Here is a 72,089-nt window from a genome sequence, read left to right on the forward strand (position 1 = left end):
TCACCTCTGGGACCAATTAGACCAATTTTTGTGGATATAAAACTAAAAATGATCTCACGTGTCCTCTTTAACAGATGGATAGCGATTAATCCCAATTTAACAGTTTTATAATCATAAAAGTTAGCTCTAGCGTAACTACCTGTCGTTAAGAGACACTAGATCTTTCTAAAGACATATTTTTATGGTAAAAATCTTTCCTTTAGTGAAATGAAGTTTAGAACTAATTTCTAAAGCTTTCAAAATAAATGGTAACAATATTGGTGGGAAGTGAGGATGCATATTGCATACGCTTGAAAGTGCTTGTCGCGGGAGGTGCGATTTATTTGACGCCGAGTGTATATCTAGAAAGAAATAAATACGAGATCCGAGGAAGATATCCCAAATTTTACTTGCAATGATTGAAACCAAAGGCCTTCATCGACACAATTGTATTTGCACACTAAACTCATCTTTTAAACAAAAGGGAGAAGGTTTAAAACACAACGTCAGTATCCCGAATTTGGGAGACAGCTGAAAAACGTTGCTAACTCGCCGCAAACTCGACCTTTTCGTTCATAAAATAAAGTGCACTATCGAATACATAAACAACACTCGATTTCGGTAATGTAACTGGATGTGCAAAGTTTTCTGTGCAGTTTTCATGAGTCTTATTGTATGGAGAGAAGGGTTATTTTGGCGTGTAGTGGTTTGTTGTTTGGGAAGCGTAAAAGCGTTTTGTTTCTTCAAAATTGGGTCACGTTGTTCCCGACACGGCTGCACATTCAGCTAATGTAATACATTACTAGTCTCGCATTGATTCGCTGAAAGAAATCAGATTTCCAACTGTGGGACGCGATAATAGGGTAGGAAGCAAGTTTCTTTGGCAAATGTGATCACTGATAGTTTCGAAGTCGCGTCGCGGGAAATGTTGCTAGTTTCCATCCTGTATACCTATACTGTCTCCTTAGGTTGTCTGGAAGAAATCGCTTTCTAGCGATATAGACTATATTGTGTCGGCATTCCTTTATGTGTCTGTTTAGTGTACAATATTGTGAATAATATATTCTATCTACACTATTAAATATGTTTATATCCGTGGTCTAGTACCCATAGTACAAGCTTTGCTTAGTTCGGGACTAGAAGCGCAGTGAAAAATGTCCAAAGACTTATTATTTAAGGTATTTAAGGTTCATTATTTAAATATTCAATGGTAGACATTTTAGATTCCAGGTCATAAAATCAAAACACTGTAATTTTACGGTCACTTTACAGCCTCAAAACTAAATAACAATCAAGGAATTACTGCAACTCTGATATTCGTCAATGAGCCAAACTGATCAATTTATCCATTCAAATAAAATCTTATGCACGCACTATACTTCTAAGTTGAGGATAAAACCATCGATTTCACATCTCATTCCTACGGCAATAGTGATGGCACAACCCTATCTGTAAAGACAACCGCATTCTATCGATAAAACCTAACAGTCGGCGAAATCCGCGCTCAGTCGCCTAAATAACCAGATTAAGATAAATGCCGGTGAAGCCAGCCAAGAATATAGTGCAAGTGCATTCAGAGAGCTCGTTCGTACGTTTCAGCCAAATGACGTCCACTGCTGGGCAAAGGGCTCCCTCAAGGATTTCCATAAAGACCGGTCCTGCGCTGCCCGCATCCAGGTACTTCCCGCGACCTTCACCAGATCGTCGGTCCTCCTAGTGAGCCTGCCCACACTACGTCTGCCGGCCCGTGGTCGCCACTCGAGAATTTTTCAGCGGCCATTAGCTCTACGAGCTATGTGCTTCACCGACTGCCACTTGACTTTACCAATTCTGTGACCTCACTTAACTACTAATGGCTTCGTAATCCACTGAAAAGATTAGTTGGTTCGATTTCCAGTTAGGATATCTTTTTAAATTGGTAAGGATAATAGCAATTTGTTTTTTTTTTGTTCTCGGAAAAAACGTACTTAATTTCGTAGCATCACTTCGTAGAACATGTTAAGCCGTTGTTTAATAGAATCATAAGATGTTTATTTGGTTCAAAACATAAAATTACACAGTTTCTTTGTACAAGTATAGTTACATATTGTTTAGAGAACCAAAATGACAACCGCTCAGCATGTGCCATGGTCTGAAAATGGTTAGCGTTTAAGGCCTTTCTTCGATGAAGTGTGCCTACTGATTGCTCCCACATTACCACAACCGAATAACAGTAAAAAGATGATTACTTCCTTCATATAAAAAATAATAAAAAGAGAAGAGGCGATCACGTACCCGCCATATATTGGCCATCGGCTGAATTCGGGCGTAATCGCGCGCGCGTGACGCTGCTGCATGAGCCGAGGATTTTTTATATGTGCCACTGTCAATGGGTTGATGAAGGTCCTGATAAGAGTGTGGAAATTTGTGACAAATATATTTTACTAGCTTTCCGCCTGCGGCTTTGCCCGCGTGGAATTTTGTCTGTCACAGAAAAACTTTATCGCGCGAGTTCCTGTTTTAAAAACCGGGATAAAAACTATCTCTATGCCAAATTTCATAAAAATCGGTTGAGAGGTTTAGGCGTGAAAGCAAGACAGACAGACAGAGTTACTTAACTACCACCTAACTTTGACCGTAACTTTTACGATAACCGGTGTTTTTGTATGGAGTTTGACAGATTTTTGACGTTTGTCAAAGTTAAAGTAAGATGGTGCACCTTAAAAGTTATTGCTATTAGAGGTGGAGGGAGAAGAATCCAACAAATGAAAGATAATTAAAATTGTTCTAAGTGTTCTTGAGCTGTAGTATATGGTGTATCAAACTCGAATTTGTGTTAAATCAAATGAGATAAGACAACAGTTTGAAACTTTAAGTAACTTAATTATGTGTAATGTATTTAATTGTTAAATTAATTAAACATTATACACCTTCGGGAGTGAAGTGGAATATTTGGAATCGCATGTCCTTCGTTAGACTTCTCCCAAATTTTCCACGGCCCCGCTTGTTTTATTTGGTCTCTACAATGTAAAAGATCTTTAATGTTACTTTACATGATACACGCCATGGAAATGACAAAAGGACTCTAAAAATGTATAATAAAGGACTAACAGTAAAACGATACCAAAATTTGAAAGCGTATCTGAATTACCTGCACAAAAAAGACAATAATTCTAATTCAAAAACATTAACCTTTAGACCCCACAAACAATTATCAAAACCATATAAAACCCTTCGAACAATACCTATAAATCGATGCTTTCACAAAGAGAAATGGCCAAATTTTAATTTAATCAAAAAAATGAAAAAAAGTATCTCAAAACAAAGCTGACTTATTGCCAAGTGTTTAAAGTTTAAATTCGCATGAGTTCGGTATTGAGAATAAATGAGGGTAGGTAAATAAAAACAATCGTCCCATGGAATCACTTTTTCAATGTTGGCCCTCCTAACGGGTGCTGGAAAAATTAAACGGGAAAGTGTGGAGGGGGAATTTATGGGAATATTTTATGGTGATTGAGTTGCCTTATCTTCGGGAAGTGAATAATCTGACTTAGAATAAGGTTAAAGGGAATGAAGATTTATTTTAAGACTGACAACTTTGTGCGTTGCTTGTCCTACATGAAGGACACGTAAATTTCTTACTTTTAATTACTGTGTTGCTTTTGGTGACTAAGGTAAACAAATCTGAACTGGGGGCGTAGTGTGTAACTCACACTCCGCCCCCAGAAAAGTGAAAACGAGCCTAAGTTAAGTAAGCATTGCATGCCAGCCTGATAAATATTTAAGTTATAGCTTAACTCATTTTGGACTTAAGAATGATATTTTAATATTTTTTTTATCCACAACGAAGAAGCTCTTGTTTATCGGGAAGAACTCGGGAGAGCCCGGGATCTCTGGGTCTGAAGCAGGTGGTCCTAATACTAGACCATAGAGGCGGTCTTATACACATATAATAAACATGTTTAAAGAACTAATACTTATAGTAAATTATAATTAAAAATTTTAGTTGCCATTCAACATAATATAAATAAAACAATTATAATGCCTTAAAAAATTCTCACTCTCACACAATTTCACCGTCTTCTTCAAACCCTTATTAAAACGTGGCCATTTCTCTCTCCTCACAATGGGATATCTCAACACCGTCCATTATTTCAACAAAAAGCTGGGCATTTTAATAAAAACCTCACAAAAGCCTCCTCCATTCATCCGAGCTATCCGCGGGTAAATAATGAAAAACAACGCTAATAAATTAAATCTGGACGTTCGGATCCAAATGGGTTAGCTTGAAGATATCGGTCTATATGATGGTAAGGCCCGGGCGATTTAAACGATTTGTTAGATTAAAATGGTTTCTGACACATTATTGGACAATCTAAATGTCTATACATGCCTATTACTCGCGGCCGCCCGCGACTTCGTACGCATGGACCCCGTTTTACCGCCTTAGGGGTTGAATTTTGGAAAATCCCGTTAATAAAACGCATTGGTTGTTCAGCACAGACTATTATTTATTTGACAAACCCGTAGTTAGTACACATTACACATACATACACTAGGTGGCAGCACTGTCAGACATTTTGTTATCTGTATTACAACACCCGTCTTAGTGAGCACCTACGTTCTAAAAGGAACCCCCATGCAAATTTTGAGACTCCTAGAACTTGTAGTTTATGAGATTTCGTGATGAGTGAGAGTCAGTCAGTGACATTTCACTTTATAAGATGTACTCGTAGGTACCTATTTTATTATTAAAAATACAGACTCATAATAGTTACTAAGTTTCTTGTGCTGTTTCTTTTCGGTAGTGATTAATTGTTACTGTCAGATGTTTGATATTGAAATTGTCATTTGGTCATCAATTCTAATGATGCTAAACATGCCTATCTGGTAATGTTACATAGCTACAATCAATCAACTTAGCGTTAAGTCACGGATTACTAAATAGTTAAGTTGAGCGCCATTTACAACTTTGTTTATCATTAATTTGTTGCCTAGCCTACACAGTGTAAAGTGACCGACAAAATACATTACAAAACTTTGTTGTCAGAATGCAGAAACTTTCTGGCGACAAAATATCAGAAAAACATACAAAATAAACCAATAAACTTAATCAAAAGTGTGGTTTTGTTCCCCAGTCGACGAAGCACATGGTGTCGTGCCCTGCGTGCCCGAACAACGCCACTCTTGTCGCGGAGTTTTAGGCTGACACTGTGTAGGTTTGTTGTCGACACGACAAGAAGAATAAACTTGTGTCAGTATACGAGTATTATCTTTTCTGGCATCTAACATACAAATGTATCAAATCTGATTTTCCTTTATGTTAGCCAGCAAAGCTACAGCCTAAGAGCACTCGGCCTAGGAACGTCGTAAAGCCTTTTGGCTGACACAACACTCCTCCACCATTAGTCTACGATATTGTGTAATTCCGTTTTTTCTCGCCCACAGCTTAGTGACGTCCATTACATTACAATAACATCTTCAATATTAAGGTCATAAGGCATATTCGGTAGCGATTTGACACTAATTATTATGAAGCCGATATTACGGTCCCTGTGATGGTATGGCCTCTCAAAGGACTTATCTTCACCAATATTGTAAAGAAGAAAAATCTGATGGTTTGTATGTTTTTTTAAAGAGCTCCGAAACTACTGGACCGATTTGAAAAATTCTTCTATTATTGGAATTCTAAATGAACATAAGCGGTATGAAGTTCGCCGGGTCAGCTATACTCATATAAAGAAGATAACGGAAAAAAACTGAGTATTAATAATAATTAAGATCACAACCATAGTAGTATCTACCAGAATTGGGATTCTTGGGAACCTTCAATCCTAAGTCTGCAGCATGAAAATAAAAATGTAGTACTTTCACTTATAGATAAAATTCATGAATGAACTTGCTGCCTTTGGTGTAAAACTACTATAATTTTTCAACCTCATTATCCAGCTTGTCGTCCATCTAGCATCAAAATGACAGCAAGCACATATTATAAACTTTTAGAGTCATTTCTTTATTTAGGACTAGCGGCCGCCCGCGACTTCGTACGCGTGGATCCCGTTTTACCCCCTTTTCCCGAATTTTCTTTGCTATAAACCTCACGGAGCCCGAGACCTTTCCAACGAATGCAAAACCGTGGAAATCGGTTCGTGCGTTCTGGAGTTATAGCGTCAGGGAGGAAAACCCGACTTATTTTTATATAGTAGATTATCGCTACAGCCTTTGCTTCGCCCCAGAAATCCAAAGCCATCACGTACGTTTACACAAGGCGTATGTAAGTGACGTTCGCTCTAAACGCGCTGTGTAAACCGCTCTTGCCCTCTGCTGGTGAGAGCGGAAGCACTGTAGAGTATGACAGCAGGCACTCTCGCCATTGGTAGACTTAATATTTTCAGGGATTGGGGCCCAAATATCCAGAAAATAGTAGCAAGAAGCTGTATATTATTGCTTTTCATTTTGTTTTATTGCAAAAATGTAATACACAGAAAATAATTATGTGCACAGTGCAACACTTGAGTAGTGTTTTTCCGGCGTGGCGACCACGGGCCAGAACATCTGTATGCAGGCCCCCCACTAGGTGGACCGACGATCTGGTGAAGATCGCGGGAGGCGCCTGGATGCGAGCGGCCGAGGACCGAATGAACGAGGTAATCCGAAGCCTTAAACGGACCCACTGCACCTTTTTGTACTGCGCCGGAAACTTCTTGATATTGTACGGTTTTGCATAATAAAGAACTTAACTCGGTCTAGGTGTTTTGTTAAGTATTGTAAGTAGTTTTCATTAGTGCTTTTAAGACGCTCTTATGCAGCTTGAAGCTTTAACAGAACCTACACTTTGTGTTACAACGCTTATAGAATTATTGTGGTTTTACAGAATGAATGAATGAACATAGCTGCGACATAGCTCGCAGAATTGCTAAAATCAAGTGGCAGTGGGCGGGGCACATAGCTCGTAGAGACGATGGCCGTTGAGGCAGAAAAGTTCTCGAGTGGCGACCACGGGCTGGAAGACGTAGCGTGGGCAGGCCTCCTATTAGGTGGACCGACGATCTGGTAAAGGTCGCGGGAAGAGCCTGGATGCGGGCAGCGCAGGACCGTGCATTGTTGAAAACCTTGGAGGAGGCCTTTGTCCAGCAGTGGACGTCATTTGGCTGAAACGAACGAACGAACAGAATGAAACGGTTTCGAAGTTTACTCGTATCTGATATTATCAGCTTTTAAGCTACTGCTTGTTCACAATAATCATGTAAAAACATCATTAATATTTGGGAATTAACGAACAATAATTGAATTTTCGTGAACTGAAACTACAAATCGTTTGATGTTTTTATAATTAAGAGAAGAATTTAAATAAAACATGAACACCAAATTATTAATGTATCTAAAGAACATAACGAAAATATTTTATCTATTCCACGAATATCGTTCACATGTACTCAGACAGAAAGTACTCTTAAACGTGAGTTATAAAAGAGATATTAAAAAAGTTTTAATAGAAGATTCAAACAGACATTACAAACACTTTCTTGATAATTTACTTTTAAACTATTTCGGAGTTGGGAAAGTACTAGTATTTGTGCAAAATGGCTCTTCTTAATTCCAACTTTAGTACTATTTGGCCGTTGCTCTGCTCTTATAGAATTTAATGTAAAACTCCTAGTGGAAAGTACGACGCATTCACGTATTCTACTATAGAACCTGACCTATTCCACTTAGAGCACCTATCTATATTTTGGACAAGTTCTATTCGAGGAGTTAAATTGACCTGTAACAAAGCAGCCTAGAGCTGGCTGCTAATTTTGGTAGACAGGACATTATTAAATTCTTCAACATGGTCAAAACCGCAAGAAAATGATTCAGATCATCATCGTTTCTTCCACATGTTTTTCTTCCAAATTTCTCCATACAAATAAAGAAATTTTGACTTTGACTTTGACTTTGACACACGACGTTCACTGCTGAACATAGGCCAGAGGCCTCCCCTAATTAAAACTTAACTTTTTGGCCACGTGCTGGAATACTTAGTGTAAGCAGGCCCCCCACTAGGTGGACCGACGATCTGGTGAATGTCGCAGGAGGTGCCTGGATGCGGGCAACGCAGGACCGGTCGTTATAGAAATCCCTTGGGGGAGCCTTTGTCCAGCAGTGGACGTCATTTGGCTGAAACGAACGAACTATTTGGCCGTTGCTTTGCTCTTGTAGATTCTTCAGAATGGTTAGATACTACATACGTCATACATTATTAACATATAAGTTCACAAGAATCAGCGTACTTTTAAAAGCACATTATAATTTGGTCCCGGATATAATAGCTTGGCCAAATCTACCACTAAAGTCAGTCACAAATTAACGATTATTTGCCTTACAAAACATGGTGTCAAACACCACAATGGTGCACGTCAGACATTCCCACGCCATTTCGTTACACCCCGCTGATCCCCGCTGGAAAAAGTCTAGCCACAGTGCAAGTATAGGCAAAAGAATTTTAAACAGCTGTCAAGACGTTTCAAAGTCAAAGTCAAAATTTGTTTATTTGTATTAGACTATTAGATAGTACCTACTTACAAATCGTCAAATATTTTGCTCTACATGTCTCATAATCTTTTTACCCTACCAGCGCTTCGAGACCAACATTAATTTGGCAAGTGCTGAGAAGAAGCGCCGCAACAAACTCAGTCACCACTGTCTGCCGGTTGATATAAATAAATAGATAGAAATAGCAGTAGAAGGTAGATGATTCTGGAGCAGTTCTCTGAATTTACCACGCATTCTTGTATGGTGTGTCTTATAAGTTATCTTTAAAGTTAATCATAAATCGCGATGAGCATCAAGTGGCAGTGGGCATATAGCTCGAAGAGCTGATGGCCGCTGGGGCAGAAAAGCTGTTGAGAGGCGACCACAGGCCGAAAGACTTAGTGTGGGCAGGCCTCCCACTAAGTGGAATAACGATCTGGTGAAGGTCGTGGAAAGTACCTGGATGGGGGCAGGGCAGGATCAGTCGTTATGGAATTCCTTGGGGGAGAAGCGTGTGTCCAGCAGTGGACGTCATTCAGCTGAAACGAACGTTGTTACATACAGACATACTCGTACACATACTAGCTACTGTGTCTTCGTATAGTATGTGTATTATAGCTAGTTCGATGACCTGAACTGAACCCAAGGTGATAGAGTGTACTTAGAACAATAGTCGGAGTTTTCCCACGTTTCTTTCGAAGAAAATTATATGCAATCAAGTTTCACCTATATGATATACCATACGAGATTGGGTCTACAATTGTCTTCTGATTCATTACAGAGGTATGACAAAGGATTTACGATTTTAACACCGAATACCTAAGTTGCTTAATCGAATATTTCCCTTTGCATTGCTAATGTTTGTGAGCGATTTCCAGACTTCGATGTTTTGTAATAGAGCTTAGATTATGGAAGTGTGGTGTTTTAATTACGAGTAGGTCAGGATTTTCTCATACAAACTTAATCGATAATTTATCAGTTCTGTAGAGTATCATAAGACTACTATAACAAAGGTATGTATTAGTTCTGGTAGTGCGAGTGCGAGAGGCTACCCAAATTGCAAAGTAAAATCACGTCCAGTTGGTCTCTTAGCGAGTGTACTAAAGTAATCATCACTTAACGAAAATTATCTTCACCATCATCATCATCATCATTCCAGCCACAGGACGTCCACTGCTGAACATAGGCCTCCCTGACTTCCATCGCCCGGTTGGTAGCGGCCTGCATCCAGCGCCTTCCTGCTACCTTTATTTTAGACAGTTCTTACAGCTATGACATGCTAATTGAGAGAATCCTTTCTTTCTTTTACTAAGATACGTCAGCGTTCAAATTGAAATTGACACATGATATCTTTTATTGACATTGGATCTACAATCTACATCTTTGTACATTACTTGAGCAAGACAATCTTTACTAATATTATTTATTTATTAAAAAACTTTATTGCTCACACACAAAAATGATCAGTACAAAAAGACGAGCTTAATGCCATGTGGCATTCTCTCCCAGTTTACCTTGACCTTATAAAGCTGAAGAGTTTGTTTGTTTATTTGCTTGGACTCGCTAATCTCAGGAACAACTGGTCCAATTTGAAAAAATTCTGGGCTGTCAATAGAGGCGGACCAGTAGAGAGAGTTCGTTCGTTCGTTTCAGCCAAATGACGTCCACTGCTGAAAGAAAGTAGTGAATAATTATTCAAACTATTTTCAAGCGTATGAAGTCGCGGGCACAGCTAGTGGTTGAAAGGTACTTAGCTGCTCTTTTGTTACCTTCCTTACGTTTAACTATAAGTGATCTGAAGTACTACAAACAATGCCAAAATTTGTCTGTTTCTTCAACGTTAAGCTGAACCATTGACGGCGCCTCCGACATTGTTATTTCAAGAGTTATTACAGAGGCGTTAATTATCCTTCAAACAACACTCCAGCAAGGCTCCCATAGTTTCAAGTAAGCATACTTTGTGCTAGGGCCGTGTGGATGTCGATGGAATTTGTCGATATTTTTTCTTATCCAGGTTAGAGTTATTAGACTGAGTACTTTAACTTTACCTTAACTAAAACTTTACATAGTATTTTTGTAAGAGTTTCATAGACTTTTGACGTTTATTATAGTTAAAGTAAGATGGTGCAGCCCAAGGTTAGATTCTTTTGTATGTTGTATTCAATATCTCGGGCCATTCTTACGTTAGCGAATTGTGTCATTATCTCCCTGATCTGTCTGACCAGGAACGATAATGTAAGCCAGATAGGCTGTGACAGACAGTCTAATGACAATAATTGTTGTCCCGAAGGGTTAGTGGAATATGCTGCAATTCGAAATTGAACATCGCCCTACTGCACGCTACAGGACCTTGTTTACGCCAATGGCTACAGGTATATTCATACTACGAGGTAATATTATCGAGAACCGACCAAGTTATCGATATTGTCTCCATTCACATCACTTACAAATGCTTGAAGCGAATTATCATAGCATAGCTCATAGTATTTACCCGATATTAATTATGTTCCGCATCTTTAGATTCAAACTAAAAGGGATAGAGATGCAAAGATAATGGATAGACGTCTCCCTTCCTCACACGGGGAACTTCACAAAAGATACTTCAAAGTGGAATTAATTAAGATAATTAAGCTTTTAAGCGCACTTATGAAGTTAAATTCAGACAAATTCAACTAATGTTAGCTGATTTGTTTGTTGTTTCTGATGATGAAAGTTACAATGAAATAACTTTGATGTTAACAGTCTAATTTGTAAATAAAAGAAGTTATTCGGAAATGGGAGCACCGAAATTAGACCACGATAAAATAACTAAATATTTTTTGAAAACATTCTCCATAATTAGCAATGAAAATTAAATGTTTATTCTGTGCATGCAGTGATCGAACCTTATTTGGGCTTATTCCATCTCTTTATACTTTATATCTACATCTTGGCTTCCAATGAAACCTATCTAGTAAAAGTTGAAGGCGGAATTATCTGATATGTTGTGTCATAATGACACATCAGAACAGGTATAGTAAGGTTTAAAATAGTGTTGTGTCGTATCATGATGGCTTCTGACGTGTCGCATACTAAATGTAAGACACCGATTCCGTTCTGATGACACATTGCGTCAGACAAATAAAAATCTGCCTTCATTAGTGATCGAATCTTGTGACATTTAAGTTTTCAGCAACAAAATTACGATTCCCTTTTGTTCCTAAAAACAAAAACACATCGTTCTCCCGATAGAGTTACACTCAGCCCGGCAACAAGTCTACCTGTACTAACGAAGTACGAGTATATCCCATTACAAATATTCCCATTTGTTCGGCAAAAGAGCACCTGCCGTACGTAAGTCTTCGTCAATTATACGTAAGCCCGTTCGTATTAACAGAATTGATGTCTCGAAGGAGATAAAGCGATTTCCTTGACTCAAAGAGCTTTTTTGAATAACGTTCATTTGGTTCCCGGTCGAGTGGAGGTGTGGCCTAAGTTAGAAGTTATTTATAGATTGAGAAAGTGTCATTCTAAGCTATTTTAAAGAGAAAATAAAAGTATTTGGATTATAAGGTGAGCCACTGTAAAACTTGTGACTTTTACCTTATGTGACAGGAGGCAAACGAGCAGACGGATCACCTGATGGTAAGCAGTCCCTTTTTATAAAAAATAAAAATAGTCCAGTTAACCTCTCGTGGTAAGCTAGATATGATTATGTTAAGAGTGTGTTCCAGACTCATAATACATTTTTAATTTATATGCTGAGAATGGCCTTTTTGGCATTGCTTCCAATTAAATTTAAGTTTTGTTTTATCACGTATAGTTCTTCAATTCATAAATATGCCAAATAAATGGTTCTTTTTTCTTTCTTTTCCTAACCAGCACCGCTATGTTCTTATGACTTGTACCAAGCCATTAGCTACTGAGCAAATCGTAAAAAGTCATTGATTTTCTATTGTGTATGATTCAGGACAAATGCGAGGAGACGCGCTCGTACAGGACGCGGAATGGTTTCTGTACACGTTATAAGATTCGTAAACGTTGCACGTTTGTGGCCTGTGGGTGCTAATGTCATATTAAATTTATTTATGGTGATAAAAGAACTCCATTTTCAATGGCATGTGGCTTCGTTTCTTTGAGGATTTTCTTGACATAGTACTTGTTTGTTCGTTTCAGCCAAATGACGTCCACTGCTGGCCAACGGCATATTGCCTCATCAGCCAGCAGCTCTAAGAGCTATGTCTTAGGCCAGTGTTTTTCAACCTTTTTCATGATTACCGTCGCCTATAGACACCCGCAGTCCCTTTTTATAAAAAATTAAAATAGTCCAGTTAACCTCTCGTGGTAAGCTAGATATTATGATTATGTTAAGAGTGTGTTCCAGACTCATAATACATTTTTAATTTATATCCTTTTTGGCAAATTTAAGTTTAGCTTTGTCACGTATACTTAGTTCTTCAATTCATAAATACGCCAAATGAATGGTTCTTTTTCTTTCTTTTCCTAACCACCGCTATGTTCTTATGCCTTGTACCAAGCCATTAGCTACTGAGCAAACCGTAAAAAGTCATTGATTTTCTATTGTGCATGATTCAGGACAAATGCGAGGAGACGCGCTCGTACAGGACGCGGAATGGTTTCTGTACACGTTATAAGATTCGTAAACGTTGCACGTTTGTGGCCTGTGGGTGCTAATGTCATATTAAATTTATTTATGGTGATAAAAGAACTCCATTTTCAATGGCATGTGGCTTCGTTTCTTTGAGGATTTTCTTGACATAGTACTTGTTTGTTCGTTTCAGCCAAATGACGTCCACTGCTGGCCAACGGCATATTGCCTCTTCAGCCAGCAGCTCTAAGAGCTATGTCTTAGGCCAGTGTTTTTCAACCTTTTTCATGACACGACCCCCCGAGTATGAAAAAATATTTGACGACCCTCCGACCGTTCGGTTATTTTTTCATGAATTTTATAATGTTAAAAAGATGTTTATAGGGACCGAATACTTCAATCCATACAACATTTTAATGCATTTGCATAATTAGATTTCGGGTATTTCTGTCTTTGTAACTAATGTTTTTTTACTGAGGTAGATTTTACGACCTCTCGCGACCCCCTAAGGGGTCATCAACCATCAACAGGGAAGGATGGCAAGATATGGCGAGGCGAGCAACATTACGACTAGTCTGTCCAGAGTTTAAAGACTGAAAAGGTTCAAAACTAATCATCAATGTCTAATACTCCAGCATTTAATGGTGTTTAATGTAAGACTGGACAAAATGATGTTAAACCTTATTTTTATGAGTCATTCTAGAAGTGACTCACAAAGGCTATCGAAAACTTTCTCAAACGAAACACAATAGCAAAGCAATTTACTATGCTGTGACCCACATTTGGCGCAAAGCACTGTCAACGTAATAGACAATAACAAGAATTCTTTACTGAATGTAAAAGTTCCTGTTGAAAATCAACCAGTTTAGGGCAGAGGCAGATGGACTTTAAAGTGGATCAAACTTTTAAACATTTTGGTCTAAAAAAAATGTGACAAAATGTTCGCACAGCGAATACACTTAGTGAATGTGTATTCTCCATAACGAGTCCATAGTGAGGGCTCGTTCCAACGAGGGCATCCCGTTTGCAGTGTCCCGCAAAAACCGAGCCGTTCCAATTTGTTATTCGGTTTTGTCACTAAACTGGCCCAGCAAAAATCAGGTTCCAGTTTAATTGCAAGTATTGTTTAATAGAAGTGGTCCCACTAGCAGCTTCCTGCATTCATTTTATGCAAGCAACCACACCGCTAGTAGCCGTAGGTTATTATTATTATTATTATTATTTATGTGACAGGAGGCAAACGAGCAAACCTTTTTATTGCCACCTGTCATCCGCTTTGCAATGGAGGGAAGTCGAACCTTAATTTCGAACTCCTCCTATGTTCTTCTCATTAATTTCGTTGCGGGTCCAATGACAGTTTAACTTTCCCCGGGACAAACTTGACCTTCATTGGTTGGGTTTTTATGGCGATCAAGCTGTAGACCCTGGCTACACAGGAGATGCAGTGGTGGGAAAGAGGTGGGAATAGTCCCGTAAGCACCCGTACCGCAGAAAACCGTACCAGGATACTGCTGTGTGAACACACAAGTCCAGTTTTGCAGGATCAACCTAGTGCTTCATTGCATGACCTTCGCTTTAATTTGTATGAATTCTCTTCCACATAAAATCCTCCCTTCTTTCCATACAAATCGATACTCATTACCCTCCATTGTGGTCCATAGCATCTTCATAATGCCCACCCTCTCTTACAAAAAGAGTATAACTTCAATCTTATTACAATAAAAATAGAGTTCAAAACTGAAGAAGGTGAAAGGTAAACAAATCAAAGATGATGTTGACAAAATCAGTTAATGAATTTGATCTGCCCAAAACAACCTAATTATCTTCCTTTATAAAGTATACAACAGCTTAAAAGACGTATAATATTGGCAATGAGGTCACTCTTGCTATGCTAAGAATAAGAGCAAATATTGCTGTAGGTACACCTTCACATAAAGAAAGAAAGAAACATTTATTGCCATGGACATAACAAAAGTAGAGGTAAATAAAAAAAGCAAATAAGACAGAGGTAACATAAAACATGCAATGGAAGAGCAAGTCAACTGAGCAGTGCCACCCTGTCGCACAGCGATGCCCATCGCAATGGGACCCCACTCAGTATATGCCGTGGCCCCCGGTGAGGAAGGCCACTACACTGGTTTTCAGTGTGCCCCATGCATAATGTACCTACAGATAATGTAATAAGATATTACTGGGTTAGAAGCAAACGCGACTATTTTTTGTAGTTTTTCACTTAGGGTGGATTTGACCAAACAAGAGTAAATATTAATCTCAGAATATATCGTCAATTTTGACATACACTCGACATCAAATAAATCGCACCTCCCGCGACAAGCATTTTCAAACGTATGCATCCCCACTTCCCACCAATATTGGCACCATTTAAAAGCCTAGTTCTAACCTTCATTTCATTAAAGGAAAGGTTTTTACCCCAAAAATGTGTCTAGGGAAGGATCCAGAGTCACTTCTTCAAAAAATAGGTACGCTAAAGCCAACTTTTATGGCTATAAAACTATTAAGTTGGGATTAATCGCTATCCATCTGTTAAAGAGGACACGTGAGATCATTATTTGGTTTTATAACCATAAAAATTGGTCTAATTAATCCCATAGGTGGGCCCAAAGTGAGGTATTTTTTCAAGCCACATTTATGGTACATGTTAATCATTTATTAAGAAATTAAATGTGTTTTTCTTTAAGGATATTTATTGGGCTTTCAAATAACACCAATATTGTTGGGGCACCATGATTGTGTCAGAAGAAAATCGTTAAAGTTCGCGTCGCGGAAGTTGCGGTTTATTTGATGTTGAGTATATTCCCAAACTGAAACTGTCAATGTGCCAGTTATACCAGGAGTTATTCTCGGATAATGATTTGGTCGAATCGGGCCTTAATATCCATAAATTATGAAAATAAATTCTTTATTTTCTAATTAATTCACTTACTAACATTTTAAATTGACTTTTCGAACTAAATAATCGATTTCTAGTATTTCATGAACAAAACCTGGAGATCTTAACTACAATAAGCACTTATCTGTTTTACTTTTTTGATGCCACCATGTTGGAAGATGTCAGTTACGTACCTGTAAATAAAGAAAACACTATTAGAATAGAAGATTTACAGTTAATAAAAATAAATAAAAAAACATACGGGTCGAATTGAGAACCTCCTCCTTTTTTTTGAAGTCGGTTGAAAATAAAATGAAATGCTGTGTATACCTGTAATTGAGGTCATATACGTATCATGGTGTTAAACCATGTTAAAATGTATTAACTGTATTATGTATGTGACTTTGTTGGTGTACCTAATCTTCTATATACTTATAATAAATCTGTAGAGAGGTCAATTCTGTACATGAAATATATTTTCAAAATAACTATCAGGGGGTGATTAGTGATCGATACTGATGCCAAAAATGCAATCAGTAAAATTTTTGTCTGTCTGTCTGTCTGTCTGTCTGTCTGTATGTTCCTTATAGAAACAAAAACTACTCGACGGATTTTAACGAAACTTGGTACAATTATTCTTCATACTCCTGGGCAGGTTATAGGATACTTAGGAATTCCCACGGGAACGGGAATTAGCGGGAAAATCCTTTTGTATGAAAAATCTAAACCGCTTAAGTTAGACGCTTGAAATTTGGCATGCAGGTACCTTAGTAAACTTAAAGCTTAGTAACAACAGGATATTGCAAAAAGCCCACGGGAACGGGAGTTAGCGGAAAAAAATATTTGTATGAAAAAATCTGAACTGTTCTTAGATGGATATTACTAAGTACGGCATGAAACAATATCAATGTTATAACTATATTTTATATTATGTATCTCTATGAGATTTCCTATGAGATCATACTGGTGTATGTACATTACAAGTGTCAATATAAGGTACTACTCATAAGTATGTTTGGACATGTAACAATCGATATTCACATTCAAAAACAATTCTTTCAATTACAAATCTTGTATGATTCCAACCAATTTCAACCATCCCTCCCCTTTCACCAAAGTAAGGGGTGTAATAGTATAGCAATAGTGCGTGCACACATCCATTGAGCTAGGTTCCTTTGTGTGACGTAATTACGTTCGAGGCAGGCTCTACCACGGCGAGTTAGAGATTAACGCGCTGGTTAACCAGGTGTTGGGTAGTTAATTCTTGTTCAGAGTATACATTCGTCGTAGAATGTGGCCATCACTCTAGGAGTGTCTAGGTAGCTTTGCAATACAAAATGCATAGCAAGATTTTAGAATGGCATGCGTTTCATACGAGTTGTTTTAAATAAAAATGTTGAAACATTGTTAAACAAATAAAATAAATAAATAATATAAATAATAATATTATGTTATTTCGCCGGAGGACGTAGTGTGGGCAGGCCTCCCACTAGGTGGACCGACGATCTGGTGAAGGTCGCGGGAGATGCCTGGATGCGGGTGGCGCAGGACCAGTCAGGTGATTTGACAGATCGATTCGTCTTGCGAAATTGATTAAGATGGTGTAGATAACTCAGTTTCGAAAAAAATGTCAGATACGTCAGTAAGAGAGGCAAGCGACGACATGTGATATCCATATAAGTTCGTTCGTATAGAACTACAGTAGAAGATTCCTTTTTTTCCTTTATTAGACTCTACAGTAGAAGATTCCTTTTTTTTATGTGACAGGAGGCAAACAAGCAGACGGATCACCTGATGGTAACCTTCCTTATAAAATGCAATTTCCTTCATTATAAAATGCAATGATTTCTACCTAATTTTATTATAGCCATTGTAACAAGGCACGCTTATTTAGCCAAGTCCAAACTAACCCCTAAACAAAAGCACTGCTAAATTCTAATTTAAATAATCTTACGCAGCCTCCAGGCCGTAAATAAGCCATTTAAACAGCTACAAGCTGCAAGCGATACATCAGGCTTATCTGACCACTTGTAATTACACTACACAATGCTTTCGTTAACCGACTGCGGGAGTGCAGTGTTTTAAGAGTATGACATACTTGCTAAATAGGTCAATTGTGATAGTATTGTTTTGTTGTTGTAAGGTGTTAACTGGAAGAAGTTTCATTATTAAGTACTAGCTTTCCGCCCGCGGCTTCGCCCGCGTGGAATTTGTCTGTCACAGAAAAACTTTATCGCGCGCGTCCCTGTTTCAAATACCGGGATAAAAACTATCCTATGCCCTTTCCCGGGACTCAAATTATCTCTATGCCAAATTTCATCAAAATCGGTTCAGTGGTTTAGGCGTGAAAGAGAGACAGACAGACTGAGTTACTTTCGCATTTATAATATTAGTATAGACGTATAGATATGGAGTCTTCCAATGACTTGGCCCACTTTTAGCTTGGTCCACGGGCCAAGTCGCTGGTTTGAATTTATAAATAGTTTTTCTTCCAGTTGCAGTGTCTGGATCCGACTCTGAGATTCTAGTGTCGATTTTAGTTGATTTGGTGTTTAATTTATTATTAAAATATTGAAGGTGGGCTCAGTCACTTGGCCCGTGGACCAAGCTAAAAGTGGACCAAGTCACTGGAAGACTCGGTTAGGTAGGTACCTATTTGTTTTAACTACTTTCCATCAAATAATATAATAGAAGAATGAGGAAAATGAAGGAATAAAAAATATGCATTTTACTAGTAGATTTGCGGTTACTCCGAAAATAAAGGAGGACGATCAAATTCACTAGCCAATTCCAGTTAAAATTGAGCATGAAAGGGGTTCGAAACTTTATTGGAAACCGATTTATAAATCATAACTACACTAACTCGGAGCTAACCTCCCGTTAACCTTTCAATCGCGATTGGCGGCGCTCGGCCCGATCTATGAACCTTCTGAACGCGGATTAATTACTTCAGGTTAATTGGGGTCCATGTATTATAACGTTGATTATGACTCCGTTAATCTTTTCTCCGCTAAACGTTTGTTAGACGCCTGACGCCATCTTGGATTTAATTGTGCCGGGTTTTAATTGATTTGGATAGGGGAGGGAAAAAGTACGCCATTTTACTTATTAACTCATTAACGGTGTAGGCCTTTGGAATTGCAGCATGTTTTATAAAGAGGGTGAATAATATTGGCTATATGAAAAATAAACAAAATAAATAATATGCTTTACAGAAATGAAATTATACCAGGTAGGTTCATTGTGAGAAAATTAGGAAAAGAAAAAATTGGAAAAAAAACCCACTTAAATCAGAGAATTAGACTGTATAAAAACGGGAAAAAATCTGTCACAGTTGAGAAATTAAGGACCATTACCTAATTAAAATATTCACAATGTTTTTTCAAATGTAAAGATTAACAAAATGTTTACAAAATTTTCTATACAAAGCTGCAATTTCATATACAGCCCATACTGCAACAATATTGCAAATATCACGTAAGCATTTCCTTTATGAATTTAAAATGTACGCTCAAAGCCTTCTTAGAAGTAAACGCTAAAGGGAATGTAAAATTATTAACATTAAATTAGTTTTGCCTATTACCCAACAACTGTAAGTTACCCCTTTAGTCTTTTATGTTTATAATGGAACTCCTGAGTTTCCGCTAGAAGTTTTTCGCATAAAATTGCGGGTAGTTTTCTGAAAGGGTAAATCATGGTTTAAATTTAAGAGGTAATTCTTCACTCAAGGCTAATGCAGTTTATAAGAAAACTATAATGTAATAAAGTTGAAAGCTCACCAGAGTACAGTTTTACTACTTTATACTATGAAGAAATATGGAAAACCTTGGAGGAGGCCTTTGTCCAGCAGTGGACGTCATTTGGCTGAAACGAACGAACGAACTATGAGGAAGATGTTTTTTTTGTAAAGTGATACTATGCATTTTTTATACTTTAGCGTTTTTGAAATGTATGGTTGACTTTTTGACAATTGTTATGTTACCTAGAAAATCATTAGGTATTCTGAAATGATTATTAAAATAAATAGTAATAACAATAGTGACTGAGTTTCTTGCACTGCTTCTTCTCAGCACTGGCCTATTTATTGCCTGAAGCAGTGGTAGGGTTAATACTGGGACGTGTAAAAGTGCTTTTTTAAAGCTTATTTGCAGTAATAAATGAGTTTTATGAGTTTTTTTAGAGTTTTTTTTTAATTAATCGATTTGGCAAAATGGTAAGACCTATTATCCACCAAAGCGGAAAAGAGAGGAGATGTATTTTGAATAACCAATCCGATTTCATTATTTTCATATCTCGTCTCCACTCAGTTTTAGTTCGAAAATTTGATAAGCAAATCACATCTCTCGTCTTCTCTTCTCTCCACTTTGTTGGAAACCGGGCTTAACATATTATTTCGTATTTAAAAATGTTATGGATGACATAATTATTAGGACCCCTTTCCCACGGCAATGCAGTTTTGCGTGATCCAGAATGCAGGGTCCCGCAAAACTCGACTGTCATATGAACATAAAATACAAGTGTGGGTTTGAAGTCCGAATTCCAAATTCGAAAGGTTTTTTCGCGGCATTGCAAACGAACTCAGATCATAGAAAGAGAANTAGCTTACAAACTGATTTACAGTGATTTTAAATTGGCTTACCAGAGTAGGCCGCGCGTGTATTCGTGTAAAAAAAGGGGCGCGTGTACTGCAGTGTTATACAAATAAAATAAATAAATAATAATATATGTTATTCCGCCGGAGGACGTAGTGTGGGCAGGCCTCCCACTAGGTGGACCGACAATCTGGTGAAGGTCGCGGGAGATGCCTGGATGCGGGCGGCGCAGGACCAGTCAGGTGATTTGACAGATCGATTCGACTTGCGAAATTGATTAAGATGGTGTAGATAACTCAGTTTCGAAAAAAATGTCAGATACGTCAGTAAGAGAGGCAAGCGACGACATGTGATATCCATATAATTTCGTTCGTATAGAAAACTTAATATTTAGACTCTACAAACGGGACTATTCCCACCTCTCGTTCCCACCACTGCAACTCCTGTGAAGCCAGGATCTAGAGCTTGACCGCCACAAAAACCCAACCAATGAATTTAGACTCTACAGTAGAAGATTCCTTTTTTTATGTGACAGGAGGCAAACGAGCAGACGGATCACCTGATGGTAACCTTCCTTATAAAATGCAATTTCCTTCATTATAAAATGCAATGATTTCTACCTAATTTTATTGTAACCAAAGTAATTACGCTTATTTAGGCCAAGTCCAAACTAACCCCTAAACAAAGCACTTCTAAATTCTAATTTGAATAATCTTACGCAGCCTCAGGCCGTAAATAAGCCATTTAAACAGCTACAAGCTGCAAGCGATACATCAGACTTATCTGACCGCTTGTAATTACACTACACAATGCTTTCGTTAACCGACTGCGGGAGTGCAGTGTTTAAAGAGTATGACATACTTGCTAAATAGGTCAATTGTGATAGTATTGTTTTGTTATTGTAAAGTGTAAACTGGAAGAAGTTTCATTATTAAGTACTAGCTTTCCGCCCGCGGCTTCGCCCGCGTGGAATTTGTCTGTCACAGAAAAACTTTATCGCGCGCGTCCCTGTTTCAAATACCGGGATAAAAACTATCCTATGTCCTTTCTCGAGACTCAAACTATCTCTATGCCAAATTTCATCAAAATCGGTTCAGTGGTTTAGGCGTGAAAGAGAGACGGACAGACAGAGTTACTTTCGCATTTATAATATTAGTATAGACGTATAGATATGGAGTCTTCCAATGACTTGGCCCACTTTTAGCTTGGTCCACGGGCCAAGTCGCCGGTTTGAATTTTAACTAAGTAGTTTTTCTTCCAGGCAGTGACTGGGCCCACCTCTGAGATTCTAGAGTCGATTTTTGTTGATTTGGTATTTTGTTTTTTATTAAAACATTGACATTTTTTGTAGATTTATTATTAAAACATTGACGGTGGGCCAAGTCACTGGAAGACTCGTATAGGTAGGTACTTATTTGTTTTAAGTACTTTCCATCGATTAATATAATAGAAGTATAGGAAAATGATGGATTAAAATATGCACTGTTCGATTAGATTTGCGGTTACTCCGAAAATAAAGGAGGACGATCAAATTCACTAGTCAATTCCAGTTAAAATTGAGCATGAAAGGGGTTCGAAACTTTATTGGAAACCGATTTATAAATCACAACTACACTAACTCTGAGCTAACCTCCCGTTAACCTTTCAATCGCGATTGGCGGCGCTCGGCCCGATCTAAGAACCTTCTGAACGCGGATTAATTACTTCAGGTTAATTGGGGTCCATGTATTATAACGTTGATTATGACTCCGTTAATCTTTTCTCCGCTAAACGTTTGTTAGACGCCAGACGCACTCTTGGATTTAATTGTGCCGGGTTTTAATTGATTTTGATAGGGGAGTGAAAAAGTACGCTCCATTGTAAATTATAAACTCATTAACGGTGTAGGCTTTTTGAAATGCAGTATGTTTTATAGAGAGGGTTTAATTGGTTATTTGAAAATTTAAACAAAATAAGATTAAAGAAATAAAATTATACCAGGTAGGTTCGTTGTCAGAAAATCAGGAAAAGAAAAAATTTGAAAAAAAAAGAAGGCCCTCCTTAATCAGAGAATCACACTGTGTAAAAACGGAAAAAAAATGGAAAAAATCTGCCACAGTTGAGAAATTAAGGACCATTAAAATATTCACAATATTTTTTCATTCTATACAAAGCTGCAATTTTATATGTAGCATCTAATACAGCCCATACTGCAACAATATTGCAAATACCACGTAAGCATTTCCTTTATGAATTTAAAATGTACACTCAAAGCCTTCTCAGAAGTAAACGCTAAAGGGAATGTAAAATTATTAGCATTAAATTAGTTTTGCCTATTACCCAACAACTGTAAGTTACCCCCTTTAGTCTTTTATGTTTATAATGGAACTCCTGAGTTTCCGCTAGAAGTTTTTCGCATAAAATTGCGGGTAGTTTTCTGAAAGGGTAAATCATGGTTTAAATTTAAGAGGTAATTCTTCACTCAAGGCTAATGCAGTTTATAAGAAAACTATAATGTAATAAACTTGAAAGCTCACCAGAGTACAGTTTTACTACTTTATACTAAGAGGAAGATGTATTTTGTAAAGTGATACTATGCATTTTTTATACTTTAGCGTTTTTGAAATGTATGGTTGACTTTTTGACAATGTAATTGTTATGTTACCTAAAAATCATTAGGTACTTAGTTCTGAAATCTAAATACATATGTACTTATAAATTAAAGGTGACTGACTGACTGACATAGTGATCTATCAACGCACAGCCCAAACTACTGGACAGATCGGGCTGAAATTTGGCATACAGGTAGATATGACGTAGGCATCCGCTAAGAAAGGATTTTACGAAACTCCACCCATAAGGGGGTAAAACGGGATCCACGCGTACGAAGTCGCGGGCGGACGCTAGTGATTATTAAAATTGAACGATTTGGCTTAAGCGCCAACGGCAATACAGTTTTGCTTGATCCAGAATGCAGGGTCCCGCAAAACTCGACTGTCATATGAACATACAATACAAGTGTGGGTTTGAAGTAAGAATCCCAAATTAGAACGGATCGGTTTTTTCGGGACACTGCAAGCGCGTGTTCTTTTGAATGTTTGTTGAATGGTTTCCTACAAAATACAGTTTCTGCAAAAAATGGGATGTATCCGTGGGATATAGCACTTATTCTACTAACCCAAATAGAAAACTAAAGTAAGCATTATAAAAGAGATCCAGGTAACCACACCACCCCCCATGATACACGTTAAAAAACCCCATCTAAAACAACGTGCCCACAACTCCAAATTCCGCAGGTAACATTTCAGTTAACCGATTCCCTGCCTGCCTCATAATAGTCTTTTTAAAGTCCCGGGAACACTTAACCCGACAATGCTAAGTCCGTATTATGGCGGCAGGGTACAAAACGTCCCAGTTTCGGTAGTAACCGTTTATGTGCCTTGTAACATACGGCAGGTTAATTTTAGAGGTCGTTAAACTTTATATTTAGCTTTATGGAGGGAAGAATTTTCTAGTCAGCATTTGCAGGGTTATGGGTTTATAAGATTAAGGCTAAGTGCTATAGGATACGTCTGGGGACGGTAGTTTAGGCATTTGTTTTACGTAATGGGCTTTTGGACGTCTCCGTAAGTCCAGTAGTTAGAGTTAACTAATAAAGAATTTGAAAATTATAAATAACTTGAAAAAATCGAACTGCCTAAGGCGGGAATTGAACCCACGACCTTCAGATGCGACTCTAAACGCTAAAAATTTAATAACTAACTAATAAAGAAGTTCTGGATTCTATTCTCAGTTGGTGCACAAAATGTGAAAATATTTTTGGACATAGGTATTACACGTATTTGTTTGGTACTTATTTAAAAAAACCGACAAAAATACATATATTCTTGAATCATCTGATTAAGGCCACTAAGGCGGAACAGAGCGGAGCGGAGAAGAGTTTTAAATAAACAATCAGATTTCATTATTTCAACTCCTCTCCGCTCCGCACAGCGCAGCGCCGCCGCCTCTGTCAAATTCTATAGTAAAAAATATTCGCCCGAAACTTCTCTTAAAAAAACCGGGTCTTAATGATAATTACTATAATTTTTGCAAGTATTAGCCAATAACGCATTAAAAAAAGGAAATTACCCCAGGTGGTAATCGAACCCGCAACCTTCCGGGCCTAACCCCAAGGCAGCTCGCTCCGATCGCTTCTGCGCCCCTCTTGAGATCGTTATCAAGAATGAGCTCATTTTTCATAAACGGCAGAACCTGCTCGGGTGTACCGGATACTCGTATTCGTTTATGGATCAACGAATTTAGGTTACATTTGAGGACATTTTTCTCTAATGGTTGTCGGTTCTTTGACCGCAATTCATAATTATTGTGGCTTCAAAGTTTCAAACTTCAAACTGTGGTAAGTATAGATACGCAATGTTACGTAGAACGTAAGATCGTGCTTGGAGAAACCGAGAGCAGTGCAGAGACAATTAATTAATTTCATTGTAATTTTAAATAAGTACTAACTTTTTTTAACTATGGTATAGAATTATAGAGTCCATTACAAGTAAGTTTGTTGTCGATAAGTACGTCTCGAAGAAGAAGACAGAGTCCGCTAACTTGCTATATTGTGCGCCTGATTCTCTATATTGTATTGTCTAATTGATTCGATGTCCAAGTACTTTCAGGGACAAAGAAAAAACTAATTAATTTTATCTGCCTGGAAGAAGCATTAATACCTATATGCTTCGGAATTTATGTTAGGCTAAGCAACGAGCTTATACTTAAGTCCTATTAAGCCATATTAAATGTTAATGTTGTCTACAAAGTCTGACACTAGCGTGCCCTCTAAAGTTTTAAGTGCTTACTCAAAATACTAATGCCGCAACTGAACGCACTTATAAGTGATGTAGATTAAATTAATAGTGACTGATGCCCGTATTCACAAACATTACTATGACTATGGTCTCACAGTGTGCGTGGACACACGAACCAATCACAGAGCTCTATTCAACGCTGTGAGTTCGATTTGCTGCTTCACTTAAGCAAGCATCGTTTGTGAATACGGGCTTGAGTTTCTTGCGCTGCTTCTTCTCAGCACTGGCCCATTTATTGTCCCGAAGCAGTGGTAGGGTTAAAGTATTACTGGGACGAGTAAAAGCGCCTTTGTAGAAAATAGATGATTTTTACATAAAATAAACTAAGTTTATGTGTTACAGCTAACGACAAAATTCGTTTATAATCATTGAATTACGTCTTCCTTGCATTACGCCTTGTTTTTGGCACAAAAACAGGCATTATTTATGCAGAACTTGTCCGTTCTCGCATACATTGTCCAAATGAAGATTTAAAATGGCCGCCCATTGTAATCGCAGATTTTGTTGGCAACCGTTAAAAATTTATGAGAGCGCCGGAGAAAAAAAGTTGCGAAAAAATAACAAAATGTAAAAAGTTACAAATCACTTGTAAAATTTCAATTTACACGCGCTCTCGTCCCGTTGTCGTTTTTCAAATTACTGTTGATTAATTTTTAATTGGGAAATACTGGACGGTGCAATCGTTTAGTTACGTTTGTTTGGGGTTTTATCCATTTTTGAGATATATTCTCATTTGTTTTCTAGAAGTCATTGACAACTATGTGTATGTTTCACTAACAGGTTAAGTAGTACGTAGTTACTTAAAAAAAAAAACAGATTTTCATCAATAAAAAGGTTGCTAGAAATCCGCATCAAAGGAAAAAGGCATTTATGCCCGTTTTCACCATCAAGTGACCCCTATGATAACACATAACAGGAATTTTGTTTTCAAAGGGGTCACTTAAAAATTACTTAGTCTACCACGTTACTAGAAGGCCGTGTAAGTATGTACATGCGTTACCCAATAGAATATTCAAATGCTTATCACGTATAGAGTCAGTGTTCTATCAATACCAAGGCTGTATGTTTTACGTTAACATTCATTGAAAGAAATGAAGCTTTTTTTTAGCACAAATTGATATTTGTTTCCTTGTGATACAGTATTTGGAACATCAAAAATGCTTTGAAAAGGTCCTACAAGTAATAAAGATTGTAATTTTTGACAATTCCCTTTTTTTCTTTCTACTAAATATGATGCATTGCCCTACAACAGTCTGGAAAAGCCTCCAATGCCCGCCATTTTATTTTACCTTCGCCTAGTGGCATCCATGCAGGTTTAATAAAAACATTTCGCAAGACGTCACCTTAGAGCTAAAGGTTATATGCTTAGTCTGATTCAACGTCGGACCTTGAACAAAACACACAAAAACGTGTGATTCTTTTTATTTTTGGTAACAATAACCTCTCCCACGATATTGGCTTACAAACTAGGCATGTTATGTATGTGGTTGAGTATTGTGTTGGTGTTTATTAAGTAATTTACAACAATGTTAATGAACAATGACACAAAGAACTTGTTTGTGCCTTTGACTTTATTTAGGCACTTTACGTTTCTCATAGCACAGGGCACATAGTACGCAGAACTGACGGCCGATGGGGCAGCAAGGTTCTGGAATGGAGGCCGCGTACCGGAAAACGCAGCGCGGGACGTCCACCTACAAGGTGGACCGACGACATCGTAAAGGTAGCAGGGAAGCGCTGGACGCAGGCCGCTACCAATCGATCAACATGAAAAGCATTGAGGGACATGGACAAACATAGGCCATGTTCAGCAGTGGACGTCCTATGGCTGAAATGATGATGATGATGATGATGATGACTAATTTCTCTAGTCTTTTAATTTGATCGACATTAAGACATAAAATTCATATTCCTCCATAAAAATACATTATGTGTTATGTTAAATACGAAATAACTAGCTTCTTTTCGTGACTCAAAAGCTTGATTTTTTCCAAATGCATAAAACATAAATACGTAACTCTTATACCTTAAACGTTATGTTCACAAGACATACTTTTATTACCTATAGCTGACCTGGCGAACTCTGTTCCGCCTTAAAGGCAATAAATAAGCCATCGCAATTTTTCCTTATTTGCTCACCGTTTAGACCCTAGACTACGACAAACATTTCAAAACCAAAATCAGCTCAATCGGCCCAGCAGTTCTCGAGTTTTAATCAGACTAACGAACAGCAATTCATTTTTATTTATATAGATTTACCTCCTTAACACTTTCCGTTATAAAATATACTATAATTCCATTTCTGCTACATACTCTCTTAGATCTACAAAAATCATGAAATCAGTATTTTCCTACGCTTTAAGGTAAATGTTATTATCAGTGTAATTGAAAGTAAACACTCATCTCAAAAGACTTGTTTTTTACACTGTTACATAACTTTAACCTTATTTACAGATTTAGAGGCCAAATTTTAATAGCCGCTTTACGACCAGCGTTTATTGAACCATCTTGCCTTTAGATTTCCTAGGCTTCAGAGGTCTGACCTAAAATAAATAATGGCTTACATCTCCAGTGCCTTTTGAGCCTCCGCTACATTACATAAGACTTGATAAAAAGGTCCCGGTATTCTGGATAGTGAAAGACCGATGTTCTGGAAGGAATTTCATCAATATTTTCTATATTCGAAAATCCTTGTTATGTTAAGTGAAATGAGGGGATCGTGAAGATTATGAAGGATTACGAATAACGACCACTTTTTTATCGAGGTTTATAACATAACTAGCGGCCGCCCGCGACTTCGTACGCGTGGATACCGTTTTACCCCCTTAGGGGTGGAGTTTCCTAAAATCCTTTCTTAGCGGATGCCTACGTCATAACATCTACCTGGATGCCAAATTTCAGTCCGATTCGTCCAGTGGTTTGGGCTATGCGTTGATAGATCACTATGTCAGTCAGTCAGTAAGTCACCTTTGAGTTATAATAATTTAGATTTTCTTTTATAATGGAGTTATCTATCTATATAAATAAAAATGAATTGATGTTCGTTAGTCTGATTAAAACTCGAGAACGGCAGGGCAGATTGAGCTGATTTTGGTGTTAAAATGTTTGTCGTAGTCCAAGGTAGGTCTAAACGGTGAGCAAATAAGGAAAGATTTGCTTATTTATTGCCTTTAAGGCGGAGCAGAGTTCGCCGGGTCAACTAGTTAATACATAAAGATTTGGTGAGCTATCACGGCCTTGTTCAGTTACAGGAAAGTATGATTCATAGCAAGGGAACCCTAAATTCAAATTCCTCCTATATTCTTCTGATTAATTTCGTTGAGGGTCCAATGACAGTGTAACTTTCCCCCGGGACAAACTTCACCTTCACTGGTTAGGTTTTTATTGGCGGTCAAGCTGTAGATCCTGGCTAGGCGTTGCAGCGGTGGGAATGAGAGGTGGGAATAGTTCCGTAGCTAGATCAAGCCAAAGCTTATTATTTGGTGAAAAAAGAGTTTGGTTAGAACTATGAAAACTTAAAAACTGGTAAGTAAGCTCTCTATAAACCTATTTAAACTAACAGCCTTGTTTTCTAAAAAAAAGTAACATTTTGACAAAACACACCATAAAACCAATTCTTTTAACGAACCGTACGTAACCGATCCGTTTTTACGATTCGAGTCAAGATTAAGTGTATCACGCTACACCAATTTGGAGTGGTCAGTTGCTCGTACGTACCCGACGCTTTCCAGCGAAATTAATTACAAGAAACCCTCAAAATCGTTACTGAAGAAATATCACGAAAAACTTGAAAAACAAAACACAAGAAAACAACTCTAACGCGTTAAAAATAAAGTTCAGACTCATTTAGAAGGTTAATTGGGGTCTGAAAAATAAGCTCGGCTACATTTGCGTTTGGACGAAAGGAATTTGGTCTTTAAAGCAAGTGGGTTAAAGTTGAAAGGGGTTAAGCTTTTTTTGTGGGGAAACGAAAATTAGTCTAATTACCATCATTAGCAAACGTCCGGAAATATATGGAAGTACACACGGCTCCTGGCTCCTTTTGAATAGTAATTTATAGCCTTTTATTTATCCCCCTAGAATGCTTTCACTTCGTTAATTCCCTTCGTTGTGGAAGATTTCGGTGTGCGCTGATTACTTGGGTAAATTGTAATTGAAATAAATCTCGGAGGGATTTGTACTACTTTTATTGCTCACTATAGATGTACTACAATAAAGGTAACTTTGTTTCTGCTAGGAATCCATTAAGAAACAATGTAACTAAAAAACTATTCTAATTGCTCATAAGATGGCCTTAATTGATATTTATTGTCCGTGGTGCATAATCTTTTCTTAAAGGTTTTAAACCTTTGTTTGTCACCTGTCATCCGCTTTGCAATAGAAGGAAGTCGAACCTTTATTTCGAACTCCTCCTATGTTCTTCTGATTAATTTCGTTGCGGGTCCAATGACAGTTTAACTTTCCCCCGGGACAAACTTGACCTTCATTGGTTGGGTTTTTGTGGCGGTCAAGCTGGCAACACAGGAGTTGCAGTGGTGGGAACGAGAGGTGGGAATAGTCCCGTAACTAAAAAACTACACTATAGTAGTGTAGTTTTTGTACGAGTAACTTTAGAAAAGATGTGTATTATTGCCTCTGTATTAAGCTTGGCAGTACATAGTACATACCCTAATTTTAATATCCTTCTGACTAATATTATAAATGTAAGAGTTTGTGAGGATGTATGAATTGATGTTATTTTCTTTATTCTTTCATGCTTAACGGGACTATTCCCACCTCTCGTTACCACCGCTGCAACTCCTGTGTAGCCAGTATCTACAGCTTGACCGCCAATAAAAACCCAACCAGTGAAGGTCAAGTTTGTCCCGGGGGAAAGATAAACTATCATATCATTGGACCCTCAACGATATTAATCAGAACAACATAAAAGGAGTTCAAAGTTAGGGGAGTTTCATGCTTAAATCAACTAACCGAATTATTGTACCAAAGACCAAGGAAATAACCCTCCTTCTGGCGCAGTCGGGTAAAAACATTGTATATTACCAGCGCGCTAAAGAGTTTCTGTGACAGACCGAGTGACATGTCGCCTGGTGGAAAACTTATTTATATTTTCAAAATCAAACTCAAAAATGAANCCGTGGTGCATAATCTTTTCTTAAAGGTTTTAAACCTTTGTTTGTCACCTGTCATCCGCTTTGCAATAGAAGGAAGTCGAACCTTTATTTCGAACTCCTCCTATGTTCTTCTGATTAATTTCGTTGCGGGTCCAATGACAGTTTAACTTTCCCCCGGGACAAACTTGACCTTCATTGGTTGGGTTTTTGTGGCGGTCAAGCTGTAGATCCTGGCTACACAGGAGTAATGCAGTGGTGGGAACGCGAGGTGGGAATAGTCCCGTAACTAAAAAAACTACACTACAGTAGTGTAGTTTTTTGTACGAGTAATTTTAGAAAAGATGTGTATTATTGCCTCTGTATTAAGCTTGGCAGTACATAGTACCTACATACCTTAATTTTAATATCCTTCTGACTAATATTATAAATGTAAGAGTTTGTGAGGATGTATGAATGAATGTTATTTTCTTTCTTCTTTCATGCTTAAGGGGACTATTCCCACCCCTCGTTCCCACCGCTGCAACTCCTGTGTAGCCAGGATCTACAGCTTGACCGCCAATAAAAACACAACCAGTGAAGGTCAAGTAAATTATCCCGGGGGAAAGTTAAACTGTCATTGAAGCCGCAATGAAATTAATCAGAAGAACATAAAAGTTCAAAGTTAGGGGTCTTTTATGGTTAAATCAACTAACCGAAATAATGTACCAAAGACCAAGGAAATAACCCGCTCCTTCTGGCGCAGTCGGGTAAAAACATAGGATATTACTGCGCACTATAGAGTTTCTGTGACAGACCAAATTGAAAATTACAAAATTCGATGTCGCCTGTCGAAAACTTATTTATGTTTTGAAATTCAAACTCCAAAATGAAGTTGGTAAGGTATAAAATTAATTGCAAATTACGCAATACGCTCTTTCCCCAACATTAGCGGGGCAACGGGGCAATACGGATATTACCCAAAAGATTGCCCAAGATTACCGATACAGGGTAAATTTAAATAAATTCAAAGCTAAATTCAGCGAATATTCGCAAATTTAATATTAAGGGGAGGGCGAATGCAATTTATAAAATGAGTACCCAATTTTACTTTACGTTTTGTAGGTGAAGTAGCGTCAGCAGAGGGCACTTGAAATTTGTTTTTATTTACAAGTAAAATTTTTGTCTTGTAAATCGTTTTATAATAAATCGTAAGCGTCATGTTTTGACAGTTGCATGTCAATGAATTGGTATTATTTTACCCACTGCACACTTTTTGAAGAACTTATTTCTTCAACATTACGACTTGGACACTGCAGTAAATTGTAGAGACTATCTCTCTCTAGTAGAATTGTACATTTTCATATTAAAGTAAATTTTATTTTATCGTATTCAAAATAATTTATTTCTGTAACTTCAACTAAAGCTTCTAATTGAGGAGTATGGTGTTACATTTTTATTAGGTTAAGAAACAGTGAGCACTACTATACAAATAAAATTAAAAAAAAATTCAAAGAAAGTGGTAGCACGATATGAAAAACAGATTCAGCACCTGCTACTAGTGGCGTAGAAATATTAACATTATAGCGTTATAGCATTATAAAGAGAACAAACATTAATATTATTGCATTCATTATTCTAAAATCGATGACGTAGGTCTACTTTTTATTCTGCAAAAAATTACCTGTACCTGCCACTTATTTTCTGACCGTACCCCCAATACATTATTACCGCGCCTGGCAGCCAAAATACGAACGATTCATATGTTTTATATATTAAATCTGCGAGCATTACCGATCGGGGCCCCGGGCCCCGGCCGCGCCCCGCCAAACAAATATTGGACCGTTACGCGCCTTTTTTCAATTGGGAAACTTAGAGCTGATTTGTGTTTTGAATCGAAATATTTGTTGTTCTGTTTCTGCAGGGCGTGTGAATGAAGGTCAAATTCTGCCACGGTAAACAAGGGAGAGAGAGTGAGAGAGTTTACATAAGTACATCAATTTATAATGTATGGATAAAAATCTTTTGTATTCACATGATTTTGTAATATTATAAGTAAACTAACGGCCGCCCGCGACTTCGTACGTGGGGATCCCGTTTTTCCCCCTTAGGGGTGGAGTTTCATAAAATCCTTTCTTAGCGGATGCCTACGTCATAACATCTACCTGCATGCCAAATTTCAGCCCGATCCGTCCAGTGGTTTGGGCTGTGCGTTGATAGACCACTATGTCAGTCAGTCAGTCAGTTACCTTTGAGTTATGTATATTTAGATATCGGTCCTCTCCCTGGTAGTAGAGATCACTTACTATAGGGATAAAAGGCACTAAGTTGTGCCGTTTCGACACACAGTAAAGAGCAACTATTAACTACAACGTTACGTAAAGGGGGTAAATGTATCTATAAATTCCTATTTATAGGTTATTTATATAAAAAAACATTAACTAGCATAACTTGTTATTGCAAAAATCACATTGTTATATGACAATGACTCTTGTTCCGAGTTAGTCCGAGAAACTGAAGCCTTGTGCTTGACCTTCAATAAATCCAAACATCTAAAGTTCATCGATCTAATAGCCACGATAGCCTAACGGTGAAGGGGTCGGATTGGCCGACTCGAGATCCGAGGAACGCGGGTTTGAATCCCACCACCGCTGGACTATTGTGGTGAATCCACTCGTAACACAAGCTTATTTAGCTTAACACGAGGGGCTAATGGGACTATTAGTAATTTGGGCATTACCAATTGCTAACAATCTTTAAAAAAAAATCTTAGCTTGACTATACCTAAATGAAGTTTACTTAAACAGTCCTTGAAGCTATAAAAAAGAAATCACGATTGTTTGACAGTTTTGTTAACTAAGTAGTGAACGGAAAACTGAGTTATTGACCAGTGTTTGCTTTGTTAAAAGCGTTCTAGAGTTACAAATCACACTGTTACTTACCCTGCCCCTAAGTGCACTCCATGCCCAATTGGCTAGTGGTCATTTTTTACGATTTCTTAGCGTATCGGATCGAATCTGAATAAATTAGATGAAAGAGCAGTCGCCCGGCAAGCGAAAAGTCGCGGGTTCGATTGCCGCCTTAGGCAGATTGACTAGAATATTCTAGTCTAGGATTAATTTTAATAGTTTCGGAGAATTAGACAGATTGTTTTGATATTGTACAAAGTCGCTTCTAATTAAAAGGCACAACAATACCTATTAATTGGCACTATTCACGAATAATTTTGAATAAGATAAATTATTACTTTAATCGCGTTTATAACAATTCGATTTGAATATTGAAGGGCACTAAGAAAATATAATTATGTATTTCGTATTTCCAATAAGTTTTATGCTTACAACATGATTCAATTTAAACTAAAGATCAAACTTGTTTTGAAGCAATGAAAGGCTTGAATGCCTACATACGTTCTTTAATATTCGTTTATAATAAGGTAAATGTTTATGTTTTTACAATGTAATTTTACCTTAAACGCTTCTTACATTCATTCAGTTAAATATACCTACTCTGTTGCAATACCTTCTAGGTCACTAAGTCTTAAGCCCATGTGTATGTAATTTCCACCATTACAATAATTGTCACTTAGTACGCAATAAAGATTTGAATTTGAATTTGAATAAATGACATTCATGTTACATGATCAACTGAAAGCGGGTTGACCAATTCGGCTGGTTTATATTTTTTTGTGTTTGTTTTTTAGGACAACATTCGTGGAAAATGTCATTTCGTTGGAAAATTCACTGGAAAAGATGAAAATTGGAATGATATTTTATATAGAAAATTGCAGCAATGTGCTACTACTGTAATTAAAACAGCTTTGAGCATGAGTCCTCTGAAGCACAGTATCATAATTTCAGTATCCTTCTTCGTTAGTTCAGCCAAATGACGTCCACTGCTGGACAAAGGCCTCCCCCAAGAGATTTTCACAAGGACTGGTCCTTTTTTTGCGTCGGGAAATGGTTTGCGCATACCTACTGGCTGATGGGGACAGTCAGTCAGTGGGTTATGTGGGACTCTCCTCGCCGGGTCGGAGCCTACCCACTAAAACCTGACGGTGTCCTCCGGGGCAATTGAAACAAAGCCGCGAGTTATTTACAAGAACTGGTCCTGCGTTGCCCAGATCCAGGTACTAACCTCGACCTTCACTAGTTCGTCGGTCCACCTATTTTATTGGGAGGTCTGCCCACACTACGTCTTCCTGCCCGTGGTCGCCACTCGAGAACTTTTCTGCCCTACAAATGTCCTACTTCAATAACATGGTATTTTTGTCTAGGGAATCCAAAATTGATTACTCAACTTGTAGCATTTGAACCGCACGAAATCGGACGACTCCAAAGATCGCTACTTATAGATTTTTCAAATGGTTTCTTAGCCGACTTAATCCCTGAATAATTTAGCGCTCTGGCAACTTCGTTAGCGTCCGGGGTTCGTTCCCGGACGGCTATGTCCGAGACAAATAGGATTTTGATGATAAAATCAAAACACGACATGTTTTAGCATGTTTTGTAGGATAGAGGTTGGATTGTGTGGAGGAAGAGTTTTGGTTTTTGGTTAGTCTTGAAAGAGACGGGTTGGATTGTAAGGTGGCCATTGTTAAAGGCAATGTGATAACCTATGACTATTGTGTAGAAAGACTTATATGTATAGGTTTCAAATGACGTCATTGATTTTAATAATGTTCCTAATTTTAACACTAATTTCTTGCTGCGACTTTCAGTCGACTATTCTGAATACATAGCTTTTATTGTTTACTACTAAAAGTAAAAATATAAATTATCATAATAATATCTACTCGTATAACATGAAAAATACCCCAAACCCATCGAAGGTATAATTATAATTAAGTATTTATTTAGCCAAATCACTTTATTAATCTTAAGAGTCACAGAAAACTTTATCAAAGAAATCTATCAAGTGTCAAAGGAGTGTGGGTCAAAAGGAGACCATACCTAATTGTAGCAACTTGGTTACAAACAAATCAGTTCCAATAACACAAACACCTTATCACAAATGCTAAATAGTTCATTGATCCTTAAATAAAAGCCGGTGAAACAATACAACATCAATTATTTTGATAACAGTGAGGCGAGCGCGGTACTTCAGAACTATTTCATAGTGATATAGATATTCTAGAACTTATCGATTGTGTTAGCAACTGAGAGTTGTAGTTATTTGCTGTATGAAACTTCATAATACATGGATACTGTATTGGAAGTCTGATAACATAAAAAACGCGACAGTTTGTAAGGACGTTACGTAGTAAGTTATTCTCCTAAAAACTGATTTTTATGGCACTAAAGAAGAGAAACTAGTATCTTTACTAACCCGCTGAAAACCAGCGTCGGGGCACACGTGCATGCACGCGTGGCTCGATTAATGCTGAGCGGGCGCCTTTTTGGCACAAAATATGCGTGTATAGTTTTAAGTCCCTTTGTTCTGTTTTTCTGTTTTCTTTTGTGTCAAATAAAGTTTTTCTTCTTTTTCTTATCTTCTTTAAAATTTTACATGGACATAGCTGCGAGCCAAGGAAGTCTACGAGTCCATTCCGAAATTGCCAACGTCACAGTACAGTGGTGTAAGAAAATCCTTCACTTCCGGTAAAAATAATTTTAAGTTTATACTTATTACGACATTGTCGACACGTAACGTCATTTAATCCTGAAATGAGAAGAAAACAAATATAAGTCAGTCAATTAATGACAGACGGTGATAAAAATTGCCTTTTCCTTCTTCTTTTAAAGTAGTACCTACTTCCAGTAATTGACATCCATAAAAAAATAAATCAGTTATAATCAAAAGCACCCACCTACAAGGTGGACCGACGACATCGTAAAGGTAACAGGGAAGCGCTGGACGCAGGCCGCTACCAATCGATCAACATGGAAAGCATAAGGGGAGGCCTATGTTCAGCAGTGGACGTCCTATGGCTGAGATGATGATGATGATGATGAATCAAAATCAGCTAATGGACAAGGAACACCACAAAGCACGATCTCCCAAATTTTCCAGCAGTCTTACCATCTCCTACCCCTTTACCTGGTGGGTGCAGAAATGATGCTCCCATATTTTGAACTTTACTACGACAACATAAGGTTTTAAACCAATGACAATTCTAGAGGTTGTCGGAACACAATATCTTCCAAACAACGCAACAATTCGCGCCAAGTTTTAACCGATATCCTTCAACCTGACCTCTGTTAATGTTGGCTCTTGACAAGTTCGCACGTAATTTAGATACGAGTAGGTGCCATAGATCTAGATGTGGAGTCGGAACTAGGAAGGAAGCGTATTTTACATGGAGGTTATACATACAGCTACTATCTGTAAGTTTATAATACAAACTGGCGGCCGCCCGCGACTTCGTTCGCGTGGATCTCGATGTTTTGTAAAATCCTTTCTTAGCGGATGCCTACGTCATAACATCTACCTGCATGCCAAATTTCAGTCCGATCGGTATAGAGGTTTGGGCTGTGCGTTGATAGATCACTATGTTAGTCGGACAGTCAGTCACCTTTGAGTTATTTTTAGATTTTGTGTTTCTTGTAATTTGACAGTTTTTGTGTGACATTCAATAAAGAGCTAGACAATACAGTAGAGTTCAAAACATAGTTTTTTAATTTTTGTTATAGGCAACTTAAACTAGGTACCTTTCGTACTCGTACGAGTAGAGTCGAAAACTGATAAGCGGATTTTTATTTCGTTAATCGTTTACATTTACTCACACGTCCTAATTTACTACATTTTTATAGGACTAAGTTTAGTATGGAGTTTTACTTCTCATCTGAACGTAGACAAAAAATAGTTGTATTAGAATAATCACTTTTAGTGTAATCAACAGCAAATGATTTCTAAAGTAGCGGGACAGCTATTTCATAAAATAATCATATTTATTAAATAAATGGTGCTAAAGACTAGGTACAACGTACCCGGAATGTTTGCCTCGACACCAAACTACTTAACTGTCAAATTTCATAACCGCGGGGGCGTAATAATAAATCACGTTACAGCGCCACAAGTTCTAAATTCACAACATTTGCGAGGGTAATCATCTAAAAAGTTCACACACCCCGTGTTAAATTTTAAAGCCCTACTCAGCTATTCGTGTCCGGTCCGGACGGCCGTCGTAAAATGTCCGCACTGTCTTGTGTCCGGGTCAGAGGCTCCGGACGGAAAGAATGTCGCAAGTTCGCAAGTCGCTGTCCTGCAGTCATGTTGAGTGTAAATTGTTTCCTAGCCTGTTTTCGGAATTCTGTAGTAGGTATAAAGGATAGGTATTTTGGATTAGGAAATGCCGTGGGTTGAAATGTAATTTTACTGAAATGTGTTTTTATATTTAGAAATATGACACTTTTTCTTTATGCTAGCTATCTCCCATTAAAGGAAAGAAGTTGTGTTTTCACTGAGCTATCTTTTTCTGTTGGTCTTTTTCAGGCGCACGGTAGCAGACGAGGCGAAGAAAGTCAGCAAGACTTCGAGCGAGATAAAACCGAAACTCAAGGCCAAAAGCTTTAGAGGACTGTTATCATATGGACGCCCTTTGCCCCATCTGGCCTAGGACATAGGACCTAAAGTCAAGTTAGTCATACGACATGAAAAGTATCTTTTTGCCCAAATGTCTACAGTGGTAGTTGTGTTGAATGTCAATAGCGTTACCTTCATAGAATATTTATTCTATTTATATTACAGCAATCATAATCTTGTCAAGATTCAAAAGTAAACATATTATTACTCGTAGTTACAGCAAATTCCAAAGCGAGTAATATTGAAAAAACATTAACGTGTATGTTTATTGATTCTCTAAAATTAGATACAAATCAATCAGTACACATTAAGGCTGAGTAGCACCAACTTACTTTCCCCGTAACTTTAACAATAACCGGTGCTTTATGGAGTATGACAGATTTTTGACGTTTATTAAAGTCGATGTAATATATTGGTGCAAGTTAGCCTAAATAGTTTCATGTAGCTATTCCAGTACCTATTTTATGAATATATACTTATCAAGAGTTTTGACAGATATTTATGTTATCATCAAAACAATAACACGTGAAGGCATTTTGAAATTTTTTATCATCTTAAAAGCAATAAATTATCTTTTAATTTAGCTTAAAACGTTTAAATCATTGTAAGTTTTCAAATCTATGAGGAAATATTTGTATTTTTTTATTGAATAGGCTCCAAAATTACTGGATATTAATAATAAATATGGCAGCAAATTTTATGAAAAAACTTTTTAAATACTCCTTTTGCAAAAAAGTAATAAAATTAAAGATACGGCTTTTCCATTTCCACAAGCGAAGGCACCAACAAAGGGCAGTGCCGATACATCCATGATTCATAGTGAGACCGACACATCGCCGTAATTTTAAAACCTCGTAAAAATATCCCATACACGCCGCGAAATTTATTCGTCGGCGAAACGAATATCGTGAAATTATTACATGCTAAAGAATTAACTATATCAGAGTCCGGATATATTGCCTTCGCGGTATTTCCCGCTGGCAATTATCGATATTTCTGAGCTATGTTGCGTTACATCACTATAGATTTTCAATTGTTTTATTATTTCTGTGTTCTAATATTTATTTAGGGAGGTCTTATTGGTGTATCCAACACTCAAGTAAGTAGGTATAATTAAACGCGACAAGAACCTAATTTATATGAGAATAAATATGTTTTTTCCACAATACGAGTATTCTATGTATAAATGAATTCCTATTACCCTTGGTCACGGCATCACGCATAAACGGCTGAACCGATTTCGCTAATACTTCTTTTGTTGTGTTTGTTATTGTCAGGAATAAGTTCTTATTAAAAAAAAATAGAAAAATTGCGCGGAAAATTCAAAAAAATAATCGCGTGTAAGAAGTCGCGTGCACAACCAAGTAGTTCACCAATATAAACCCAAGCCTAGTTCGAGTTAATACAAGAATGTTTACAATAAAGATACTGAATCCCGAAACCGAATCAAACCAGATCAAACCGGTTACATCCAGAAGAAACCTGCGGCGGTGTTCAAGTGTCCCTTATCTGTGCGTCCTGTGGGACCCGGGACGCGGGACACTGGAGGTAATCTACCCAAATTGGATACTGGGACGCTTCGGTATTCTAATTTAAGGGCAACCTCGGATTATATGTGTTTTACTACCTTGAAATAATTATGAAGTATTTTATAACTTGTTTTATAAGGTAAGTAGGTTTCCGCCCTTGGATTCTCCCGGGGATATACAATCTCTTGTTACTTCAAGTATATAAATATTAGCAGGTAATTTGAGAGATAGGTACACTTTATTGCCTTTGCCTTTTCGTAATACATAACAGTCTTGATGTCTCATTGTCGACATTTGCATGGCATTCAATTAATAATGATACTACTTTTTAATATTAAAAACATAACCGTATTTTCTTGTAATATTTGCACATTGTATGTAAATATGTTGGAAACCTCTCTCTCTATAACCATTTGTAACAGTATTCTGGCAAATAAATTATTTTAATATTATTTATTTACTCATCTCTAAAGGACGAAGCACATTTATCAACCCGGAAAGGGATCGTAACCATATCAACTTGAGGCAGTCAGTATTATTTGTATGAAAATCCATACTGCAACGTACCTACACCTTGGACGAATAAACCACTGGACGCGTAACGAGTGACGTTTTCGACTTTNTTTTTGCAGGGCGTGTGAATGAAGGTCGAATTCTGCCACGGTAAACAAGGGAGAGAGAGTGAGAGAGTTTACATAAGTACATCAATTTAAAATGTTGGATAAAAAACTTTTGTATTCATAGCAACAAATGATTTTGTAATATAAGTAAATATCGGTCTTCTCCCTGGTGGTAGAGATCACTTACTTTATAAAAAAAAAATATGCTTAACAAGGCAGGTATTTGACCACAATCGCACCTGATGTTAAGTGGGATGCAGTCTAATAAGTACTATAGCGATAAAAGGCAGTAAGTTGCGTCGTTTCGACACACCGTAAAAAACATCTATTAAATACAATATCACGAGGGTAAACGTATCTATAAATTCCAATTTATAGGTTATTAATACATAACTCATTACATAACTTTTTATTGCAAAAATCACATACTTATTATGACAATGACCCCGGTTCCGAGTTAGTACGAGAATCTGAAGCCCTATTTGTGCCATGACCTTCAATTAATTCAAACTGATATACTGATTTAAACGTCTAAACTTCACCAATCCTAGCTTGACTAAGCCTAAATGAAGTTTACTTAAACAGTCCTTGAAGCTATAAAAAAGAAATCACGATTGTTTGACAGTTTTGTTAACTAGTGAACGGAAAACTGAGCTATTGGCCAGTGTTTGCTTTGTTAAAAGCGTGCTAGAGTTACAAATCACACTGTTACTTACCCTGCCCCTAAGTGCACCCCATAGGCTAGTGGTCATTTTTTACTATTTCTTAGCGTTTCGAGTCGAATCTCAATCAATTATAAATAACTTAGATGGAAAAGCAGTCGCCCCGCAAGAGAAAGGTCGCGGGTTCGATTGCCGCCTTAGGCAGATTGACTTTTCAAGTTCTTTATATTTTTTACGAGCTGTCAAAATGTCGATTCAACATTGCTTTTGTATGTATATTAGTATAATGGATCTTCTCAGGACTGGACCATTTATTGTCCCAAAACTGTAGGTGGGGATAAAATAATACTAAGACATATGAAAGCGCTTTTTAAAAGCCAATTTACAGAAAATAAATTACTTTTTAGTGAGTTTATGCAAAATGAAAATACTATGTACTTAAAATAATTATAGGCATCACTACTTTGACACCCACAGAACTAGCTTTAAGTATTTGTGACTAGAATATTCTAGTCTAGGATTAATTTTAATAGTTTCGGCGAATTAGAGAAAATAGTTTTGTTATTGTACAAAGTCGCTTCTAATTAAAAGACACAACAATACCTATTAATTGGCACTATTCACGAATAATTTTGAATAAGACTCAAATTACTTTTATCACATTTATTATAACAATTCGATTTGAATATTGAAGGGCATTAAGATATCATTTCGTATTTCCAATAAGTTTTATGCTATGATAACATGCTAAGCATAATTTATTCAATTTAAAATAAAAATAAAGCCTGTTTTGAAGCTATCAATGGCTTGAATACATACGTTCTTAAATAATTGTTTGTAAGGTAAATGTTTACCTTTTTACGATGTACAAAACTTTAAACGATTCTTACATTCATTTAGTTAAATATACCTAAATTAAATGACATTCATACATGATCAACTGAAAGCGGGTCGACCAATTTGGCTGATTTATATTTTGTTGTGTTTTCTATTATCAGAACAAAATTTGTGGAAAATGTCATTTCGGTGGAAAATTCACTGGAAAAGATGAAAATTGGAATGATATTTTATATGGAAAAATAACTGTTGGTAAGTATTGGTGCTACTACTGTAATTAAAACAGCTTTGAACAGTGTCCTCCTCAGCATAGTATCATAATTTCAGTAACCTTCTTCGTTAGTTCAGCCAAATGACGCCCACTGCTGGACAAAGGCCTCCCCCAAGGATTTCCACAAAGACCGGTCCTGCGCCGCTTGCATCCAGGTACTTCCCGCGACCTTCACCAGATCGTCGGTCCACCTAGTGGGAGGCCTGCCCCCGCTACGTCTTCCAGCTCGTGGTCGCCACTCAAGAACTTTCCTGCCCCAGCGGCCGTCAGCTCTTCGAGCTATGTGCCCCGCCCACTGCCACTTGATTTTAGCGATTCTGCGGGCTATGTCAGTCACTCTGGTTCTCCTACGGATCTCCTCATTGTGTATTATGGAAGAAAATAAAGAAAATGGTGTACTAAATACTGTGCAGTATTTAACTGCCTAAATATAATAATAAAAACACAGAATGTACTTTTTTAAGTTGCCTCAAGACACTGAGAGGTAAATAAGTAGTTAATATTATTCATGATGATTCATGCTAAATCATGTGTTTCCTCCGCCATTTTCCGCAGTTTGGCACCTCACGTCACATCATTTTACCGAAGTCAGCCCTACGCAGTGCCGATCACTGACGTTTGTCAACAAAATGGTGCTTGACTCTTGAGACAGGCTAAATTACACCATATTGTTAATGACATTGAGCATACATTTTTTTAAATACCTTCGAGAAGTAAAACTTCTGTACGTAGTACTTATTATTATTCTGTGCCTCGAACTTCACTAGTTCGTCGGTCCACCTATTATATTGGGAGGCCTGCCCACACTACGTCTTCCTGCCCGTGGTCGCCACTCGAGAACTTTTCTGCCCTAGCTCAACAAAATGTCCTACTTAACATCTGGTATTTTTTGTTTAGGGAATCCAAAATAGATTACTCAATTTGTAGCATTTGAACCGTACGAAATCGGACGACTCCAAAGATCGCTACTTATAGATTTTTCAATGGGTTTCTTAGCCGACTTACTCCCTGAATAATTTAGCGCTCTGGCAACTTCGTTAGCGTCCGGGGTTCGTTCCCGGACGGCTATGTCCGAGACAAATAGGATTTTGATGATAAAATCAAAACACGACATGTTTTGGCATGTTTTGAAGGATAGAGGTTGGATTGTGCGGAGGAAGAGTAATTTTAAAGTTGATTTTTGATTTGTTTCAAAAGAGACAGGTTGGATTGTAAGGTAGCCATTGTTAAAGGCAATGACATGTGACAATTACTATTGTGTAGAAAGACATAAATCGGTATCAAATGACGCCATTGATTTTTAAAATGTTCCTATTTTTAACACACATTTCTGGCTGCGACTTCCAGTCGACTATTCGAAATTAAAAATATAAATTATCACATCTATGAGTATGACATAAAAATACCTCAAACCCATTGAATGTACGACATAAGGTATTATCAACTGACTGCGCCTGAAGTTATTTTTTTAGCCAAAAACACTTTATTAATCTTAAAGAGTCACAGAAAGCTTTTTCGAAAAATCTATGAAGTGTTTCAAAAGGAGACCTTTAATTGTAACAACTTGGTTACAAATAAATCAGTTCCAAATAACACAAACACCTTATCACAAATGCTGAAATAGTTCAATGACCCCTAAATAAAAGGTAGTGAAACAATACAATAGCAATTAGTTTGATAACATTGAGGCGAGTGCGGCGCTTGAGAACTATTTCATACTGATATAGATATTCTTGAATTTATGGATTGTGTTAGCAACCGAGAGTTGTAGTTATTTGTTGTATGAAACTTCATAACACATGGATACTGTATTGGAAGTCCGAAATCATTAAAGGTGCGAAAGTTTGTAAGGACGTTACGTAGTAAGTATTTCTCCTAAAAACTGATTTTTATGGCACTAAAGAAGAGAAACTAGTTTCTTTAAAATTTAACATGGACATAGCTGCGAGATAAGGAAGTCTACGAGTCCATTCCGAAATTGCCAACGTCACAGTACAGTGGTGTAAGAAAATCCTTCACTTCCGGTAAAAATAATTTTAAGTTTATATCACGACATCGTCGACACGTAATATCATTTAATACTCTAATCAGAAGAAATCAAATATAAGTCAGTCAATTAATTGACAGACGGTGGTAAAAATTGCCTTTTCCTTCCTCTATTAAGGTAGTACCTACTTCCAGTATGTATTAATATCCATATATAAATAAATCAGTCATAACGATCATCAGCTAATGGACAAGGAACACCACAAATCACAATGTCCCACTTTTTCCATCAGTCCTACTAGAGATTGCAATCCGGATTATTTGAAATTCGNATTCTACAAAACGATTGTAAATTTATTAGTCTACGTCTATTAGTTTCGACGTAATTGTTGAACAAAGATACCCCTTCCCAGCGGTTTCCATAGCGCACGCGACATGCGAAAATGCACTGCCTGAAAGAATCACACAACCTATTCCGATTACTATGGAAACCGCTGGGAAGGGGTATCTTTGTTCAACAATTACGTCGAAACTAATAGACGTAGACTAATAAATTTACATTCGTTTCGTAGAATAGCTCAAATACTAATAATACAATGCAAATAAAACATACCTTAACGACCTGGTTTTTCTTGTGTTGGAAAATAACTGAAAAAGAAGTGAAAAAAGTTATGTTTTTTTCTAATAAATCCATTCTTACTCCCTTAAAATGTATGAAACTAGTTTCCGTTTTCTACTTCTACTAATAGATAATTTTATTGGCTATCGCATGATATAAAATATTCACTTATTAATGTTAAGTTACCCACGTTTTCACTTGTTTTTGAAGGAAGAGGTGAAAACTAAAAATTAAAAACTTAAATCCTCGTAATTTTACGAGAAATGGGTCAAGCCCCAAATTTGAAGTATTTTCATCGATAAAATTGTCCATAGATTACGCCCTTAAAGTTTGATCACTACAAGCCCGGACACACTGTATACTTATCAAGAGTTTTGACAGATATTTATGTTATCATCAAAACAATTACACGTGAAGGCATTTTGAAATTTTTTATCATCTTAAAAGCAATAAATTATCTTTTAATTTAGCTTAAAACGTTTAAATCATTGTAAGTTTTCAAATCTATGAGGAAATATTTATATTTTTGTATTGAATTGGCTCCAAAACTACTAGATATTTATTATAATATGGCAGCGAATTTTATGAAAAAATGTTTAAATAAGTACTCCTTTTGCAAAAAAGTAATAAAATTAAAGATACGGCTTTTCCATTTCCACAAGCGAAGGCACCAACAAAAGGCAGCGCCGATACATCCATGATTCATAGTGAGACCGATACATCGCCGTAATTTTAAAACCTCGTAAAAATATCCCATACACGCCACGAAATTTATTCGTTGGAACGAATATCGTGAAATTATTACATTCTAAAGAATTAACAGTATCAGCCTCCGGATATATTGCCTTCGCGGTATTTCCCGCTCGCAATTATCGATATTTCTGAGCTATGTTGCGTTACATCACTATAGATCTTCTTTTGTTTATTATTTATTTAGGTTGGTCTATCTTATTAGGTGTACCCAACACTTAAGTAACTATAATTAAACGTGATGAGAACCTAATTTATATGAGAATAAATATATATTTTTTAATACGAGTATTATAGAAATGAATTCCTATGTCTCTTGGTCGCGGCATCACGCATAAACGGCTGAACCGATTTCGCTAATACTTCTTTTGTTGTATTTGTTATTGTCAAGAGAAGGTTCTTATGAAAGAAAAAAATAAGAAAATTACGCGGAAAATTCAAAAAATCAATCACGCGTAAGAAGTCGCGTGCACAACTAGTTCATCAATATAAACCCAAGCCAAGTTGATACAAGAATGTTTACATCCAAAATCTCAATACAATACAGAGAACAATAAAGATACTTAATCCCGAAACCGAATCAAACCAGATCAAACCGGTTACATCCAGAAGAAACCTGCGGCGGTGTTCAAGTGTCCCTTATCTGTGCGTCCTGCGGGACCCGGGACGCGGGACACTGGAGGTAATCTACCCCAATTGGATGCTGGGACGCCTCGGTATTCTAATTTAAGGGCAAGCTCGGATTATATGCGTTTTACTACCTTGAAATAATTATGAGGTATTTTATAACTTGTTTTATAAGGTAAGTAGGTTTCCGCCCTTGGATTCTCCCGGGGATTTACCATCTCTTGTTACTTCGAGTATATAAATATTAGCAGGTAATTTGAGAGATAGGTACTCTTTATTGCCTTTGCCTTTTCGTAATACTTAACAGTCTTGATGTCTCATCTATAAAGGACGAAGCACATTTATCAACCCGGAAAGGGATCGTAACCATACCAACTTGAGGCAGTCAGTATTATTTGTATGAAACTCCATACTGCAACGCACACTTATCCGCACCGTAACGTAAAGGCTGATTTACAAGTGTTAATTAGTATAGTAGATAAACTAATTTTAACTTAATTTTAAGTCTATGTCAAAACGAATTTAAGTAGCTCTTGTTTACTATGAAACTGCTTGTCAAAACGCGTCAAGTGACAATCCCCGCCCACCAACTTACCCGAAAAATAAAAATTCAGTTAAATACTTAACTAAACTTTACTTAATACGTGTAAATCACAGCCTTAAACGTCTCGCTTCGAGGTTGACAGCGCACGAAAGGCGATGACACTCGCCAAAGGCGATAAGTGTACCTTTCCGAGTTGATAAGTGTGACCTTAAAACAGTCCTTCTGAGTCACACCTATAAAGTCTTTCAAAGCGCCTCGCAAGTGAAATGTCTGTTTAAAAAGAAAAAGAATTGATTCAGTATAAGTGCAGCATTGAGAGACCCAAGATTTCCACTGAAGTTTCTCCCGCGTACAGAGTGAGGCATCCAAATTCAGCTTCAAGGAACACGAAATAAGAAACGAATTTTAAAGGTAACTGGCGAACGTTGAAGGAGCGTTTTGATTTTGTTTTTAATGGACTATGAAGGGGATTTTCATTTTCTATTTGATTTAATTGGTTTATAGACTTTTTTTAATTAAAAATGATTGTTTTTTTTATGCATTACAAAGCAGATATTTGACTGTTAAGTGAGATGCAGTGTAGGCATGGTACTTGCCATGTAAGGCCTATTCACTCTCAATAATAAAAGCTAATCAGTAAGTTAAGGTTTAAAGAATTTTATTCGCACTAAGATGTATTTCACTCTCGTGAAAACAATAACAATTTATCTTCATGACAACAAACACAAACAAATGTATTATTTTGGTACAATGTGTACACGTTAAATGAAATGAATGACCCATTATTATTTTTTTAGAATATTTCAAATAAAATTAGCCTTAACACGTTGTCTCATTATGGGTGGATTCGACCAAACAAGAGTAAATATCAATCTCAGAATAAATCGTCAGTTTTGACAATATGTCCCATACGAATTTTTCAATGTGCCAGTTATACCAGGAGTTGTTCTCGGATAAAAGTTTGGTCGAATCGGACCTAAAGGGTACAACATACCTCTTCCCAACTCTAGGATAGTTGGATCATACTCTACCACATAAACTTAGTAGGTACGAAGTATGGTAAAATAAATCTATACTATTATAAATGCGAAAGTAACTCTGTCTATCTGTCTGTCTCTCTTTCACGCCTAAACCACTGAACCGATTTTGATAAAATTTGACATAGAGATACTTTGAGTCCCGGAAAAGGACATAGGATAGTTTTTATCCCGGTTTTTGAAACAGGGACGCGCGCGATAAAATTTTTCTGTGACAAACAAAATTCCACGCGGGCGAGCCGCGGGTGGAAAGCTAGTTCATTTATAACAGTCAAAGGTCCTAAAGTTGAGTCCAAGACGCGTCTCAAGGTTGTAAACTAAATAAAAACTCCCTAACCGCCTCTAAGCACTTACAGAAATTCGTTTAAGTGTAAAATCAGCGATCATTTCGCCGGTGATTTGTGGCAGGGGACGTCCCCTCCTGCCCCCGTTGGATTTATGTCCCAGTTAATTGTAGGATGCCCCCGGCTGGCTCAGGAAACGCCGCTTCCGATGGACACAAGTTCAACTCGCAGATGGTTTATGGTTTGACACTACCTTTGTCAAATGCCATGGATTGTGTACTTTAGCTTTATGGTTAGTGTGTTTGGAAGTAGTTTGTGAAGTGAATTTATATTTGACTGACGGGTTGTATCATTCATGACGCACCAGAACGGAATCGCTTTCATGAAGGCTTCTGACCGTTTTGACACATCGCAATCGCAGTTTGTTTATGCATAACAAGGCAGTAATGTGACCACAATCGCACCTGGTGTTAAGTCAGATGCAGTCTAGGATGGTACATAATAATATCTTCCCTGTCTCTATTCACTCTCGCCTTAAAAAGGCCCGGATTATAGTGTTTGGGAAAGACAGCAGCAAGCAACAAATTCCAGTCCCTAGCTTATATTTATAAGCAGAACTTTATTGTATAAAGAACCAAGTTTCTAATTCATACATGCCAAGAAATAGCTTGATTTTTCCGACTTCAAAAAGGAGGAAGTAGGTATAATTTTTATGAGAAAACTTTGTGTATAGAAGGAAACCTATCCATAGTGTGCTCAACATTTTATCTCCAGAACAGTTCAATTGCAGCGACTGTCATCTAGAACTAGAGAATCACAAATTCAATTGCCTAGGTTCTTGTTTTGTCTGAAAATTAACTAATCCAGTATTTCTTCAACAGATTCGATCAGATTATCCTGAAATACGTACCCAGAGCCGCTGCGTATAAAACGCAGCCATCTGAAAACTATCTCGTTATCTACAACAAGTCTGCCGCACATCCATCTTGTCTCGGATCGGATTAGTAGCTGAGCCCTCAGCCCTCAGCCCTCTAGTGTTGTACACGTAGTTTTGAGACGACTCGGTTTAGGAAAGTGTTTTTTTTTATTTCACACTAACTAAGCATCATCATCATCATCATCTCAGCCATAGGACGTCCACTGCTGAACATAGGCCTCCCCCAATGCTTTCCATGTTACCCGGTTGGTAGCGGCCTGCGACCAGCGCTTTCCTGCTACCTATAAGCGTGCTATGGAGAGGGCTATGCTCGGTGTTTCTTTACGAGATCGAATCATATATGAGGAGATCCGTAAACGAACAAAAGCTGAAATAGCCCGACGGATTATCAAGCTAAAGTGGCAATGGGCAGGGCACATAGTACACAGAACTGACGGCCGATGGGGCAATAAGGTTCTGGAGTGGAGGAAAACCAGCGTGGGACGTCCACCCACAAGGTGGGCCGACGAAATCATAAAAGTAGCAGGAAGGCGCTGGACGTCTAGGCCGCTACCAACCGGGCAACATGGAAAGCATTGGGGGAGGCCTATGTTAAGCAGTGGACGTCCTATGGCTGAGATGATGATGGTGATGATGAAGCATATTTTAGAAAATATCTGTAGTCTGCGGCATCGGCTTTTTCCGTGGAATCACTCTCGCTTAACTTAAGACTCACTTTTAAAAGGCTGAGCCCTCAGCCCTCTAGTGTTGTAGACTAGACGTAGTTTTGGGCACATCACGTTTCACTTTAAAAAGTAGTTTTTTTGGCATTTTGCGCATTGAGTAGTAGGTATGTCCATGGCAATGCTCTCATTACACTGTGGACCTCTATATCATCTCCTTAGGGGTTTAATTTAGTAAAATCTTAAAGGTACCTAGGTGTTAGCTATACTAAATTTTCAAAACAANCTACCTTTTTCTTTTTTTATTATTTTCTATTGACGTTCATAAGTGCCACTTGTGGTCTAAACTGAATAAATATTTTTGATTTTGATTTATGATTTTGATTTTTTAAACGTCTGTGGTTGACAGCGCACGAAAGGCGATGACACTCGCCAAAGGCGATAAGTGTACCTTTCCGAGTTGATAAGTGTGACCTTAAAAACAGTCCTTCTGAGTCACACCTATAAAGTCTTTCAAAGCGCCTCGCAAGTGAAATATCTGTTTAAAAAGAAAAAGAATTGATTCAGTATACGTGCAACATTGAGAGACCCGAGATTTCCACTGAAGTTTCTCCCGCGTACAGAGTGAGGCATCCAAATTCAACTCCAAGAACACGAAATAAGAAACGAATTTTAAAGGTAACTGGCGAACGTTGGGGGAGCGTTTTGATTTTGTTTCTAATCTACTATGAAGGGATTTTCAGTTTGAGTTAATTGGTTTATAGAGTTTTCATGTTTAAAGTGTGTTCACGCAGAACTACTTAATAAAATGCATTCTTGATTTTAGAATTTATTGTACTTTGGACAATATTGAACTGAAGGTTGGAGACACTACACTCGAAGTTGTTGACAATTATGTATACCTGGGACAAACAGTCCAGTTAGGTAGGTCCAACTTTGAGAAAGAGGTTAATCGTCGAATCCAACTCGGCTGGGCAGCGTTCGGGAAGCTTCGCGAAATTCTCACGTCCGAAATACCGCAGTGTCTCAAGTCAAAAGTATTTGACCAGTGTGTGTTGCCAGTGATGGTGTATGGCTCTGAGACGTGGTCGCTTACTATGGGCCTCATAAGAAGGCTCAAGGTCACCCAAAGAGCGATGGAGCGTGCTATGCTCGGAGTTTCCCTGCGTGATCGAATCAGAAATGAGGAGATCCGTAGGAGAACCAGAGTGACTGACATAGCCCGCAGAATCGCTAAAATCAAGTGGCAGTGGGCGGGGCACATAGCTCGAAGAGATGATGGCCGCTGGGGCAGAAAAGTTCTTGAGTGGCGACCACGAGCTGGAAGACGTAGCGTGGGCAGGCCTCCCACTAGGTGGACCGACGATCTGGTGAAGGTCGCGGGAAGTACCTGGATGCAAGCGGCGCAGGACCGGTCTTTGTGGAAATCCTTGGGGGAGGCCTTTGTCCAGCAGTGGACGTCTTTCGGCTGAAACGAACGAANCGAAAAGGCTTTAGTACCATAGACCACATACATACGCTACGGCAGATTATACAGAAGACCGAGGAGTATAATCAGCCACTTTGTCTGGCGTTTGTGGACTATGAAAAAGCCTTCGACTCGATCGAGACCTGGGCAGTGCTACAGTCTCTCCAACGGTGCCAAATTGACTATAGATACATCGAAGCGCTGAAGGGCTTGTACGAAAACGCCACAATGTCGGTCCGCCTCCAGGATCAGAACTCGAAACCTATCCAGTTGCAGCGAGGGGTGAGACAGGGAGATGTCATATCTCCGAAACTGTTCACCACCGCCCTGGAAGATGTTTTCAAGCTTCTGGACTGGAGCGGATTCGGCATAAATATCAACGGCGAGTATATCACCCACCTTCGTTTCGCGGACGATATCGTAGTCATGGCTGAGACCGTGGAGGACCTAAACACAATGCTCGATGGCCTCAGTAGAGCCTCTCAACAAGTGGGTCTTAAAATGAACATGGACAAGACAAAAATTATGTCAAATGCCCGTGTTGTACCCACTCCTCTGAAGGTTGGAGACACTACACTCGAAGTTGTTGACAATTATGTATACCTGGGACAAACAGTCCAGTTAGGTAGGTCCAACTTCGAGAAAGAGGTTAATCGTCGAATCCAACTCGGCTGGGCAGCGTTCGGGAAGCTTCGCGAAATTCTCACGTCCGAAATACCGCAGTGTCTCAAGTCAAAAGTATTTGACCAGTGTGTGTTGCCAGTGATGGTGTATGGCTCTGAGACGTGGTCGCTTACTATGGGCCTCATAAGAAGGCTCAAGGTCACCCAAAGAGCGATGGAGCGTGCTATGCTCGGAGTTTCCCTGCGTGATCGAATCAGAAATGAGGAGATCCGTAGGAGAACCAGAGTGACTGACATAGCCCGCAGAATCGCTAAAATCAAGTGGCAGTGGGCGGGGCACATAGCTCGAAGAGATGATGGCCGCTGGGGCAGAAAAGTTCTTGAGTGGCGACCACGAGCTGGAAGACGTAGCGTGGGCAGGCCTCCCACTAGGTGGACCGACGATCTGGTGAAGGTCGCGGGAAGTACCTGGATGCAAGCGGCGCAGGACCGGTCTTTGTGGAAATCCTTGGGGGAGGCCTTTGTCCAGCAGTGGACGTCTTTCGGCTGAAACGAACGAACGAACGGACAATATTACATTGAAATAAATTGCGAGTTAACGTGCCGGCCGGCACGTCAAGCCGGTTCGGTGGCTGATAGGCGAGAGGGGGATACAGTGAATGGAAGAGTGAACGCGCGCGTGGATCGAATGAGATTGAACGATAGTGATGTGAAGCTGTCTGTCATAGACAAAGTGATATAAGAACTTTTACATTAAAACAAATCAGTAAGATAATAATATGGTTTTAAGAACTTTACATTATTCGCCCTAAGATGTATTTCACTCTCGTGAAAACAATAACAATTTATCTTCATGACAACAAACACAAACAAATGTTTTATTTAGGTACAATGTGTACACGTTAAATGAAATTAATGACCCATTAATATTTTTTAGAATATTTCAGATAGGTAAAATGCGCCCAACCAAATAAGAGTAAATATTAATCTCAGAATAAATCGTCAGGTTTGACATATTTCCCATACGAAACTGTCAATGTGCCAGTTATACCAGGAGTTGTTCTCGGATAAAAGTTTGGTCGAATCGGACCTAAAGGGTACTACATATCTCTTCCCAACTATAGGATAGTTGGATCATACTCTACCACATAAACTTAGTAGGTACGAAGTATGGTAAAATAAATCTATACTATTATAAATGCGAAAGTAACTCTGTCTGTCTGTCTGTCTCTCTTTCACGCCTAAACCACTGAACCGATTTTGATGAAATTTGGCATAGAGATACTTTGAGTCCCGGAAAAGGATATGGGATAGTTTTCATCGCGGTTTTTGAAACAGGGACGCGCGCGATAAAATTTTTCTGTGACAGACAAAATTCCACGCGGGCGAGCCGCGGGTGAAAAGCTAGTTCATTTATAACAGTCAAAGGTCCTAAAGTTGAGTCCAAGACGCGTCTCAAGGTTGTAAACTAAATAAAAACTCTGTAACCGCTTCTAAGCACTTAAAGAAATTCGTTTAAGTTTAAAATCAGCGATCATTTTGCCGGTGATTTGTGGCAGGGGACGTCCCCTCCTGCCCCCGTTGGATTTATGTCCCAGTTAATTGTAGGATGCCCCCGGCTGGCTCAGGAAACGCCGCTTCCGATGGACACAAGTTCAACTCGCAGATGGTTTATGGTTTGACACTACCTTTGTCAAATGCCATGGATTGCGTACTTTAGCTGTATGGTTAGTAGTTTGTGAAGTGGGTTTATATTTGACTGGCGGGTTGTGTCGTGACGCACCAGAACGGAATCGCTTTCATGAGGTCTTCTGACAGTTCTGTCGCATCGCAATCAGTGTTTTTTTATGCATACTGTTGGAAAAGTGTAAAATACGATTTTTACGAATTTTCCTCTTGTTTTAACATCGTTCGTTCGTTCGTTCGTTTCAGCCAAAAGACGTCCACTGCTGGACAAAGGCCTCCCCCAAGGATTTCCACAAAGATCGGTCCTGCGCCGCTCGCATTCAGACGCCTCCCGCGACCTTCTCCAGATCGTCGGTCCACCTAGTGGGAGGCCTGCCCACGCTACGTCTTCCGGCTGGTGGAACGTCTTCCGGTTCGTTTATTCATAACAAGGCAGGTATTTGACCGCAATCGCACCTGGTGTTAAGTGAGATGCAGTCTAGGATGGTACATTTCTCCCCTAAAGGCCCGGATTAAAGTGTTCGGGAAAGACAGCAGCAAGAAGCGAATTCCAGTCCCTAGCTTATATTTATAAACAGAACTTTATTGTATAAAGAACCAAGTTTCTAATTTATACATGCCAAGAAATAGCTTAATTTTTTTCAAAAAGGAGGAGGTTGGTACAATTTTTATGAGAAATCTTTGTTTATAGAAGGAAAATTAACAGTGTGCTCAACATTTTTTCTCCAGAACAGTTCAATTGCAGCGACTGTCATCTAGAACTAGAGAATCACAAATTCAATTGCCTAGGTTCTTGTTTTGTCTGAAAATTAACTAATCCAGTATTTCTTCAACAGATTCGATCGGATTATCCTGAAATACGTACCCAGAGCCGCTGCGTATAAAACGCAGCCATCTGAAAACTATCTCGTTATCTACAACAAGTCTGCCGCACATCCATCTTGTCTCGGATCGGATTAGAAGCTGAGCCCTCAGCCCTCAGCCCTCTAGTGTTGTACACGTAGTTTTGAGACGATAGTTTTTTTTTATTTCACCCTAACTAAGCATCATCATCATCATCATCATCTCAGCCATAGGACGCCCACTGCTGAACGTAGGCCTCCCCCAATGCTTTCCATGTTACCCGGTTGGTAGCGGCCTGCGACCAGCGCTTTCCTGCTACCTTTATGCGTGCTATGGAGAGGGCTATGCTCGGTGTTTCTTTATGAGATCGAATCAGAAATAAGGAGATCCGTAAACGAACTAAAGTCGCTGACATAGCCCGATGGATTAGCAAGCTGAAGTGGCAATGGGCAGGGCACATAGTACGCAGAACTGACGGCCGATGGGGCAGCAAGGTTCAGAAGTGGAGGCCGCGTACCGGAAAAAGCAACGTGGGACTTTCACCCACAAGTTGGACCGACGACATCGTAAAGGTAGCAAGCAGGAAGGAGCTGGATAACATGGAAAGCATTGAGGGAGGCCTGTGCTCAGCAGTGGACGTCCTATGGCTGAGATGATGATGATGATTGATGATGATGAAGCATTTTTTAGAAAATAGCTGTAGTCTGCGGCATCGGCTTTTTCCGTGGAATCACTCTCGCTTAACTTAAGACTCACTTTTAAAAGGCTGAGCCCTCAGCCCTCTAGTGTTGTAGACTAGACGTAGTTTTGGGCACATCACGTTTCACTTTAAAAAGTAGTTTTTTTGGCATTTTGCGCATTGAGTAGTAGGTATGTCCATGGCAATGCTCTCATTACACTGTGGACCTCTATATCATCTCCTTAGGGGTTTAATTTAGTAAAATCTTAAAGGTACCTAGGACCTAGGTGTACTTTAATTAAGATAAAATATCTATGTATAAAACAGCGCAATCCGTTCAGTAGCTGTATCCGTTTGAGCTGTGTGACAGTAGATAGTAAAAGTTGCCTTTATAATACAGATTTATGTATTTTAGTTGTTCTCATTATTTATTACCATCGCTGAAGATTGTGCTAGAGCCTAGATCAGTCCGTAGGGGGCTGAAGGAAAAGAAAGGTTTAATAACATCAGGTTTCGCGTGACGGCAATTTTCTCACAGCACGCCTACAGCCATGTGACGTTATTTAAAAGATTTTTTTAACTACATAATAATATGTTGCTAAATACTTATAACTTAGTGCAAATTTTTAAACTTAATTTGCCTTATTTTGCTAATTCCATATTTTTTTCTTTAAGTAACTTAACCAACAACACTAGCGTTCGTCCTCTCCCGTCGCCCTGAGGACTCAAAATGCGTAGGACGTGTCATTTCTTTGAACCGTGATCCAATCGTGGTATCAGATTCGTGATCCATTTGTTGAATGCAATAATCATTTTGTCTAATCTATTTCTAAATGTCTCGTAACATTATCTTTTACATCACCTTCTTAAGCTTCAACCACACCACACAGATCGCCACCGCTAGCTCGATCACGGCGCGATCACAGGCCAATGACAGGTCGCGTGGACTGTCATGGGTCGCGCGACCTGTCATTGGCCTATGATCGCGCCGGCGATGGCATTGGCGATCTGCACGCGTTGGTGTGGTTGAAGCTTTACTCACTTAGTGCAGATTTGGTCCGCATACGAGCTGCTAGCATTTCATTATTTGATACATGTTTTTCTAATTACGCGGGCCACACGCGCGAAATTCGCATCACAGGAAGAATGCACTTAAGGTTCGGCCAAACCAACGCGATCAACCGGCGTGCAGCGATGGCGATCAATGCATTTAGGTCTGGTCGCCATGCATCGCTGCACGCCGGCTGATCGCGGTGTGATCGCGTTGGTTTGTCCGAACCCTTACAGTTGTTCAAAAATGTACTATTCAAAATAACCATTCATATTTTGTATTACAAGAGTCACCGCGGAATACATTGTCATCTTAACAAGCCCGTAAAACTTGCCCTATGCGTAGTCACAAGTAAGGGAAAAACATCTATCGTATAATAGTGTTGAGAGAGCCATCTCAGCAGGGTTCGCGACTCTTTATGGGCAAGAAATACATTACCGGTGATGTATAAGGATATCCTGGGTTATGGGTGCCTTAAAGCAGCGGTAGATGACACAAATAAGCGAAATTGAAAAAAATACATCTTGGATTTGATTATGAGGTGGATTAGGAGGATTTTTTTTATGGTTAGTTATCTGCTAAGATAGATGATTTCAGATCTTTCCCTTTCTTTCAAAGTCAAATTAATGTTTGATGGCCGCTGGGGCAGAATAGTTCTCGAGTCGTTTCCACGGGCCGAAAGACGTAGTGTGGGCAGGCCCCCCACTAGGTGGACCAACGATCTGGTGAAGGTCCCGGGAAGTGCCTGGATGCGGGTTGCGCAGGACCTGTCGTTATGGAACTCCTTGGGGGAGGCTTTTGTCCAGCTGTGGACGTCATTTGACTGAAAATAACGTACGAACAAATGACCGGCTAACTGGTCCCAAAACCAGCACTGAAAAAAATGCTGAAAAAGGCCACTGTAACAAACACAGTCACCGCTACCAGTTAAAATTAAAGTAACATTATACATTACATTTAGCTGGTTGCTGAACTAACCACGCATTCTCTTCATTAATTAAAATTAAGTCTCTCGCGGTATGCAACTAATGAACTGTAAAGTGTGTAAGACGGCCAGGTATTTTAATTAAGTGGTGTCGTGCTGTTACTTGGCCAAGTGTTACAACAATAAGGTAAAAAGGTTCTATGGAAGGTGGATTTGTTACCTTTTCATGAACTTAACTTACTTAAATGGAATTTAAAAACATGAGAAAAATTTTATCTCGGTTTTTGGAAATGAGGCAATAGTATGTTCGTGATAAAGTATCTGATAGATCGAAATGTACACAGACGAAGCTGTGGCCATAAGCTAGAAATTACATATTCTCTATACAAAAGTACCAGTAGGTACGTAAAACATAATAAATATTCGTAAGTACCTATTAAAAACAACTTGTAGCTTAAATAAGAGAAATAACTTTGAAGAGATCGCAGCGTTTCTCAGTAGAACTGAAATTGATCATAATTCAGTATAATTTCCTAAATTGATCCAACCAAAAGTACCCTGTAATTTTTTCTTTAAGGCAATTCATAGTCAATAGAAAACTAAATAAACGATAAAAATGGTATGATAAGAAGATCTTTAACCAGTAATGTACAACATCGCCAGTGATAAAAATGGCGTTGGGCAAAGATATGTAGAAGGGTGGATAGGGGAGCGTCGGAAAATCGCTGCGTTTTGTCGACTATAATGCTGTTTAGCCCCACTTCCCCTTGGCCAAAATTACACCATAGCGTTAATGTTATAAGGGTGGATAGATTGGTGTTCATTCGATGGAAGATTGTGATCTATCCCCTAACATGAAGGCTATAGAAATTATTGCCAGATTGAAAAATCAGTGCGGTATAATTATACTTTTTAAAAGATAGAGGGGGAATGATTGATGAATTCAATTGTGTCTTTAGTTATTTATTTCTTGAAAACCTTGAGTGAATAGTAATATAGTCTTATATGCTGTTCTATCTATCTATACAGGGTGGAAACGTTAAGTGATCTCACTCGATTATTTCTAAACTATACAAGATATCGAAAAACTGATTGCTGATCCTGAAAGTGCTTTACAAGCTCTTTCAAACGGTACCAATAATAGGTTACAGAATAAACTGGAACTATTCGAAAATTCAATGTTTCTAGCTTCCATACTAAATGTATGCCAGCCACACAATATTAGAAGTGTAATTTATTTTTTGTTTAATAATAAACTTAAAAAGCCGGTTAAATAAACTCGTAACTTGCATCTTATTTAAAATTATTGGTGAAAAACATTGGTATTAGGTTTTACTTGCTATAATATTATCAAGAGATGAGTGCCATGACTGTGATAGTACTAAATGTATGGAAGATGGAAACATTGAATTTTTGGATAGATCCAATTTATTTTGTAAGCTATTATTGATACCGTTTGAAAGAGTTCGTGAAGCACTTTCAGGATCAGCAACCAGTTTTTCGATATCTTGTATAGTTTAGAAATAATCGAGTGAGATCACTTATCGTTTCCACCCTGTATAAATAAAAATGAATTGATTTTCGTTAGTCTGATTAAAACTCGAGAACGGCTGGGCCCATTGAGCTGATTTTGGTTTTAAAATGTTTGTCGTAGTCCAGGGTAGGTCTAAACAGTGAGCAAATATGCGCGCGATATTATTTTTCTGTGACAGACAAAATTCCACGCGGGCGAGGCCGCGGGTGGAAAGCTAGTAGGTAATAGTTTTAAACTCCAAAAGCCTAGTGACATGAGTCTTCCAGCGACTTGGCCCACTTTTAGTTTGGTCCACGGGCCAAGTCGCTGGAAAACTCACAGAACAAATAATTAGTAAAAATAAGGACAAAAAAGTTTTTGAATTTGTCTCATAATTTGGGGAATGTACTATTATGTGTAGAGTCTTATATTAAAAGGATGCTGGTGATTTCAATTTTACCCTGTATACCTACTTCATAAAGAAACGCGTTTAGATCGTAATTCTTCTTTTTTTCAGCCAAATGACGTCCACTGCTGGACAAAGGCCTCCCCCAAGGTTTTCCACAATGAATTAATTAATTATTCTTAATTTTAAGGCTGGGTTGCACCATCTTACCACCTGGTAAGTCTACCACCTGGTATGGTGGTAGTCTGGTGGTAGGCCTCCCACTAGGTGGACCGACGATCTGGTGAAGGTTGCGGGAGGCGCCTGGATGCGTCTGGGTCTTTGTGGAAATCCTTGGGGGAGGCCTTTGTCCAGCAGTGGACGTCTTTCGGCATCTTACTTTAACTTTGACAAAAGTCAAAAATCTGTCAAACTTCATACAAAAAGCGCCGGTTATTGTTATTGTCACGGTTAAAATAGGTGTAACTCAGCCTAAATGTATTTTTTCTTATTTAACATTACGTTACGGTGTGACAGTCCCCCTTCGTTACTAGTAAGTGCCGACTAGCAGTTATACTAGTTGTCACTATGTGGCGAGCGCTATTCGATTACGTTGCGATGTAGCAGCCGAACTTTTGGTGGAGTAATGTAATTGAGGGCCATTTTGTTATCGACTTTTACGTTAAACAGATACTTTATTGAGATAAATTGTCCTTTAGGATAAGTCAGAGGTTGTTGTGTGTGTAATTAAATACGAAATCGATTTCTTTAGCACAAAATTTCTTTTACATGATGTTGACTTTTTATTATTTATTTATTTAATTAAAATGCAATTGAGCTTACAGATAGATCCAAAGCGCTCACGTTGCCAATTTATCTCCTGAACTAAAAAATATTACCTACAAGTTTTTCCCGCAGCTTCACCCCTGTAAAATTTTGTCTGTCACAGAAAAACTTTATCGCGCGGGTCCCTTAACCAGGACTCAAACTATCTCTATATAAAATTTTAACAAAATCGTTTCAGTAGTTTAGGCGTGAAAGCGTAACATACAGGCAGAGTTACTTTTGTGTTTATATCTATAAATAGAGATTTTAAATCTTTAAAAAAATATTTCAGTAAAAATTAGGTTTCTTCTTTTAAAATAGCTCTCAAATTCCGTCGGCGACTAAGCAACGTTAAAAACTGAAGCTGAAAACTCAGAAACACTTTGTGGTAGTTGCACGAAGTTTTACATGAGCTTTTTAAGCTGCGTCTAGTGATGCGACTCGTCCGGATACTTTGAGCTTTCGAAGTTTGAATTTTGAGACGAAAAGTTCTTATTGGCTACTTTTCCAATAAAATCACATAGAAAGTTAAACAATTCGTGGAACTTTGTAAAAAATACTGTCATTTATATGAAAAGTGTAGGTAAGACTGATTTGAAGGTCTTATTTATTGTAGCTAATCAATAACGTAGATAAGTGAAATAAATGCGCCAAAGTTTGATATTCCTGACATGTTATTGACATTATGAAAAGGTTTTTGGATTAGATGTATTTTTAACTGATTCGATCAACTTGTCTTTTTAAAATCTTCTATTCCGATGATTAACTGTCTAAATACAAACAATTTATCATACAAAATTCACCTATTATCTGCAATGTGCATGGTAAAATGAAAATAACGTATTAAGTTTGATCAAAAAGTTACCGTTAAGCAATTAAGATAAGAATAATTTAAATATAGCAAGAAACACCTTTTATTGGTAACCAGCGCACAGCACTAGTTCTACTTCTCTACTTAGGTAATTAGTTCAGCCAACTCTTAATGCATGTAGTCAGATTCTGCATAATCTCCCGACGACAAGTTCCTTGGCCCAATTACTTGAAGCACTTTATACTATGATGGGTTTCGATTTTCTAATAAACTTGAGAATTTTTATACACTATTTTTGTACGCTTTTATTAGGTCGTCGTGTATGTAACTATATAATGGAATCTAAGAATCTTTATTACACGCACTTCTAATTCTTGTATCATTATGAAACTTGGCAATCGCATGTAGATTAGATGACAATGTGGAAAACCTTGAGGGAGGATTTTGTCCAGCAGTGGACGTCATTTGGCTGAAACGAACGAACTAACCGTTTTAAATTAAAAATTCTAACAAAATAAATTAATACACAAATGATTGTCATCACAAAGCCAATGCAATTAAAAAACACTGTTTCCTTCCATATCACTTAACCCCATCTTAATAAGAGCCCAACAAAATGCTTTCAAAAAAGTCCACAAGTCACCATAACAATACCATGCCCGTGGCATTAACACCATTACTCACAGGGGTCCGGGGGCGAAATGAAAACAATAACTTTGGGTCCCTCCGAGTGCGGGTTCGACGCCGTGTGAGCCAGACTGAGACAATTTGATTTGATCGACTTATGGGTGGAGTTAGGCTTGTGTACACTATAAGAGAAGATATGATAGTTTTAGAAGCGATATTGACACAGAACCAGAGCATCTAGTGCATTGGTTCCCAAAGTGGGGGGCGCAAAGACCTTTAAAGGGGGGCGCGGGCCATCTGTAAGAAACCTGCGAGCGCTGACCGAGAATGTATTCCAGACTGCTCGATACGACCAACAAATAATCTTGACTGGAGGAGGGGGGNTAGTCAATACATAGCAACATTCTTGAGTCAAAATTGTATAAAATCTCTGTATAAAAAGTACTGTAGGCATATTTTTTCATAAGTTAATAGAAGTTGGTGAACCAATAATTAACTTTTAAAAAAAATAAAACCGACTTCAAATGCGTGAACACAAAAAAAACTAAAAATTAAAAATATTGCGTATAAAAAAGTTCATCCCCAATTTTCCACCCTTGGGGATGAAATATTTTCTTCAAATTCGCATGAAACCACCCTTTTGATAATACCTATTCAACAAAAAAATAATCGTTCAAATTGATTTACAATCGGCGGAGATATTGCGTATAAAAAAGTTCATCCCCAATTTTCCACCCTTGGGGGTTGTTTTTTCTATTATTAAATTTAAATGGGACCACCCTTGAGGTATTACCTATACGGCGAAAAAAGATTTGTTCAAATCGGTTCATAATTGGCGGAGTTATCGCGTAACAAACATAGAAAAAAAAACATACGGGTCGAATTGAGAACCTCCTCCTTTTTTGAAGTCGGTTGATAAAATACAGTAAAAGTAACTAACTAACCTTCGAGTAGTAGCCAACTAAGTCTGCTGAAATGGTCCTACGTTCAAAGGCTCTGCAGGCGGCAGCGACACTAAAAAATCCCCGAAAGCTTTTAAGCTCACGTCACGGCGGTTTCGGGTGGACCTCTGATTGGTGTCGCTACTGAGTTGCGTTTCAACGCTAGGCTGTTAACATTTACACAAAATCCATAGCGCTTTTCAACAAGCGTTTACATTTTTATTAATAACTAGCTGACCCGGCGAACTTCGTACCGCCTTAGCGTAGAGATTTTCTTAATTTTTTTTCCGTAAGAACCATCCTTGGACTTCCACAAACATTTAAAAAAAAGAATTATCGAAATCGATTCAGCCGTTCACACGTGATGCCGTGACAACGCGAAACGGGTTTCATTTTTATATATATAGAAGATTTATTATAAAACAAAACGGCTCTGGACGCAGGCCGCTACCAACCGGGCAGCATGGAAAGCATTGGGGGAGGCCTATGTTCAGCAGTGGACGTCCTATGGCTGAGATGATGATGGATGATGATGATGATGATGATGATTATAAAANATTCCCATCAAATTTCATCACTGTAGTACTTATAGTTTCCGAGTAAATCGGCTGTGACAGACGGACAGACGGACAGACGGACAGACGGACAGACGGACAGACGGACAGACGGACAGACGGACATGACGAAACTATAAGGGTTCCGTTTTTGCCATTTTGGCTACGGAACCCTAAAAAGGTTCTATGGAAGGTGGATTTGTTACCTTTTCATGATTAAACCACTGAACTTACTTAAATGGAATTTGATATAGCAATAGTTTGAGGCCCAGGGAAAAACATGTGAATTTTTTTATCTCGGTTTTTGAAAATGAGGTATGCGCATGATAAAGTATCTGATAGATCGAAATGTATACGGAAGAAACTGCGGGCATAAGCTAGAAATTACATTTATTCTCTATACAAAAGTACATGTAGGTACATAAAACTTAATAAATACTCGTAAGTACCTTTTAAAAACAAGTCCAAGATAATCATGTGGAGCCGCGTGCAGAAACTTGTAGCTTAAATAAGAGAAATGACTTTAAAAAGATCGCAGCGTTTCTCAGTAGAATTGAAATGGATCATAATTCAGTATATTTTCCTAAATTGATCCAACCAAAAAGAACCCTGTAATTTTTTCTTCAAGGCAATTCATCGTCAATAGAAAACTAAATAAACGATAAAAAAATGTTATGATAAAAAGAACTTTAACCAGTAATGTACAACATCGCAAGTGATAAAAATGGCATGGGGCGAAGATATGTAGAAGGGTGGATAGGGGAGCGTCGGAAAATCGCTGCGTTTTGTCGACTATAATGCTCTTTAGCCCCACTTCCCCTTGGCCAAAATTACACCATAGCGTTAATGTTATAAGGGTGGATAGATTAGTGTTGATCCGATGGAAGATTGAGATCTGTCCCCTAACATGAAGGCTATAGAAATTATTGCCAAATTGAAAAATCAGTGCGGTATAATTATACTTTTTAAGAGATAGAGGGGAAATATTGATGAAGTCAATTGTGTCTTTGTTATTTATTTATTGAAAACCTTGAGTGAATTGTAAGTCTTATGTACTGTTGACTGTAGGTAATAGTTTCAGGCTGAGTTGCCCATCTAACTTTTTCTTCAACAAACGTCAAAAATCTGTCAATTTCCATACAAAAACACTGGTTATTGCTTTAGTTACGGTTAAAGAAAGTTGGTGCAACTCAGCCTTAAACTCCTTATAAAAGCCCACTGATACAAGACTAAGTCTTCTAGCAACTTGGCCCACTTTTAGCTTGGTCCAGGGGCCAAGTCGTCGGAAGACTCACTAATACAAATAATTAGTAAGAATAAGGACAAAAAGTCTTTGAATTTGTCTCATATAATTGGGGAATGTACTATCATGGTGTAGAGTCTTATATAAAAAAAATAAAAAAAAAATAAAAGGTATTTATTTCAGGCATAGCCCATAAAAGTGTTAGTAACAAAGGTCTTATAAACTATGGTTAGTAAATCACACAGTAACCTAAACACAATTAACGAACGACAATAAAAAGAATGCTGATGATTTCAATTTATAAAGAAATCACGTTTAGATCCGTAATTCTTAATTTTAAGGCTGGGTTGCACCATCTTACTTTAACTTTGACAAAAGTCAAAAATCTGTCAAACTTCATACAAAAAGCGCCGGTTATTGTTATTGTTACGGTTAAAATAAGATGGTGTAAGGCCCAGAACACACGGTAAAACGCAATTGCAACGAAACTGCAACTTCTAGTTACTTTTAAGTTGCATCTCATTTGCATTTGAGTGTGGTCTCTCAACGGAATCTATGGCAGAAACTTAGATGCAAGTCAAAAGTAACTAGAAGTTGCAGTTTGGTTGCTATTGCGTTTCACCGTGTGTTCTGGGCCTAACTCAGCCTAAATGTATTTTTTCTTATTTAATAATGTTACGTTACGGTGTGAGAGTCCCCCTTCGTTACTAGTAAGTGCCGACTGGCAGTTATACTAGTTGTCACTATGTGGCGAGCGCTATTCGATTACGTTGCGATGTAGCAGCCGAACTTTTGGAGTAATGTAATTGAGGGCCATTTTGTTATCGACTTTTACGTTAAACAGATACTTTATTGAGATAAATTGTCCTTTAGGATAAGTCAGAGGTTGTTGTGTGTGTAACTAAATACGAAATCGATATCTTTAGCACAAAATGTATTTTACATGTTGTTGACTTTTTATTATTTATTTCGTTCGTTCGTTCGTTTCAGCCAAATGACGTCCACGGCTGGACAAAGGCCTCCCCCAAGGTTTATTTATTTATTTAAAATACAATTGAGCTTACAGATAGATCCAAAGTGCTCACGTTGCCAATTTATCTCCTGAACTAAAAAATATTACATACAAGTTTTTCCCGCAGCTTCACCGCTGTAAAATTTTGTCTGTCACAGAAAAACTTTATCGCGTGGGTCCCTTTTTCAAAACCAGGACTTAAACTATCTCTATATAAAATTTTAACAAAATCGTTTCAGTACTTTAGGCGTGAAAGCGTAACATACAGGCAGAGTTACTTTTGTATTTATATAAATAGAGATTTTATATCTTTAACAAAATATTTCAGTAAAAATTAAGTAGGTTTCTTCTTTCAAATTTGCTCTCAAATTCCGTCGGCGACTAAGTAACGTTAAAAACTGAAGCTGAAAACTCAGAAACACTTTGTGGTAGTTGCACGAAGTTTTACATGAGCTTTTTAAGCTGCGTCTAGTGATGCGACTCGTCCGGATACTTTGAGCTTTCGAAGTTTGAATTTTGAGACGAAAAGTTCTTATTGGCTACTTTTCCAATAAAATCACATAGAAAGTTAAACAATTCGTGGAACTTTGTAAAAAATACTGTCATTTATATGAAGAGTGTAGGTAAGACTGATTTGAAGGTCTTATTTATTGTAGCTAATCAATAACGTAGATAAGTGAAATAAATGCGCACACAGTTTGATATTACTGTAATGTTATTGACATTATGAAAAGGTTTTTGGATTAGATGAATTTTAACTTTTGTATTTTAAAAGTTATAGTTAAAATACTTTAAGATCCGATCAACTTGTCTTTCTAAAATCTTCTTTTCCGAAGTTTATTAAGCCTGAATACAAACTATCAAACAAATTATCCTACAAATTCATTAACTTCAATGTACATGGCAAAACAAAAATAACGTGTTAAGTTTGATCAAAAAGGATACTGTTAAGCAATTAAGATAAGAATAATTATAGCAGAAAGCATCTTTTAGTGCACAGAACTAGTTCTACTTCTCTACTTAGGTAATTAGTTCAGCCAACTCTTAATGCATGTAGTCAGATTCTGCATAATCTCTTGACGACAAGTTCCTTGGCCCAATTACTTGGAGCACTTTATGTTATGATGGGTTACGATTTTTTAGTAACTTCAGAATTTTATACCTAGTTGTAAAGTTGATAGTAGAAACGATGGTAAATCGAAGTAAACGCTGTAGTATCTTTTTTTATTATTATAGGAGCTACTAGCTTTCCGCCCGCGGCTTCGCCCGCGTGGAATTTTGTCTGTCACAGAAAAACTTTATCGCGCGCGTCCCTGTTTCAAAAACCGGGATAAAAACTATCCTATGTCCTTTTCCGGGACTCAAACTATCTCTATGCCAAATTTCATCAAAATTGCTTAAATGGTTTATGCGTGAAAGCAAGACAGACAGACAGAGTTACTTTCGCATTTATATTAAATTAGTATAGATTTCTCGGATCAATACAAAAACCATAACAAAAATACATGAAGTTTGTTTTCAAATTATCCAGGTGGTTTTAAAACATACAAAAAATCAAGTGACCTAGAAGGTATTCTATAGAAAAAGTAATTAGGTTACAAACCCCTGGGGTAATTGTTTAGTTTCTGTTGTACTAAGTTTGACCTGCTAGCTGGTGAATCTATACATGCTTTTTCGTGTGTACTATGTTACATTTTATTTGTTTTATTTAACTTACCTATTTGTATAAAAAGGTAATTTCGTTAGCTGCAACCGGAGGTTCCAAGAAAAAGCAAACTTTATTTAATTAAATTTAATTTAAAAGAAAGAAATTACAATAAAAGTAAAATTAGGTAAGCTAGTGATACCGTCTCGAAGTGTGAAACAAATATGATTATAAAATAATTAGTAAAATTAATGAAACATCGCCGCTGTCGTCATGAGAGGCGCATTTTGCTGATGCTGCTCCTCGCGGTCCATAGTGCAGTTGCAATGTTGATTTGGGTAAACTGGGTCAGCGTCGATGCAGCGATCTTCATAGATTAGGCGTACGTAACAAGGTTACCAATTAAAATCAAATTAGCAAAATATTGTGCTAAAAATGTGGTCGTTACATCGATTCTAAAAACTATACTGAGATAAATAACCCTGCAGTTTTTACTTACAGTTAATAAATTTCTAAGAACTCACTCTACTTACGAGTACAGACCTCATAATATTTTAACTGGAATACCGTTATAAACATTGTGCATTGTGGAAAATCTTGGGGGAGGCCTTTGTCCAGCAGTGGACGTCATTTGGCTAAAACGAACGAACGAACCGTAATAAAATAAAAAATTCTAACAAAATAAATTAATACACAAATGATTGCCAACACAAAGCCAATGCAATTAAAAAACACTGTTTCCTTCCATATCATTTAAACCCATGCAAGAATAAGAGCCCAACAAAATGCTTTCAAAAAAGTCCACACATAAGTCACCATAACAATACCATGCCCGTGGCATTAACACCATTACTCACAGGGGTCCGGGGGCGAAATGAAAACAATAACTTTGGGACCCTCCGAGTGCGGGTTCGACGCCGTGTGAGCCAGACTGAGACAATTTGATTTGATCGACTTGTGGGTAGAGTTAGGCTTGTGTACACTATAAGAGAAGATATGATAGTTTTAGCAGCGATATCGAAGGAGAGCTCACGGAAGTATACTGCTAAAGGCAGTCGTTGTTTACTGTCTTTCCCGATCACTATAATCCGGGCCTCTTCAAGGCGAAATTTAATTACTGGACAGGTACAAAAAATATGTACTACCCTAGGTTGACACTCATATATTTTAACATCAGCTGTGATTGTGTTCAAATACTTGCATAAAACCATATTCGAGAGACTATTAAATCAAAATAAGGCCTTTATGAACTTGTTTTAGACAACATTTTACTTAACAAACATGTCTGATGAATTTTCTCAGCAATTTTCATTTCTATGAGCGCTGGTAAACATTAAATCATTTCGGTGACCGCATTCTTTCTTATTTTTACGAACAGGCAATAAAAAGCGAGATTCATTACTTTAAGTCACTTTGTTACTGGAGAAAAATGGTTCTGTACCTCTGTACTTAAGTACTTGTACATAGGTAATCTTTATGTGAGACATTAGATGGCTTACTATGTATGACGTTAAAGTAAGACACCCCTCTGCCACAATATCAGATTTTTATTANGTGTACACTATAAGAGAAGATATGATAGTTTTAGAAGCGATATTGACACAGAACCAGAGCATCTAGTGCATTGGTTCCCAAAGTGGGGGGCGCAAAGACCTTTAAAGGGGGGCGCGGGCCATCTGTAAGAAACCTGCGAGCGCTGACCGAGAATGTATTCCAGACTGCTCGATACGACCAACAAATAATCTTGACTGGAGGAGGGGGGGCGCGAAATTATTGTGCGGAATGGTCGAAAGGGGGCGCGTCGCAAATAAGTTTGGGAACCAATGATCTAGTGTAAGGAGACCTCGCGGAAGTGTACTGCTAAAGGCAGCCGTTGTTTGCTGTCTCTTCAAGGCGAGAATTATGCAATTACTGGGCAGATACATAAATGTATAGTACCCAAGGTTGCAACTCATTTATTTTAACACCAGTTGTGATTGTGGTCAAATACCTGCATAAAAACATATTCGAGAGACTATTAAATCAAAATAAAGCCTTTATGAACTCGTTTTAGGCAACATTTTACTTTTTTACAAACATGTCAGAGGAATTTTCTCAGCACTTTTCATTTCTATGAGCGCTGGGAACCATTAAATCATTTCGGTGACCGCATTCTTTCTTATTTTTACGAACAGGCAATAAAAAGCGAGATTCATTACTTTAAGTCACTTTGTTACTGAAGAAAAATGGTTCTGTGTACTTAAGTACTTGTGCATAGGTAGTCTTTATGTGAGACATTAGATGGCTTACTATGTATGACGTTAAAGTAAGACACCCCTCTGCCGCAATATCGGATTTTTAACCGATTTCTTATTAGTATTATTTACTTGGCTTGTACAGGTTTACTACAACCATTCAGGGGTTCAAACTATCGTCCATCGAATTAGCATTTTGACACTGGGGTCTGTCGCAGAATGTTCACTTCGAAAAATGCGCACTTTTCTACGAGTATACTAATCGCTGGAGGTGCCTGGATGCGGGCGGCGCAGGACCGGTCTTTGTGGAAAACCTTGGGGGAGGTCTTTGTCCAGCAGTGGACATCTTTCGGCTGAAACGAACTATTAATCAAACATACTCTTCAGCCTTCATGTTGGTATAGTCGAGTGCATTTTTCTAAGTGCACATGACCTAATAGTGTACTCTTATTTATATTTTTATTCTTATCGCATTCGAATAGCTATAGCGCCTCGACCTCTGTAGTTAGCCCCTAACCCTCCCCAAACTATCCAAAGCCGATGGTATTAAGAGGTCCTCACGACTCAGACAAGCGGGAAATGCTGGCTAACGAATACGCGTGGAGGGCCCAAAAAACTAATCCCGAGTGCTCCCGAGTGTTCCCGAGTTACGGGGAATTGGGACGAGCTATTGATAACGGTTGGTTGAGTGGGATTTGGATGCTGTAACATTCGAAAATGTAAGCTGCTCTGTAAAATAGAGTTGTAACTATCAAATTCAATCTTTTTTGCACGCAGTTACAACGTAAGTTGTCTGATACTCTAGAATTAATATTAAAATACCAAATAAGAAAATGTATTCAAAACATACGGGAAAAATAATGAAGCAATTTTAAGGACAAAATTCGGAAAATATCAAATAAAAAGTAGCTAACATTGGATCAAGTGCCAGAATTTGTATTCTGAAAATGACTCTACCTTTGTTACCAACGTGTTTGGAAACACTCTGTAATAACCCTTGAACGTCTTAAGCCTTAGAAAGGAAAGGGCCAACCCCAAATGAAATAGGAAACTGTACAGCAGAAGGAGAAGAACAAGAAAACCTGGAAACCTTGCTCATCATATCGTCGACAACAAGCCTATACAGTGTCAGCCCAAAACTCCGCTAAAAGAGTGGCGTTGTCAGTAGTATTCATTAAATCTTCCTGCGTGCAGTTGTTTGGGCACTCATCAATTTATTGACCTGAGTATTCATTTGGATATTTTCAAAACACCGAAGAACATTATTCATTTAAAGTGTAACCTAAATAAGTATCTTCATAATTTACTTAAAAGGAAGGCAACTACGTATTAATATTAACATTCCCCGTTTAATTAACACCCAAAACCTTTCAAATTCAATATCCTGTTTGGAACTTTTAACTCCGCCATTCGAGTATCGTTATCGTTAACTCCGTTAAATTCCGTTATCATCGTGCGAGCTTCGGAAGCACACGCGGAAGTAGGTGGCGCCGCCATCGCTGCCAAAATGGACTCTAACACCAAGTGTTAAGGTTCAACAAATTCAGTTAGTGGAAAATCCGTTTTTATTGTTTAATTAGTTTTAGTATAGGTATTTTCTTCGNGGTTCGCAAACACTACTTTAATAGTTCTCAATATAAATTAACGGTTATGAACGTTGTTGAAAATGATATTTTAAAGGCAATAAAAGTTTCTGCCGGATGCAAGCCACCTACTTACTCTTCAAATATTGGATGTTACGATTTAGCGAATACAGTGATATAAAAACAAATGTGATCTATGAATATAATTCGTTCGTTCCAGCCAAATGACGTCCACTGCTGGACAAAGGCCTCCCCCAAGGTTTTCCACAATGAACGGTCCTGCGCTGCCCGCATCCAGAATGTAAGAATGTTTATTATAGTTACGGATTAACTGCCCTGTTGGGCTGTGTATTACGTCACTAGCTATGATTGTGAGTTCGAATCCTTGGGAGGATAATAAGGGCCCTCGCCCACGACGACTTTTTGTAGTGATGCTGTCGCGCGTTTCGTAAACGAGCGACAGCATCGCTACTAACGCGCTTTAGTCGCATTTGCAACGCACTACAGAAGCGATGCCAAGCAGCGCGACTGTATCGATGCGAACGCGCGACTAAATCGTTACTGCATCGCTACAAAAAGTCGCCGTGGGCCAGGGGCCTAAGAGCCAATGCCAATGTGGTGTGAACACACAAGTGTGTATTTGAAAATAAATACGTATGCTGGTAAACGGGATCCTGCAAAAAACGGGATGTCTCCCTAGGAAAGAGCCCCAGTGAGGTGAGAGCCGGACAGTACTAATTTAAGTGCAACGGCTACAAAAACAAAAAACAAACTAACATAAGAACTTATTGAAACCTCAAAATTAGTTTTAAAAGTTTTAAACCTTCATGTGATAGTCAAGTCTCGTTATACTTTATGCAGGTCATAATAAAACCCAATTGGCATTTCCCATTTAAATAATATTTCACCTGAAATTCGTTTTGGTATAAAACTTCATGATCCCATCATGGCCGCGATATGCAGTGAAATCATTAAATTACATAATTCATACGCTGTCAGATATGTAAAATATCTGTCAGATAAAACTGAACAGTTTCTGATTGTGATATGTTTTTGTTACTTCGTAATCACTGACAATATTGGGTCAACGTGGTTAAATAATATACAGGTTGTGTTACTTCGATAGTGAGTGTAGTGGAAGTTAATAAATGAAAAGACTGGACTGTATAAAATTAATTGTCTATTCGGTATAAATTTACAATGATATCGAGACCGTTTAGTGCAAAGTCGTTGAAGAGAGTTTGTTTAACAGATTTCGGAGAAGATGTACATCAACCTTGACACCGATATGACAGCACGTCAACCTGTAACACTGATATGGTGATATTATGTAACATAATGTAAAGTCTGACGCCCGTATCCACAAACATTACTATGAGGTGTCACTGTGCGCGTGGACGCACAGGGTGACACACGAATTAATCACAGAGCTCTATTCAACGCTGTGCGTTCGATTTGCTGCTACACTGCTATTAACAACATCTTTCTATCGTCTTTTCAGTTTANGTTTCACAAACACTACTTTAAGTTCTCAATATAAATTAACGGTTATGAACGTTGTTGAAAATGATATTTTAAAGGCAATAAAAGTTTCTGCCGGATGCAAGCCACCTACTTATAAAATGTTATGATTTTCAGCGGACGACAATTTTACAGTGATTAAAAACAAATGTGATCTAAGAATGTAATTATAGTTACGGATTAACTGCCCTGTTGGGCTGTGTATTACGTCACCAGTTATGATTGTGAGTTTGAATCCTTGGGAGGATAGTAAGAGCCCTCGCCCACGGCGATTTTTTGTAGTGATGGTGTCGCGCGTTTCGTAAACGAGTAACAGCATCGCTACTAACACGCGTTAGTCGCATTTGCAACGCGCGACTAACCCACTACAAGCGCGACTGTATCGCTACAAAAAGTCGCCGTGGGCAAGGGGCCTAAGAGCCCTTTCCAATGCCAATGTGGTGTGAACACACAAGTGTGTATTTGAAAATAAATACGTATGGTGGTAAACAGGATCCTGCAAAAAACGGGATGTCTCCCTAGGAAAGAGCCCTAACAGTGAGGTGAGAGCCGGACAGTACT

Source organism: Ostrinia furnacalis, unplaced genomic scaffold (assembly GCF_004193835.3).
Source record: "Ostrinia furnacalis isolate ACB-3 unplaced genomic scaffold, ASM419383v2 OfSCF1302, whole genome shotgun sequence".
In the NCBI taxonomy this organism is placed as follows: domain Eukaryota; kingdom Metazoa; phylum Arthropoda; class Insecta; order Lepidoptera; family Crambidae; genus Ostrinia; species Ostrinia furnacalis.